This window comes from Arachis ipaensis, chromosome B2 (genome assembly GCF_059453495.1).
Source record: "Arachis ipaensis isolate K30076 ecotype BB chromosome B2, ASM5945349v1, whole genome shotgun sequence".
Lineage (NCBI taxonomy): Eukaryota > Viridiplantae > Streptophyta > Magnoliopsida > Fabales > Fabaceae > Arachis > Arachis ipaensis.
Window position 1 is genome coordinate 6,123,753 of NC_142437.1, and position 72,089 is coordinate 6,195,841.

General features: G+C 30.1%; 5 protein-coding genes across 6 annotated transcripts; 2 read left to right on the top strand and 3 right to left on the bottom strand.

Annotated features, from left to right (window-relative positions):
- The first annotated feature begins 864 nt into the window (after positions 1–864).
- Positions 865–4,478, top strand: LOC107624223 (3-ketoacyl-CoA synthase 1). Its single transcript, XM_016326707.3, has 3 exons — positions 865–1,676; positions 2,154–2,394; positions 3,577–4,478. Exons 1-3 carry the CDS (start codon positions 1,007–1,009, stop codon positions 4,289–4,291), a joined length of 1,626 nt encoding a protein of 541 aa, XP_016182193.1. The 5' UTR covers positions 865–1,006; the 3' UTR covers positions 4,292–4,478.
- Positions 4,479–6,322: 1,844 nt separating this feature from the next.
- On the bottom strand, positions 6,323–10,793 carry LOC107624231 (heterogeneous nuclear ribonucleoprotein Q). Of its 2 annotated transcripts, none has more exons than XM_016326716.3 (9): positions 10,607–10,793; positions 9,313–9,837; positions 9,074–9,190; positions 8,850–8,990; positions 8,587–8,763; positions 7,939–8,143; positions 7,669–7,847; positions 7,465–7,559; positions 6,323–6,862 (listed from the first exon to the last, which is right to left on the bottom strand). In XM_016326716.3, exons 2-9 carry the CDS (start codon positions 9,799–9,801, stop codon positions 6,721–6,723), a joined length of 1,545 nt encoding a protein of 514 aa, XP_016182202.1. In that variant the 5' UTR covers positions 9,802–9,837; positions 10,607–10,793; the 3' UTR covers positions 6,323–6,720. The 2 variants fall into 2 exon arrangements, with proteins under 2 accessions (XP_016182202.1, XP_016182208.1); XM_016326722.3 differs by having other exon boundaries at positions 10,380–10,768.
- A 1,299-nt stretch (positions 10,794–12,092) lies between these two features.
- Positions 12,093–18,785, bottom strand: LOC107624247 (putative L-gulonolactone oxidase 6). Its single transcript, XM_088504869.1, has 4 exons — positions 17,978–18,785; positions 14,571–14,826; positions 13,853–13,954; positions 12,093–13,246 (listed from the first exon to the last, which is right to left on the bottom strand). The coding sequence occupies exons 1-4, from the start codon at positions 18,671–18,673 to the stop codon at positions 12,531–12,533; spliced, it is 1,770 nt and encodes a 589-aa protein (XP_088360995.1). The 5' UTR covers positions 18,674–18,785; the 3' UTR covers positions 12,093–12,530.
- Positions 18,786–26,066: 7,281 nt separating this feature from the next.
- LOC107626689 (uncharacterized) lies at positions 26,067–27,581 on the top strand. The gene has a single exon (XM_016329588.3). It carries the CDS (start codon positions 26,067–26,069, stop codon positions 27,579–27,581), a length of 1,515 nt encoding a protein of 504 aa, XP_016185074.1.
- Positions 27,582–45,821: 18,240 nt separating this feature from the next.
- On the bottom strand, positions 45,822–48,522 carry IQD17 (IQ-domain 17). Its single transcript, XM_016326744.3, has 5 exons — positions 48,225–48,522; positions 47,733–48,131; positions 47,238–47,489; positions 46,867–47,004; positions 45,822–46,790 (listed from the first exon to the last, which is right to left on the bottom strand). Exons 1-5 carry the CDS (start codon positions 48,369–48,371, stop codon positions 45,975–45,977), a joined length of 1,752 nt encoding a protein of 583 aa, XP_016182230.1. The 5' UTR covers positions 48,372–48,522; the 3' UTR covers positions 45,822–45,974.
- Positions 48,523–72,089: the final 23,567 nt, after the last annotated feature.

Consider the following 72,089-nt stretch of genomic DNA (forward strand, 5'->3'; position numbering starts at 1 on the left):
TAATTTGATGGTGACTTATTTTTAAATTATGTGGAGTGTTTTTAAAAATATTATGTACACACAAAAAATTAACTATATATTGTATAATTTATTTTTAATATGTATTTTATATTTTAATATAAGAATATATAGAAAAATAATTTTTAGTTAGTCAATATTAGTTAATTTTAGTATTTAAATTTATTATTTAAAATTAAAAATTAAAAATTTATAGTTTAGAATTTAAAATTAAAAAAATAAAATAATTTTTAAAAAATTAATTAATATTAACTGAAAAAATTAGTTATTTAATATTAATTTTTTAACATTTATCTTATATATAAATAACTAATTTAATATAGCAAATTTTCTGAGTACATTTTATTTTCTTTTGCTGACTCTTGTTGTCTCCCAACAAGACCCATCGGTCAAATATAAAATATTGCATCTTACCGATAGCAAACAAAATCCAAAACCATATCAAGTTTCCTTAGCTTCTGGATCATTAGTTATGTATTTATATCATTTGAGTTTTTCACGTTTTGAATTATTATTTTAATTTGATTCCGTAAAGCTCTTTTTTTTTGCCTATTCCAAAAGTGGTTGAGCTATATATCCACCACTTGAACCTACTATCATACCCTCAAATTTAATTCATGAACAATAATAGCTTTCTTGCGGATAATAACCTAAACCCATGTGTTCTTGGAGCGTGTAGGCCAACCTTTGCTTCCATGCCATCAACTATAACAATAATAAATAATAATCATTATTATTATTATTTATTACTATTATTTCATAACAATAATAACTCCAATAATCATGTGCTTCAACTTCCTCCAAACTCCACCCTGCTTTATAAACCAACGCAAACCAACCTCTTTCACATTCTATACACACACATAGAGAAGTAGCAAATACACTTAGCAAAAATAGATAGAAAGAAAGGACACAATACATTAAAAAAAAAAAAGATTTATTTTCTTCACAAGGTTGAAAAAAACACAGAAGAAAAAAAGGAACAAAAATGAGACGCAATAGCATAGACATGGAAAAGGAAAGAATAACGGCCGAGATGGACTTCAAGAATTCGTCCTCGGCCGTCATCAAAATCCGGCGAAAGCTGCCGGATTTTCTCCAATCCGTGAAGCTCAAGTATGTCAAATTAGGGTTATTAGATTGTGGCTATTCGTTTAATATCACCACCATTCTCATCACTATCTTTGTCATGGTTCCACTCTTCATCTCATTCTCATCATCACCATTTCTTCAACTCAAGAATTTCAATTTGGACAAGCTCTTAGAACTTTGGTCAAACCTAATGGCTCAACCGCCGGTTTTGGCTTTGGATAAGCTTATTCAGCTTGTTGCGCCACCATTGTTTTTCTTCCTCCTTGCCCTCTACTTGGCCAAACGCTCCAAGCCGGTGTACCTCGTGGATTTCGCATGCTATAAGCCCGAGGAAGAGCGAAAGATATCCGTGGAGTCATTTCTTAACATGTCTGAAGAGAGCGGTGAATTTCAAGATGAGACTCTTCAATTTCAAAGAAGAATTTCATCACGTGCTGGTCTTGGAGACGAGACATATCTTCCTAGAGGAGTTATGTCTCGTCCACCGAGACTATGCATGGAAGAGGCACGTGCCGAAGCAGAAGCTGTGATGTTTGGTGCTTTAGATGCTCTATTTGCTAAAACAGGTATAAAAAATTTCAAATTATTTAATAAAAATATCAATTTGATCCTTTTTCTTGGTGATAGATGCATTTTTCTAACTAAGTTTTAATTAGTTGCTATATATTAATAGTTATCATTAGATTTTCTCATCTATTATATGTTTATGTTATGAAACTTTTCAGTTAATAGATAATTAAATACTCAAACATTTTTGCTGATTTAATAATGTCACATTGCATAAAAATTAAATTATTTAAATAATAATAATAATAATGTCTATGCATATTAAAGATAACAATATTTATACATAAATATTTAATTAAATATTATTATACTAACCACAAAAAGTAATTATTTTTCACATAAGTAAAAGCAATGTAAAATTTAGTATCAAAACTAAACTACAAAATAATGTGTGTTCTGTATAACATGAAATAACAATAATTGGTATGACTTTGTTATTAAAAAAATACCTAACTGATAACTACCTTGACATACAGGGGTTAATCCAAGAGATATAGATATTGTGGTTGTGAATTGTAGCTTGTTCAATCCTACTCCATCACTCTCAGCCATGATTGTCAACCACTACAAGCTCCGAACCAACGTGAAGACCTACAACCTTGGTGGCATGGGTTGCAGTGCTGGCCTCATTTCTATTGACATGGCCAAGGACCTTCTCAATGCTAACCCTAACTCTTATGCCATTGTTGTCAGCACCGAGAATATAACCCTCAATTGGTAATGTTTTATATTTATCATAGAAATTAGGTAGAATTTATTGTGTTGGTTAGATATTAGATAGTGGGTCGTAGTTTGGTTAATTTGTTGTTAGAAATTAGTTTTCTCTTAAAATTATTTATTCTAAAAATTTAAAATGATACAAAAATAAAAAATAATAATTATATCTTTAATATTTTTTATTAAATTTGCATAATATATATATATATATATATATATATATATATATATATATATATTATCTTTTATTCTATTAAAATCAACAATGCAAGAATCAAACTTTAAACTTTTTAGTTATAAAAATTTTAATACTATATCATAAAATTATTTATTCTAAAAATTTAATTGATAAAAAAAACACATATAAATGATTATATCTCTTTGTCGCTTGTTATGTTATTTAATTTTGTGAATTTAATTTTTCGTGCGTAAAATACTTTACATAATATAACATTACAACAAAAGTTATTTTTAGTGACAAATTTTAGTGACAATAATATAATAGTTACTATATGTCTTATTTAATTTTTGCAGTAATTATATATTTGCCGTTATTATAATATGTTATAATGGCAATTATATATTTTTTGTAGCCATTAAAAAGATCTTCATACTAAAATTTTTTTAACAACAAAATATAAGATAATTAACGTTGTAAATATATTAGCGGCTATTCTAATCGTTGCTAAAAATAAAATAAATGACAACCAAAAATAATTTTTTTTAGAAGCCTAATATATGTTGTCCCATTAATAAAATAGATAAATTTTGTCATTATCAGGATTAATAATATTCAAAATTGTTTCTAAAAATTCACGTCATGAGTCAATGTGATGCATGCTTTAAAGATTTAATGTCACATTTTAGTTTTAAAAAGATACAAATAAGAGCCAAGCTAATAATCTTTCTCTTAGTTTGATGTTGATTTGGGGCCATTAGTTATATGCTCATCGTCATTAAAAATAAAAAATAAAAACTCATCCGCAATCAACTCCATGCAAAGTTAATAATTGAGAGTTATTAGATAAAAATTTAGTCAAATTAATTAAATCATTTAACGATTGTCAGCTATCAACTTCACGTGAAATTAAGTGTACTTGAGCTTTTATCTTAAAAAAATCAAATCATTATTTACTTTAAAATTATCTCAATTTATTGACTAGGGCATTCTTTCTAAAATAGGTATTTTGGTAATGACCGTTCCATGCTTCTGTGCAATTGCATTTTCCGGATGGGTGGCGCCGCCGTCCTCTTGTCGAACAAGCCGTCGGATCGAAGTAGATCGAAGTACCAATTAGTCCACACAGTTAGAACACACAAGGGAGCCGATGACAAGAACTATAATTGTGTCTATCAAAAAGAAGATCAAAATGGAAAGGTCGGCGTCTGCCTGGCGAAGGAGCTCATGGCCGTCGCCGGCGATGCCCTAAAGACAAACATAACAACATTAGGGCCTATGGTGCTACCCTTCTCGGAACAATTCATGTTCTTAGTTTCATTGATTAGAAAGAAAATGGGGGCCAAGGTGAAACCCTACATACCTAATTTCAAGTATGCTTTTGAGCATTTTTGCATCCATGCAGGTGGTAGGGCTGTGCTTGATGAATTACAAAAGAATCTTAGTCTTGAAGAATGGCATATGGAACCTTCTAGAATGACACTTCATAGATTTGGAAACACATCAAGTAGTTCATTGTGGTATGAATTAGCTTATACTGAAGCCAAGGGAAGAGTTCAAAAAGGAGATAGGGTTTGGCAAATTGCATTTGGATCAGGTTTTAAATGCAATAGTGCTGTTTGGAAGGCCTTAAGAGTTATCAACCTTGAACAAGATTGGAGGGGAAACCCTTGGGATGATTCCATTGATAAGTACCCTGTTCAAGTTCCTAAAGCTTAATTAATATATATAGATTAATCTAAGTGTGAATAGTGTATTAATATTAATGTATACGTTTAAGTTTGGAAAAGTTGTTTGGATGTGTTCTCAATTAGAACAAATTAAAGAAGAAAGTTGTGCTATGTAAACACCATATTTTGTCAAAGATTAAGCAAATAATAAAAGTTTTGCATTTAAGTTATATTACATTATTAATATATAAATTTAATTTTGATACCCTATAGATGTAAAGTTGTTTTATAAGGACGTATATCCAATCTTGTAACGACATGGTAGATAAAATAAGAGCAACTTCAATGTTAGATTTTATTTCAATTTTATTGAGTCCTAGAAAATGTCAAATTAGCGCTTATTGAACCATATGACTTAAACAGTTATTTAAAATAAAATTTAAAATTTGTCACTCCAATGTTTGGTTTCAATTTAATTTGAATTTTATATTATTTTTAATTATTCTATGAAAATAAATTATACAGTTGACAAAATTTTATTGATTTTCTATTTAGATGTTACCGCCTCTCTAAAATAAGTATCATTTCATTTTATCTATTATTTCTGATGCAAATTTTAATTCTAAATTAATTTACTCCTTGTAAATATTAAAAATAATGTTCTAAAAATATTTCATTAGAATTGTTCCAAAAATGTGTTAAAAATACAATGAGATTAAATTTTCACAAATTTCTATATATGCATAATTATTAAACTCCTGAATCCAAACTCAAAAAGTTATTTTCATGAATTTGAAGGTTTTTCTAATTTTTGCCCATAATAAAAATTAGTGGCTAACTCCCAATATTTTTCATCTCGCTTCGCCACATGCTGTATAGTGTATACTATTTGGGATCAATGAGGATTTTTAATCTACAATTAAAAAAGATTGAAGATCAGATAAAAAATAATTAGAAAAGAGGTTTTTCAAACGATCCAAAGACCTAAAAGGCAAAAATCTTAAACATTTATAGAAGTTGACCATATTGGTACACAAGAATACAATTGAAATTAAAATATAGGATCAATATAATATATGGTGTGAGCATATATTGATCAACTAGGTAAGAAATTGAAGGCTTGGATATGTCATGGTGACTAGCAATCAGATAACAAATAAAATATCTATTTTTTAAGACAAAATTCATTTAATTTTTTATCCATTTAAAAAACCGAGACCTGTGTCAAATTGAACCTAAACCTACCTAGAAAATTGGATGTTAGTCACATTTAGTTTTTTTTTTTTTGTTCCGTTTGGAAAAATGATGTGAGACAAGGAAATTGGGTGTTAGGAAATTAGTTAAACCTGAAAGGAGTAAAACAAGGAAGACAAGTGGAAAAGAAATCTTATTAGTCATCTTTTGCAATTGCAACTTCAATATACAATGTTATATGTGCACCTTATATTGTGTATGATGAGTATAGACCGTTTTTTTTCAACATTAGATCGTAAAAAAATAACAAAAGTACCCATGAAAGGTTTTGAAATGAACAAAAAATTTATAAATATCAAAATACACCAAGAAATTATTTTCTATAAACCAAAATACCATATTTATAACAAAGGATTTGATATTTATGCCAATGAGTTATAGCTCAAATAGCATAGTCTCCCCATATTCAATTAAGAGGCTGGAGTGCGAGTCTCTTATCTTTAGTAAAAAAAGGATTTGATATTTATAAATGTCCGTTATATATCTTTGTCCATCAAAAACAATTTATGAATCAAATAAACTTTGATATTTACAAATCTTAATGTGTATTTTTATTCATTCTAAACTATTTCATGTGTACTTTTGTCTAATTACTATTTGATAATTGGTCACAACAATTATCCAATTAAGAGACTTGTTTGTTAGTCTAAGACATATATGCAAAGAAATATTGGATGATTATGCACCATAAAAAAAGAATTACTATTAGAAATTACAGTAAATAAATTTACTCCTATGTTTGAGAAAAGTTTAAGAACTATCTTTAAAAAAAGAAAAATAAAAAATACATACATGTTAGAGTTTGAGCTTTGAAGAGACAGAGGCCTAATAAACTCTAATAGCCTTAATTAATTAAAAGGGTCATGAAGTTTCTCAAAAGCAACAAATCCATGAAGTTTATCAAAAGTCAAAACTAAATCAACATTTTCTACTGCTGCCTATATAAGCAATACACAGTTAAAATCAAAAGCTAATACTCACCTAAGAATTAAGATCAATCAATAATAAACAGCAGAATCATAGTCCTAATGGTACAACTTTATCTTCAGTATTATATAGACTTTTTCTTTTCTTTTTTCCCCCCTCCACCCTACTAATGGAATATTTTATGCAGTGGGGGTTTTGGTTTCAAGGTATTTATAGCAAACAAGTTTACATGTTTCTTGCTCTACAAACCCCTCTCACCATAGCTAAGAAAATGGCCATATCACTTGTAACTGCAGCCTAGTACGGTTGATACCTCCGACCGCGTTTACCGCTGCCCTCATTGCCACTGCCTCCCCCTCTTCCTGCAGGACCCCCTGAACTGTTGCCCCTCCCAGGCCCGCGTGGACGAGGTGCTGGCATCTGTACACCAGGCTGTTGACTGCAAAGACCAATATGGAAGTTAATTCAGTGTATCATACTAAATAAAATGAAACTTGTTATAGACCTTTTTGAATAACACTCCATGACTTGTTTATTTAAACATTTTGGAAGTCAATAGTCATATTTTAAACTATCCCATTTGACCATATGGCTTATTACTACACAAAAAATCTATGTATAGTAGTGTTTTTAGAGAAGTTAAGATAAGGAGTAAATGTTCAAATTGATCCCGAAAATTTTATGCGAGTCAAATTAGTCCCTCAAATTTCTGTTGAATCAAATTGGTCTGTAACCCTTTTTCCGTCCTCGTGTAATTTGACCCAGGCAGAATTGAACTATTAAGTACCACATAGGATGCAACAAAATGATGTTGGGTTAGGGACTAACGTGATGCACATTAGATAATTTAGGGGGACCAATTTGACTCGTATGCAAAATTTAAGAGACTGATTTGAGCATTTACTCTTAAAAATAAGCATTTTCACAAGATTATTGAAAAATTAAAAAAATGAGAATTTTTGTTACTACATATCAGAATACAAGGACTTCAATAAGCTATTAATTCAAACATGCCTGAGTCCAAGAGTAGTAATAACTTACAAGACATAGCCGATTCTACCATCTGGCAATACCATCGGAACCATCTGCATTCCAGCCGGCATTGGACCCCTACCATATATCACTGGTTGCTGCGGCTGCTCATACGTAGATGATGATCCATAACATGAGATGCAACAACATGAGGACATACTGGAGATATAATAGATCAAGAAGCAAAAGAGTTGATTGTGGATCGGTAATTACCTGTTGAAAGCTAGGAGCAACACCATATCCAGCTCCTGCAGCACCTATTGCCGAGCCATACGGATTTCCAGCAAAGGCACCACCAAACCCAGGATGTGCAAGTCCAGGATTATAGCCGTAACCCATATCGGGTTTTTTCTCAGCTTGAGGTTTCGCAAGAACAACCTCAAGCAATTGGCCTGAAGTTCCAATTCATCACAAAGAGGTGTATGTTTTAACATATGAGTCAGACAGAAACCTAGTTTATAACTTTGAATCATAAAGAAGTACCATCAACTTCGTATTTCTCTGAGTCTTTTACGGCCTTTAATGCACTTGACCTCTCTGCATAATGGATGAAACCAAAATCACGCTTCCCTCCGGCTTTGCTAGGTGGCATGACCACTTTTGTTACTTCTCCATGACGAGAGAACAGTTCCTTAAGTTGTTCGGTAGTAGTATTCTCAGGTATGTTCTTCACATAAAGAGCTTTAACCTGAGAATTCCCAAAAAACAGTTTTCTAGGTGTAAATATGATTTTATTTTCCCGTCTACAGTTTTTTACATTTGTTTTGGTCCGTCTTCTCTTTATTAGATTTTTTGCTCCTACCACTTAGATCTAATAATAAGTGAAAAATAAAATTAAAAAAATATTTGTAAGGACCAAAAGTGAAATTGGCAATATTTTAAAAACTAAATTGTATATTCTAAAGTACTTATAAGGAACAAGGGCAAAAATGTGTCCATGTGTGTGTGTCTAATATTAAAAAATGTCCTATATTTATATTTTATAGGGACTAAAAACATATTTAAACCAACAAAACAAATATGTAAATTTATGGTTAGTTGATTAGTTCATTATTCATTATTATGGGTGACAGGATTCCCTTTTATATAAAACCACTTATATTACTGTTCAACCTTCATCAAGGAATTTACCTGGGAAGCAGCTGAATGATCAGTTGAATTCTTTGGATCTGCCCATGTGACAGTTGGGGTATTACCTTCCAGCTTAAAACCTGCAGTTGACATTTTCTGCCTTGAATAATCCGCGCATGCATTATTGTAATACGACACGAACGCAAACCCACGGTTCCTGCTAGGATTTTGAACGTCCTGCAATAAACACAACCGAATAGCACTAAAGGACTTGCAACATATGTAAGTATATATTATCAGCATAGATTAGTTGAAGACTGCACCTTAAAGAGCTCAATGACTTCAACTCCAGGACCAACACCCTCGACTACTCTCCTAAATTCCTCCTCAGTCCAAGTTTTCGGAACATTACCAATGAACAATCTTTGTTTTGTCTCAGATAGTGAACACCTCAAAGTTTTACCCTGTCACAGGAAAATCTCGACTTTGATTAAAAGATCAAAACTAATCACCATATAAGATCGATTGCAGAAAGCACCATGAATACCTTATATTTCTTATTGTGTATCTCTTCTATGGCATTTTGTGCAACCTCTTTTGTTTTGAAAGCCACAAAAGCATACCCCTTACCTTCTCCACTGTCCCTGTCTTTCATCAATCGCACCTGAAAAAGTAACAACAAAAATAAACTTCTAACTAGATATTTCAGCTTTTCTCTCTCACTTGCCAAAAAACTAGAGTCTTCCATAAGACCATAACAAAATGCATCACATAAGCAGTTCTGACCTCAAAAATTTCACCCAACGATTCGCACAATTCCCTCAAATCATCCTCGCAAACATCCCGAGGAAGTCCACCAATAAAAACTTCAGAACCATGAGGAGGCAGTGCAAGAAGTTCATCATGCTTCTGTTTCTCTTCTTCATCGATGAAAGGTGGTTTCAGCCCATCTCCTTCGGACCCAGTGGTAATGCCACTTCTATCCCCTTTGGCCATTTGGTCTTTCCCACCAGCCTCCTCCCCCGAGTCTTCATATTCCTGTTCTTCAGCATTTTCCTCACCTTGTCCATCCACTCCATCATCGTCGTCGTCGTCATCGTCGTCATCATTATCGTTCGCATTATCGTTGTTATTATTATCATCGCCATCCCCATCATCATCATCATCCTCATCATCGCCATCTGATTGTTCCTCGACATCATCGTCATCCATCTCTTCCATGTAATTCTCATCATCAAAGTCCACACGCTCATCGATTTCAGCACCTTCCGACATGATTGATTCAAATCCTTGTCACTAATACCTGAAGGTCTACACAATAATCACAAGAACTGAATGAACCTAGGTTGCCGCATGGTTAACTCACAGACACACAAGGCCAGCTGAAGCATTTACTGTTTTCACAAAAATGCTAAATGAATGAACCTAATTGCAACACAATTTCCTTTATTTACTGAAATAACTTCATAGGGTTTATAGTTAGATGCATACAAAATGTATATTACCATTAAAATGTTCAAGCTAAAACCACAAAATATATTGCTAATCTCAAGCTCAAAAGAGGGATGTCAGCTAATTTAATGAAACATTCTAACAAACACCTAAAATACATGAAAAAGGGAGTCTCGATCTGTGTTTCTTAATCAAATTCCACTGTTAAATTCTTGGATCCAAACATGAAAAATTCAAATTTCTAAATTTCAAAAGCTTCAAAATTCAAACACAAGCTAAATTGGAAAAAAAAAATCCTTTTTTGTAAAAATCTAAAAAGGGGCGAAAACATATATACTCAAAATTCAAAGAGGAATAAGCGAATAACAGATGGGTATAAAAAAGGGGGGAAGTAAACATACCAAAAAACAGAAAAGATTGATCCTTTAATGGTAAATTGGGGGTTTGAATTATGAGATATATGAGAATGGTGAGAAGAGAAGGGTATGTGAAGTGGGGCATTAATTTTTGAGAGCTCCACAACCCAGAACCCAGAAGAAGAACAAGATGAAGAAGAAGAAGAAGAAAAGGTGGCATATTTTATTGGAGAGAATATTACTAGAGAGAAAAAGGAAGTGACTTTGCATACCATGTATGTGATTTGTATGTGAGATTTTTGTGTGAAGAGGGAGAGAGGGAAGAGGGTTCTGTGTTTCTGTGTTGTAGTTGTTGATGCCCTTCAAGATAGAGAGAGTGTTGTCCGAGACAGAGAGAGAAAGAACACGATGGTGAGAGAAAGTGTGGTGTTTGCGTTTTTATGTGAAAGTGGTGCCTTCAATTTCGGGTTGGGTTTTGCGGCGTTTTTCAAACCTAATTCTCCTAACTAAGCCCATAGATTCTGCCTCAGCCTCAGCCCATAAGAATGTGTAGAGTTGATACTTTACTTTCTATGATGACCCAAAATAATGAAAAAGCCACAAAAAATTCTTATATTTGACCCAATTAGCATTTCGATATAAGAGTTATAGAGTCTGACCAAAAAACAAAGAACAAAAATTTATATAAAATAGTTTTGTAATAAACTAATTTGTAATTACTATTATATATTGAACTATGTATATACCAAAATCAGTCATCAGTATAAAATACATGTTAAAATATAAATATATATTAAAAATAAATTAAACTATATATATTTATACACAATTATATTAGTAGTTAATTTTGATGTACGAATAATATTTTTATTATATAAAATAGTTTTATTGATACAACTTACATGTCTCATGAACATTATTTTAGAGTTGTATATATAAGCCTACATATATATGATATTTCAATCGGCTCATTATATTATTCTACGACGAATTAAGATATGGCGTCAACCATACTAACATAGTATATTTTAGTGACAGTTTATATATATTTTTCTTTTTAATTTTTTTTTAAAATATTATGCAATCAATCATACACAATATTATTATTATTATTATTATTATTATTATTATTATTATTATTATTATTAATTTGACAATATTTAGTGAATACATATAAAATTTGCTTTAAATTATTTTAATTCATCTTTTTTATAGACATTGAGTTATTTGTTTACTACATACGATACTTTTTTCTTATTAAATATAAGTACCTTGTGAATTTTTTTATTTTATAGATTGTTAGTTTGATATTAGCATAATTAACAAAAAATATCTAAAGTTATTTTAAGACAAATATATTCATAAATAGCTTATTTTAGAAGTATATTTTAGACATAAATATAAAAAAAATAGAAATTTTCAATCTATCACACGGATATCTATACTAATTTAGTATTACAATATATTTTTTATAATGGTATGTGACGAATAAAATTCATTATTTTTTATTAATATTTAATTAATTTTAGACACCAAAGATTAGATTTTAAATCTTAAACTTTAAATTATAAATTTTAATAGTATAAAAATTAAATATTAACTAAAATATTAGCTAATATTAATAAAAAATATTGACTCGTAATATTTTTTCCAATCAAAGAGAGGGTGAATATATGGATATCATTAGATGTTCTAATGTTTAATATTGTTAGTGTTCATATCACCCTGGAAAGAAAAAAAAATAATATAAGTGAAATATTTCTATCGAATCCACCATTATATATACATAATTAAAATCATAGTTATTAATACATAATTTTCCACACATACATTTTCTAATTAGAAAACTCAAACATTTACATAAATGTAATACTTTCCTTTATTTATACATAATAATTCTACCTAGGTGAAGAAGAGAATCCACTATCCTCACTATATGCACAAACAATAATAGTCTTACATATACAAATGTCATCAACGAGTAATATTATTTTTCAACATAATGTTGTCAATTAAGCTTGATTAGCCTTAATTAATTGACAATATATGAGTTGATGAGTCATTAATTTTAGTATACTAACTTAATCTGTTTTTGTTACTATTAAATAATAATAAAACAGAATAATTTAGTATACTAAAATTAACAAATAAAATCTGTCGTTAATATTCATCTGTAATATGTAATTTTCTAGTCGTTCATGTTGATTTCAAGCGAGTGCAAACCCTAGCTTCCTTGTAAACTTTGCCTGGCCTACAAAAGTACCCTTTGCTTGGATTGCAATGGCTATCTTGTGAACAAATGCATAAACCTTCCAAAGCACAACCATCCTTCAATATTGTGACACTCCCTTTAATCCCAAGAACTTGATCACTCCACTCACTAGAGAATAGCCCTTGTGGATCATACCTCTCTTTTACTTTCAAGAATTTTTGGAAATTCTTGTACCTCTTAATCACCCCTTCAAATGCCAAGTTCCTATTCTTACCCCAATGTGGTAACCCTCCATATTTGAATATCCCAAGTTGTTCAATCTCTTCAAGAATGTCTTCATAGAGCCTAGGGGCAAAAGGGTCTTTGCTCCTATAATAAGTGATGTCAAAGTCAATAGCATCCTCTTGTTTTCCCAAATAGGCACTTGAAGCCGTGACATAACGCATAAGGATACCGTTGTAAATTTCCATGCCACATAAGCCCTTGGGTTCTAATTGAACTAACTTTTGAACATCTTCAATGAAATTCTTTGCTTGTGATAATCCAATGCTGAATGTGGTTTGGTGAAAAAACTCTCCTTTGATTCTTGAATCCCATGCACATGCTGTGATCTTTGCATCTTGAAGACTATCTAAGCATGTTCCAGATGCTTGAAGCCGGTTTTGAAATCCAATTACAGGGTATCCAGTAAAAATTATACCTAAAAATATACATATCCAAGTACAAAAAATATATAAATTATTTTCTTATAAATAAGGTTTAATTATTCTGTTGGTTCCTGTAGTTTCGTAAAATTTTCAATTAGGTCCCTATACTTTTTTTCCTTTTAATTGAGTTCTTGCACCAAATTTTTTTTTTAATTGGGTCCTTACATTTTTTTTCTTTTATTTAGGTCCTTATACTAATTCTTTTTTTTTTAGTTGGATCCCTATAAAATTAAGTCAATTACTATTAAGAGGGACTTAATTAAAAAAAATAGTGGAGGGACTCAATTAAAAAGGAAAAAAGTATAAGGACCTAATTCAAAATTTCATGTAACTATAGGGACCAATAGAATAATTAAACCTATAAATAAATAAAAGAACGCCTATATTGATTGTTAATAAAATATTAGTGTCGAAATAATGTCTATCATAAAAAATATATTTTGTAATGAAATTGAAAAAATCACGAATAAAATCTCGGAATCTAACTACTTTTATCAACCTCAAAAATGACTATGCTTTTTTTAATATAATAAACTATAAAAGAAAATAAGGAGAAATTAAAAAATATCACATATTTATTTTTATTTTGTTGAAATTACCATTGTTACTGAGTCCATAAGCAGCATTGAGTAGGGTACTAGTTGTTGTCTTTGCAAGCAAGCACTTTCCATTGGCATCACTAGTGGATTCTTGGATATCCTCTGTAGCATACAAAAAAATTTAGAAATATTTAAATAACTGTTTAAAATATTTATGTAAAGAAAAAGTATAGATAGACAATGAGAATACTAAACAATGTGAACAATGGATATGTCAGATATTCAATTCAATAGGTATGCAGATAATTATATTCATTATTTTTAATTGGATGGTTATTTCTTTTGATACGATTTACGCATGCACGGTTAATAATGACTGATGTTCAATTCACTATGTATGCAGAATATGATTATCTTAATGTTAAAGTTTAGGAAGTAATTTAGGTGCGAAGTGTTTTTTTTATTCTAAAGCCCATTGTTTATATTGTTTACAAAAGTCATTGTCTACTTAACAAAATCGTAATGTAAAAAATTAAAACGAATTTCGATTATAGATTTTTTATTTTACTTTTTTTTTGCCATTTACAAAAGCTCAAAAAATTTTATTTAGCGTAAATGAAAATGTTTGGTAACAAAAAAAATCAGTCAAAAATAGCTATAACTTACCTTATTTAGCATTCATTACTTGTTACGACAATTAATTAATGCTAAATAAGACAAATTTTCACTGTTTTTTTTTTTTTTCTACCTAATATTATCCTTTTAAAATTAAGCAAACCTGTGGTTCTAACGAGCGCGAGTTCGACGGAGGAAGTGGGGCGGAATGGGATGAAATCATAGAGGCCGTTGCCGGAGGTGGCGAGAGGGACACGATCATCGACACGATACACAACCTTATGCTGACTTGGGTACCAAATCATGTCTGCGAATTCATGTTCATGTCCAAAAGTTCCTACTTTCTCTCCCAAATCCGAATCATCTTTTGTCAAATACGTTATTGATCTCTTAAACATTGGTTCTAACTGTAGAGTAATCTGCAAAAAAAAAAAAAAAATGTAATAATAATCATAATCATATAAGCCTAAAGCTTCTTACATGATACATTCAAAAAAAAAATTACATACATAATATAATATAATGTTCACGATTGACGAGTCTTATATTATTAATTAAATAACTAAGAAAGAGTGATTTACAAATTAAAGGATTATTGATAGTGATACATTTAACCATTTCCAACTTTTTCCTCCTTGATCAAGTCTTAATTGATAAATGTACGTCCTTGTAGTCAATTTACTCATCAATAATAAAGTATGTTTTTTATGAACTTTTTAAACTTGCTGCTAATTATAAAAAACAAAACAAAAAACCACTAATATTTTTTTAAATTGATTTTTAGGCTGGACCGATGGGTTCGGTTTGATTCTATCAACCATGAAAAAATCTAAATGATGAAGAGAGGTCTTAATTATTTCAATAAAAAAATTAAAACTGATCTAACTTAGCTTGCATTAAAAAAAAAAAAAATTCATTAATTAAGGTCCAATCTATGACATCGTGTGTGAATGGAAATCCCTTATCAAAGAGGCCAATAAGAACGTTTAATTCCTTTGCTGCTAATCTATACTTTTCTTTCTCTTTATTTCAATTATTTTCCTTACCACTTTTGTAGGTTCTTTTTTGTCAGTTAACATATTATATCATATACCTATAAATTTCCAAATATAGTAGCACTCCTCCATATGAATGAAGAAATTTAATAGTGTTGAAAACATATATATGTTTAATTATTAATAATAAGCACAATGCATCACATCAAACAAAAAATAAGGTCACTATCAATAATGAAGAGACATTAATTTTGATGTATAAATAGAAATATCATGTTCAAAATCACCTAAGTGGTCAATGCTTCTTTATTCATCAAAAGAAAGCTATGAGAGCTTGAGGAGGAGTCCTAGGTCTAAATTTATGGTAATGTATTATATTTATTGGGGCAATTTAATTAATTAATTATAATCTACTTATTAGGTTGTATAATAAGAACAATCATCATATGCTAATTATTATTATATTAAGCATTTTTTTTAGGATTTTCTTTTTGGGTTTTAGCATATTCATTTTTAAGTGGATAGATCAATTATATTGCTTGCTTATTTTCAGTTTAATATCAATAAAAAAATAGTGGTCACTATTTTTAATATTTGTTATTTTAGGTTGTCAAACAAATGTATTATTTGATATGACATTTTAGAAATATGTAAATAATAAATTAAAAATGGAGACTTTTTTTCCATCCATCTAACAATAATACAGTATCATGATTTGACCTCTCATTTCTCACGTGTGAGATCCAAAATCTCCTACCTATAAATTTTTTAAATTAATTTTAAAAGTGTTATGACGAGCGAGAGGAGCGAGTCAAATTTAATAAATTTTTTTGTTATATTCTTTATACATATTTTTTAACCATTAAAATATAATCATGATTAAACAAATTTTACGTATTATATAATTGATAATATTTTTAATATTTTAATTTAATAAATTATAGTAATATCTAAAAAAAAGTTCAATAGATATGTTAGAACCTATTGAAATGTTAATAAAATATATATTTAACTATTTTATTAATTCTTATAATTTTATTAAATTTTTAATTAGGTCTTACAATTTAAAAGTTTATTATTTTTAGATCTTTATACTAAATAAAAAATTATAATTAAATTCTTAATTACTAGTTGTCATTTCTCAAAAATAATGCAATAATATAAAAATATTTACTTTTAAAATATTTCACAATTTATTCTGTATCAAATATAAAAATAAATATTCTAAAAAATTTATTTTTTAATAAAAAATTTAATAAAATTATAAATAACTCTAAAATAATTAACCATAAGATATAACATTAATTCAAAAGAATTGGGAATTATGGGCATGTCCTCATCAAACTCATGCCAAGATTTGAATTTAAATTTGAACAAAAGAAAAAACCTATAAACAAAAGTGAAGTACTATTGATCTAGCTAGCTAATTGTTTTGTATTTATAATGTGATCATGTAGACATGTACTATTGCATTCTTATTGTTTGTTACCTTTTGGTTATATTCTCGGAATTCGGTGATAGATGACAAGAGGACAAAGAGCGTTATGGGGTGGCCAATAATTTTAAATATGTTTCAAAATTTTATTGTTTTCTACCTAATATAATGGAATAATTGTAATTATATATATATAATAATTAAATGGTGATTGAAGAATATTTTAATTATTAGGAGCATATGTTGTTCACAACCTTGGCAAAATAGATGTTCAATTTATTTGTTTATTCATTCATTTATTTGGTGTTGATATATAATACTCCTCATTGGTCCATTTCAATGATGTTTCATCATTAACAAAAGGAAAATAATGTTCTGAGCATATCTTTTCATGCATTAAAATAGAACAAGTTTTATTGTGGGAAATGTGTGCAAAACAAGAAGTTATAATTCAACCTTGTCTATGAATTATTCTACAACCTTTTTGAAGCATGCTCAAACATATGAGAAAAAGTTGGTTGGAGTAAAAGTTTGAATCTACCATATTCATGCTTTAAACTAACTACACTTTAACAAGCTAAGATTATATATTGAGGATTTAAGGATACTTTTGGAGAGTCTTTGAGTATTAAAATATAGGATATTTTTGCATTCAACAATATTATTTAAAAAATGAAACAGATAAAATGTTTTTATTTTGAGATAAATTATTATCCCCAGCTTATTATCTAAGAAAACTTAAATAGTTTAATTTTATCTTTTAGTTAATTTGAATAAATAAGTAAATATCTTTATATTTTTTGTTCATTTAAAATGTGAAGACACTGAAAGACAAATTTTTTTATATTTTTTGTTTTTTATGATATCTCTCGATCCGGTAAGTGAATAACCAATCTGTTACGGATCAGAGCTCAATTTAAGGGTTTGAATGAATTGTTGCATGCATAAAATTGGATTCGAACTTCAAATACTTATTTAGGCGAACTAGTGAACTAACGACTAAATAAATTTTTTCTATATTTATTGGTTTAATGTCTCTATATTTTATTTATTTTCTCACAATATTAAAAAAAAACAACACATAGGTAATAATAATAATAATAATAATAATAAAAGATCAAAGTATGTAAATGATGATACCTGTGAAATAACACCAAGAACTCCAAGGGAAACTTTTGCAGCATTGAGATCTTCATTTTGTTGATCAAGGCTAAGAACCCTAGCAAAACCATCTTGAGAAGAAGAAGGAACAACAATCCTAAGCTCCAAAACATAATCATGAACTGAACTTCCTTTCCCAAACAATGTGCTTCCATGAGCACCTGTTCCAATGAGTCCACCAATACTCAAACCCCACCAATATGGTGTATATGGCAAAACCAATCCAAATTTAGAAGCTTCATTGATTAATTGCTTCAATGTCACACCACTTTCCACTGTTATAGTCCTTGCATTCACATCAACCTTCAAAATCTTGTTTAGGTACTTTGTGCTTATTAAAATCCCATTTTGCCCCTCAGGGCATACCAACTTTGGTATGCTGTGTGAGAATCTTGTTGCTACTTTCATTTTGGTTTTGTTCTTCGTCAACTCTGCTATTGTTGACACGAGCTCTTGCTCTGTTGCTGCATACACAACGCGAGATGCTTTGCACTCGGATCTGTCTGGGAAGATCCCATAAGAGTTTGTGATGGTGCATGTTGTGTTGTTTGGTGAAGAACATTTGATTGGATCCTCAGGAGGAGTAGAAGAAACCAAAGAGACTAAGAGAAATAACAATAGTACAACTATTATTGTTGATCTTGGGAATAACATGAATGATGTAATTTGAGACATGGTTGAATAATGTTTCTAAACTTAGAAAAATGTTTGTGTTCTATAAATATATGATGTATGTGTCTTGCTTATTAAGGATGAGTGTAGGACAAGGAAACTATATAGGACATACCTTTAATTCATCATTTCTTGGTATAAACTCAAGGTCAAGGTTAAATATATAGTAATGCATTTAGTGTGGTATGTTAAAAATAATTTCTTTGATCCATGAGCTATTTATATATTTTATATATTAAATACTTATTAATTTTTTATCAACCATATTAAAAATATAATTATTTATATATTTTTTATTTAATTTAAATTTTTGAAAGAAGTTATTTTATAATATATAGTATCATCATTTTTATGATAAAAATCTTGTTATTCACGAAAAAAAGGAAAAAAAATCAATATAAGACAAATTCAAAAGATATTCATACGTAAAGAAATATATTAGAAATATAATTATTCACGTGTCTCTTTATATTATTAGCTTAAATTTTTGAAATAAGTATTTTATAACAAACTAAATTAGTTAAAAACACTTCTTAAGAATATTAAATTTTTATATATTTAATATATTAAAAATGTATTAAAAACATAAAAATTAAAATTTTCTGTTTTTTTTTAATAACTGCTCTTAATTAAAATACTTGTTAATCTCATTAGCTGACCTAGCTTTTTTCCAAAAATCAAGTAATGGTGCTAATTACAGTCTGTGTATCTGCTACACGTGATAAGTGGGTAGGATTATTATTTTAACTTGAAAAAAAAGTATAGTTTATTTGTCATCAACTGATTATTATTCATTATTAGTTTTTTTTTTTCTGGTCACAGGGGTTAGTAGTCATGGAGCTAGAAATACACCTGTCCTAAATTTGAATCACAAATAAATAAATGGAGGGGTTACAAAAAAATAATAATCAAGTGCTGTTGTACCTTCAATATTGCTCTTGCAGCCTTTGAAACGAAGGGTTGACAAATAAATAATATATAATATATGCTTCTTAGAAGTGATATAATATTTTTTTTTTACGGTATCTTCTAATTCGACAGATTAAGAATTAATTCGTCGCAGATCTGAGCTTCATTTAAGAGTCTGCTGCTGGTCAATGGTTGCTGCATGCATAAGGCGAAATTCGAACCCCCGATACTTACTTAAGCGGACGAGTGAACTGACCACTCGACCAACCCAAATTAGTTAGAAGTGATATAATATTGTTCTATAGTCCACCAACTCAATTGTTGAAGACAACACATATAAGAACACACAAGCCTGCCACATATCTATATAAATATACGAATGCCTTTAATTGTTTACTGTTAGTGGAGGCCTGGTGATGATGTTTTTAAATCCACTAACAGTTTCAATTTTTTTTTTAATGGTAAACCGACCTTCTTTAAAAAAATTTTAATATTAGTATACATGGTATTTTTATTTTTTCAATTTTTATTTTATTTATAAATGGATATAGTAGAGTAACAATTTTTCTTAAAATGCAAGTCATATATGATGATGATATTTAGTTCAATATTATTTTTTTTATAAAATTTGAACGATGGATAATCTTATTCTATGTTATGTGGTGTATAATCTAACCATATCTCATATATCAGTGTGATTTAATTTATTTATTATTTTATAAGTCAATAATTCAGAAATTAAAAGAAATATATATATCATATTTAGAAACCAAATGTCTAAAGTTGTGTTTGAGTCACTGTTTTTTTCTAACATCTCCTCAAGTCTTATTTGAATTGTTCTTCTTTAATTTTCTTTTCTTTTATTTTTGTGGATAGTGGGGTCAGATTCATGTAATTCTTCTCTTCATGATTATTATTCTGAATTTTTCCGTACAAGCTAAGCTGGAATAATTTGGAGTATTCACAATTAAATTAATTAACTGGTAATATAAGCTGCAATAGGTATAGAGGCAATATCATATGCATTAAACAGGTAATCAAGGTATATATATATATATAGCTAGCTTCATGTAGAGTTGTATGTTAGCGAATATTTAAAAAAATAAAAGAGAAACTCTATATGGTCATCACTTTTTTATAATTTTGGTCATTATTAGTCATTATAAATATTAAATTATATTAATTTATGTATATAAATTCTAATAAATATAAGTGCAAATTATATATTTTTTGTGTATAAATTTTTATAAATATGAGTATAAATTATTATTGTCAAATACTGACTTAAAATTATATATGTATGCAAACTCTACAAAATATGAATACAAATTGTAGTGATTCATGTGTATAAATTTTTGTAAATATAATTGTAAATTATATATTTTTTGTGTATAGATATTTATAAATATGAGTACAAATTATTACTGACCAAATGATAATAAAAAATAATAAATTTTGATGATTTTTTAATATTTTTTAAAATAAATAAAAAAACTAAAATAGTGTTATAGTATTTTATTTTGGCATATTATCATTATTATTGGCTTGACCTAGAGAAATATAATAAAGAAGTAGATTCTCTTTGGTGTTGGTTTGAGAAACTGAAAAAAGCAAAATGCAGGGTCAAAATTAAAAAGCAGAGGAGAAAGCATGACATGAATAAATGATGAAGAATGGGAAGCCATAATACAATAAGACAAACTCACAAGACATTCCTCATATAGGAGGATTCAAAGCAGTGATGATACACATAATAAAAAAATGTGTGTATATATATACTAATTAATAGGTAACAAAAAATGTATATAATATTATTAGATAGTAGTTTATATTATCATTATGTCTCTATGATTTCGTGTTATGATTTTTAAGGTTATATTTATTTGCTATTTTAAGTATATAAGAATACTTTTGAATCTGATAACATTTTTTTTTTCTTTTAAGTATATAAGAATACTTTTGAATCTGATAACATTTTTTTTTCTTTTTCAAAGATTATTATTTGGCCCTAATATCAAAATTTCAGAATAGTATTTATTTTTATTTTTTTTGAATAATGGTTCATTTTATTTAATAGAAGCCAACTATTAGATTATTGTATTTAAATTGTTTATTATAAAACATTAAAAAATCCAAGAGAAATAATTTTGAAGAACATTAGTTAATTTACTTCCGTTTGAACGAATAAATAGATGAAAAAAATCTAAAATAGCTCATGATAATTACCTCAAAAGAAAATGAGATTTTTGACAAAAAAAATCTAAAAAAAAAAATAAAAGACTGAATTGAGTATTTTTTTTGGAGATCTTATTATTTTTTTGAAGTAATTATCAGGATTCAGATAAAATATTCACTCATAATAGATAGAGTTGGGTGTCGTAAGGTAAGTAGTTATTATTAAGGACCATCATTATTCATGGACTCTTCCATTTAATTCATCAGATTTCTTATAAGTAAGTACTAGTTTAATTTTCTTACCCTAGCATAATTTGTGGGTGAATGTCCAATCGAGATAATAACTTAAAAGTATGATCTATATTTTTGATATTGATGAAAACGAAAACTACTACCTTAAAAATATATTTTCTTGCTGAGGAAGTAATTGAGAGTTGGTTTATTTTTTGTACCAAAACAAATCCCCTCTCCCAACAAAAAAATAGGACAACAATGCATTTAGTAAAATATTATGTACCATAAGGTTGTGAAGTGAAAAAAGAAGACAGGGAAGTGATTAATTAACACAATTATTTAAACTTCAAGTAATGTAATTAAGGCTACACATATTTTATTCTTTCAATTTACATTATTTATATATTTATATATTAGATAGGAGTAAATATTAAAAAAGAAATTAATACTATATAGATATTATAAATGGAATAAATATTTTTAAAATTTTAAAAATTATTATGAACGCAAGAAACATATTCATCAGATATCTTATCATTTGGGATATTGACATATTGTGTACAAATAATTTAAGATACACTTATAAAAGAAAAAAGAAAAGAAAAATGAGTAACTCAAAAGTTAAAATGGATAATATGAGATAATTAAATTTTTTTAGCTAATTTTAGTTTTTTAAATTATTTATTTATCTTAAATTCTAGATCCTATAAACTCTTAACTTTGTACTCTAAATTATAAATTCTTAATACTAAAATAGACTAATTTAACTAAACATTAATTTTTTATACTTTCTCTATGTGTAATTAAATTTCGTGCATAGGCAATCTTACCTTCTAAAGATAACAAAATGAATTAAAGGAAGATAAGAAAAGTGATATGAAGTATAATAAATAGAAAAGAAATTTAAAATAAGTGCTACATTTGTGTGACTAAGATGTCTCTTTTATTGATGTTCCATCTCATTAAAAAAAAAAAAAAACTATAATTTTATTTTTTAATTTTATATTTTTATATTGTAACACTTCGAATTTTTTAAAAATTTTTAAATAATTAGTTATTTATGAACTAATATATTATATTGAGATGTAATTTTTAAGAAAATTATTTTTAATAAAAATAATTAAATTGAATTTTATAACTATTGAAGTTTAATTTAATTATTACTTATTCTATTAAATTTAAATTATTTATCAAAAAAATAATTTAATAAAATAAAAATTAAATTGATTTATTATTATTATTATTATTATTTATTTTATTAAATTTAAATTATTTATTAAAAAAATAATTTAATAAAATAAAAATTAAATTGATTTTTATTGTTATAATAATAATAATAATAATAATTATTATTATTATTATTATTATTATTATTATTATTGGTTCCATTCCATAAACCAAAATTACTAAGGGGAACAAAGTAAAAAAAAAAAAAAGGGGATTGAAAATTGAAAACGTGTAATGCATAGCTGCCTTTATATATATATGACCAAAAAGAATTAGAAACATGGCTTATGCATGCATATATATGTATATGAATGTGACACATAATCCACCCTTTTAATTAATCATCATCATACACGCATGGCTTTCATTCTTTGAAGAAAAAAGAAAGCAAAGTGCCGAGAAAGAGAAAGAGAACCGTGACCTCCTCAATGAACTTCTAATTTCGATTTCTTGTGAACTGTAATTTTAATAAAAAATTTAATTTGGTAAAGTGTTTGCATTTTCTTTTTTTATATGTTGGTATTATTTTTATTTGGTAAAAGTTGACAGTGATGTAATTTCTCTTTTTTTTGAGTTCAGCTATTAGAGTTTTAGGAGGCACAGACGATTTCTGACGTTTTCTTCTTCAGCAGTTCGGTCAAAAAGTTTCTTCAAAATTTTCGTTGATCCTGATTTCGTACGAAGGTAGAAAATTTCATGTTAAAATTAACTGTTTTAATTTATGAATGCTATGAAAGTTTAGTAGATATTTGCAAATAATTTATGATTATTTGAAATGATTGAATGTTAATTTTGAATTACATTTGTGACTGAATGTGATGAATATGTATTTGATTTCTTGATTATTTAGGAATGCTAAGAATTCTAATTGTTGAGTTGAAAAGTCGGTTTGATTTGTTGGTATTGAACTGAGATTTGAAAATGATTTCTGATTTTGGAAATATTTGAAAAGAGGTTAAGAATGGTTTGATTGGGACCCGAAAGGGGTGGCAAAGTCTGAGTTTAAGGGGAGATGCTGTCAAAATTTTATTATAAAACTTAATATTTTGTTTGAAATATTTAGAAAAAGGTTGGACTTGAGAAATAGTATTATTTGACTTTTGATTTATTAAGAAAAGATTTATGTTTGGGTTTGATTTATTAAGAAAGACTTTATGTTTTGAGTTTGATTGTCGTCCTCCCTAAAGTCTCGAGACCCTACCGTGATATTTATTTAATAAATGATTCTTTTAAAGAGGTTTAAATTTGAAATGGTTTTGAAGTTGGGTTGGAAAATCATGGTTAAGAAAGAACTGATTTTTGTATGAAAGAACTTGTTGTAAGTAAAGTGGTTTCGGAGGTTTGAAAATGTTATAAAGAGAGGTGTTGGTTTTAAATAAAAATGACTTGAATCCGGTTTATTAAGTAAAAGGACCTCTGCCATAGAAGAGCAGAGAGTAGTGACTGAAAAGATATATATTGAGTGTTGTTGGGTCTTAGTGTCAAGTGTCTAGTGAGGACGGTGATACGTAATGCCCACTTGACACAATAGAGACGGCTCAGTGAGGACGGCGATACGTAAACTGGAGGTCGTGGGCTTTGTGTGTGAATGATTGTGCGGGGATGTCCGTGTGTATGGAATGACTTCCAGGAGAAAGTGGCACATGCTTCAGTTGGAGAATCAGCACCTGCAAGTACTTGCAGAGGTCATGTTCGGCATACTTCAGTTGGAGAATCAGCGTCTGCAAGAAGTAGAAACTTGCAGAGGTTATGCCGCTTGAATGCCTTATCTGACTTGCGAGTCGGATTGCGTCGGGTGCGGGTCGAAACCGACAAATGAGCTCATTACCTGCGATAGGACTAGACATGCATCATTATTGTTTGCACATTTGCATTTGATTGTGTTTGCTTATCCTGTCTCTCTGTGATTGTACTGTTTGTCTTATTGCTATTTGTTTGTGTATTGAGGTGACTGAGAACTGAGGTTGTGATTGAGATTTATCTTAAGTTCGAAAATTTAAAGAAGGTAATTAATTATATAAAGTAATAGTAAAAAGTATTTTCAAAAGGTTTGATAAAAATATAATTTTATTGAGTAAAGTTAATTATTTGCATTTTATTTCATTACTCTTACGGCATTCCCATTTTCTACTGAGAACGCGTGATTTGTTCTCACCCCAAAATTTTTCACCCTTTCAGTGACACAGGTTCGAAGACTCAATTTGAAGCTGCGGGGAATTATTAGTCTTATTTGAGTTAAGTTTATGTGTTGAACCGTATTTCTAGAAATCCCTCGCCAGTTAAGATTTTATTATAGGTTTAATTACTCTATTGGTCCCTATAGTTTCGCGAAATTTTCAATTAGGTCCCTACACTTTTTTTCCTTTCAATTGGGTCCCTGCCCCCAATTTTTTTTTCAATTAGGTCCCTACCGTGACCAAACAGTTAGATTTAACGGAATATTCCATTCCTAAGTTAAAGATTCTGTAACTTTATGTGAAATCTCTAATTATCTTTCACTCATATTTTTCTGAAATACCATTTTACCCTCCCAGACTTAGAAACTGTTCGGTCTCTTCTCCAAAACTTAGAGAAGAAAGTCGTTCACATTCGTTGCTTCCCAACTCCCTCATCTGCAGAGATCAACTCCACTGGAATATTGCTGGAGGGTTTGGCGTCTCCGGTATCATTGCCGTCGTCGTAGACGTTGCTTCTACCTCTAGGTAAGACAACGCTCAACGTTTCACTCGTTGAAGGGTTTTTGTTCTTTTCTCCTGGGAAAGTTTGTCATTCTGTTTATTAGAGCTTCCTTTTGTTTCTGAAACTGTTTGAAGAGGAATTTATGGCATTATTTTTTTTTTGGTATGCAGTTATGGGTGATTTGGATTTCAGTATCGAAATCCATCATGGTGGCAAATTTGTTGACAGTGGACAACGATTAGAGTATTTAGGAGGAATGGTTGTGGAGGATTTACATTTTGAGGTTGATGAATGGTCATTGCAAGAGATTGTCAATCAGCTAAAGCAACTAGGGTATAAGGGTTTCGCTAGGATTTGGTACAAGGAACCCGGGATGGATTTGAAGTCAGGTCTTAGAGAGTTGAAGTCCGATGGGGATGCGATGAGAATGGCTAGGTCACTGGTGTCAAATTCCTGCAAACATTGCGAGGTATATGTTGTCGATGGAGCCAGAGAAAGTAAAGGGATTGAGATCACTTCAACTGATGCTGATTATGTGCCAGAGGAAGGTGAAGACAGTGCTGATGATGATAGGTTGCTAGAGGTTGAAATGGATGCTGAGTCAGAGCCTTCTACTGAAGAAGAGGTATTTGATGATAGTGCTGATGATGGTGACCATGATGATCAGTTTGGGTTTGAGGTGGAGGATAATGATCCACCATCAAATGCATTTAGGGGATTTACTGGCCCACTAAATGATGAGAGAACTGCAGCAGCTGGAACAGCTGAAGGTGATGAAGGTTTAAAGGAGGGTGATGAGCAAGTTGGGGGCTTATCTGATGGATATCAAACTGATGACATAGATAGTTATGAGGGGGACTCTGATGATATGATAAAAAAGAGGAGGTTCCCTAAGTACAATGAGGCAGAGATGAATAGAGAGTATGAATTTCAGGTGGGGCTGGAATTTAAATCACTTAGTCAATTCAAAGAGGCTGTTAAGGAGCATGCCCTATTGAATGGTAGGGACATTAGGTTTCGAAAAAATTATAAGGTGAGGTGTAGAGTTGTTTGCAAAGGAAGAAAGGAAAAGTGCAAGTGGGTTTGTTTTGCGAGTAAGGTCGGGGGTTCTGACTGTTTCCGGATCAAGACTTTGAATGGAAAGCATACATGTGGAAGAAACTATAGCGGAAGACTTACATCAAGTAGTTGGATCTCAAAGAAGATTGCCAACAACATTAGTAGAGGGGAGGAGATGAAGCTTGCGACAGTTATTCAGACTATACAAGACAAATACATGGCCAATATCAGTGTTGATAAGGCTTACTGGGCAAGGAGGAAGGCAAGAGAAGAGGTACATGGGCGGGCAATCCAACAGTATGCTAAACTAAGGGATTACTGTACAGAGATACTTAGGGTAAATCCAGGATCTAGTCTGAGCATATTGGTTGATAGGCCTTCTCTTGCGCACCAGCCCCGATTTATGAGAATGTACATGTGCCTTGATGCAGTCAAGAAAGGCTTCTTGGCGGGTTGTAGACCTATTATTGGCATGGATGGATGTCACTTGAAGGGCGACCATGGACAGCAGCTGCTAGTTGCTGTTGGCAGAGATCCAAATGACAATTACTTTTCGATAGCCATAGCTGCAGTAGAGGCAGAGACTAAGGACAGTTGGGGGGTGGTTCTTGGAGATGCTATTAAATGACATTGGAGAATCAAAAAAGTGAATTTTTATGAGTGACCAACAAAGGTATCACTTTAATTTTTTGCAACTAATTTGATTTGAATATAAATCTGCTATGTATATGATGACATATGCAACTGATATGAGTTTGTGAATATAAGTCTCCTATGTTTATGATGATATATGCAACTGGAGGCTTGTGAATATTAATCTGATATGTATATGATCATATATGCAATGTCTAAGCTTGTGAACATAAATTTGCTATGTTAGTGATGCTATGTTTAGATGTAATGGCTAAGCTTTTGAACATTAATTTTCAAAATTTGATATGTTAGTGAACATTTACCTGACTATGTTTAGATGCTATATTGATCTGTTACATGGGTATATTGTGTTCTGGACTGAATCAATAAAATAGGGGCTGATGCAAATCTTTCAAGAGGCATTGCCAACAATGGAGCATAGGCTTTGTTTGAGGCATTTATATGCCAACTGTAAAAAAGCATATGAGGGTGGTACTGTATTAAGAGACCTAATTCTGTCTATTGCCAAAGCTACCTATGTGGAAGAATGGGAAAGAAGGATGAATCAACTAAAGGAGGTCAACAGAGACTGTTATGACAAGTTGTTTGCTTTGGATCCAAAATTGTGGACAAAGAGTCACTTTATATTTCTGGCCAAGAGTGACATGCTGATGAACAACATCTCGGAGGCATTCAATGGAAGAATCCTAGAGGCAAGAGACAAGCCAATTCTGACTATGTTTGAATGGATTAGGTGCTATTTGATGACAAGGTGCTATTCTGACTACACACCCCTGCACCCACATCCCAGCCACCACACACCCCTGCACCCCCATCCCAGCCACCACACACCCCTGTCCCACCCTGACAGCCTACAAACACCCATGCACCACCATCACAGCCTGCACCACCATCACTGCCTACCACCTTACCCACACCAGCATCACTACCCACCACTTTGCCTACACCTGCATCACTGCCCACTGCACCAGCATCTCAACCTTTGCCTAAGACCAAAATCTTTGGTGTGAGAAGAAGTGGAAGACTCAAGATTGGAGTTAGGAAGGCAACAAATCATCCGTCTGAACATGTTGACCTTACACTTGATTGAGGCTGAAGAGAGTTTAGGGTTTCTTTTTTATATCTGTTGTGTTATGTAGGATTTGTGTTCACCTGTGACTCTGGTTTCTTTATGGTTTGGACCACTGTTATTATGTGTTGTGGACCACTTTTGTTATGTGGGTAGAAAACTGTTATGAGTGGGTGTCACATTTATTTTGTGGCTATCTAGGTGTCCTACATTATATAATGTAAAAAACAATGGTATCTATTATAATTCAATGAATCTTTTGTTTTACCTACTTTTTTCTCAGTATCATACTTGTATGCATATTAAATAGCAAAGGAACAACTTTCATTTACAAAAATTAAACATTTCATATAACTTCATTGCACCCAACATAAACAGTACACTATTGTCTTATATAGACTATTACATTATCATAACATCCATGCTTTCTACATCTTTACATATAACACTGCAACAATCAAAATACCTAATATCAAGCCCAGCATAATTAGCATCTTGTATTGCTTTTTCATACTATCTTCCATCTTAGCAAATTGCTCCTCCACTGAATTCAGCTTAGCACATGACCTTCTTACCCAGGCATCTACTTCTCCAACCTCTGCAATTAATCTCTCTAGATCCACACTTAATCTGTCTATCTTCCTTTCTTGTGCCTCCAATTCTCTAACCCTTTCAAGTACTTGCTGTGAACTGTTCACTCCATCTTCTCCAGATATCTTTTTTCTTTCCCATCAACCCACTCAAAAAAACTTGCATCTCCTATTAGGGCAAGAAATGAATCTTCTGTTTGAATTTTTTGATGTACTTGAACTACGAAGAAGCAGAGTGTCTCCACAAAAGCACCGAACCCTCCTTTCCTTTTGCTTCAACCATTCGCTCTTCTCATCTTCTTCATCATCAATCCACTCGAAGAACTTGCATTTTGGCATTCTCCCACAATCAACATACCTTCTTCCATGGCTTGCTACTGCCGAAGAAGACATCACAGCAACTGCCTCACCACAAAAATAAAGATGTCTCTTCTTGACGAGGGTTCTGGAACTACAGACTCCTGAAGATAACTGACTCTGATTTGAGTATTGACATAGTAAGGGTAAGGGTTGTAAACAGAGGAGCAGAAGTTTGAGGAAGAGGCGAAAAGAAGAGACTTAGAACTCATAACCCTAGTGAGTCTCCTTCATTTGTAAGGGATAAGTGAGGGTTATAATGGTCAAATCACTCATTCTTAACGTTTTTTGTAACGTTTACCGTCACTAGGGACCTAATTGAAAAAAAAAATTGGGGACAGGGACCCAATTGAAAGGAAAAAAACTGTAGGGACCTAATTGAAAATTTCACAAAACTATAGAGACCAACAGAGTAATTAAACCTTTATTTTATACAGAGGAATAGGAGTTGTATTTGAATTTCATTTGAATTCTTTTGTATGATATTTATTATTCATACTAACTATGTGACTAGTATTGCTTGGAGATCTTTGATATATGATTTTAATTAATAAAAACAAACTTTTCGTCTTTTTCTTAAAAATTGAAACGTGAAATCGAACTAAAGACTCAATATTAGATAGTAAATACGGAAAACAGATTAGTAATGCCTCATTTTTAGTACGATCATGACGTGCTGAAAATTAGAGTGTTACACATATAATCTTTTATCTAAATATATTAATTTTAAAAAATAAAAAATTAAAAGAAATAATTAATTTAGAAAGGAGATGATATCAAGTGAGTAAAATTTTTCTCAACAATACAATAATTTAAAATAATAAATATAAAAGTAAGTATCTTGATTTTTTCACGGTATTCCAAAAATTAATTATTATAGATCTGAATTTTATTTAAAAATTTATTAATAACTATTAAATTATTATATACATATATATATATATAAGGCAGAATTGATTAGTGCCACGAGTTTCTATACTAAGAAATAGGCCGTGGAGCCACATTTTAGGTTGGTCCATTTACCATTTCCCCTATACTTGGGGCTATCATAATATGCATTCAAAGTTCATACTATTGGGACATACTTGGGCACTTGGCCCACACTTGGCCCATATATTTGTCAAAATATTATTATATGGACAAACTATATAATATCAAAATGTTATCTAATTAAAATATTATAAAAAAATAAAAAAATTAGAGATTAAATTTTATTTCTAATTTTTAATGCATCTTCTAAATATTAATTGAAATATTACCACAAAATTCAGATAAATAAATAAACTATTTGTATATTATGATAAAATTTACATGTACCCATAGTAAAATTAATCAAAATTTTATTATATGGACCAATGATATACATTCAAAATTTGATCTTTATATTTTTTATAATATTTTAATTAAATAAATTATAATGATATTTTTATATTTTATTAATATTAACATATAAATTAATTTTTAACTTTTATTTTTAATTTTTTAATCATATATAATATTTAAAATATTTTTTATTTTGATAAATAATAATATATACTATTTCTAAATCATCTCAAGAATACATGTTAAGAATAAGTTTAGACACATTGATACATGATGGTATTTAGATATATCTAAATGTGTTTGCAAAAAATTTTTTATGTTTTACTAAAATACGATTGAACAAAAAAGATACGTGCCGGACGAATATAAAAAAATGTCATATTTAAAATATATTTGATATATAGACACAATAATCAACAAGATATTCGTACTTCATAATTGATATAACATGAAAAAAATATGTATTAAAATATTGAATCATTTGTTATATTGATACATTGTGTAACAAATGCAAATAATGTAACATAAGTATTAAAGATATAAAAGATAATACACAATAAAATGAGTGAATATTTTCTTGGTCATAAGATGTTTTCACGTTGGTTATGTGAGAAGATTTTAGTTAGCGGTTCCACTGAGTAGACAACAAAAAATTTAAATAATATGAATAATAAATTATTTTTTAGTCCATCAAAAATAAAAAAAATTCACTCAAATTAAATAAAAAAAAACTTTTTATTTTATTTTTTTAAATTTTAACCATCTGCTGCTGTTGTTACTAATTTCTAAATTTTAAATATTAAATTATTGATTTTAAATTTTAAAATCTATTAATAATTATTTATTAGTTAGAAATTTGAATTTTAATTGCGCTGTGGATCTCTCCCTCAATGTCGTCGAGCTTTTTCTCCATCAAATCATCGGTTTATAATGAAAATAACCATCCACATATTTAGGGTGTGTTTTGATTCACGTTGGAGAATAGAAAAGTCCGTTTGAACGTCTTGAACGTCCCATTGTCATGTTTGGCAACCTTTTGGAACCCCTAACCCAGAAGTGCTTTTACCTCTGAACGTATGTTCACGTGAAGCTAAAAATTCAAGCTTCTGCATTCATGTTGGGAAAGTTAATTATTGTTGGAGGAAATAGATAAGAAATTTATTCCATATCTACCAATTGTACCATTCATTTCTTCTATAAAAAGGATGTACATAACCACATAATTTCACACTTTCTGTATGTTCTTCTCTTTATGTTCTTGGTTACAAATTTTTTTTCCAAATTTTTTTTAGATTTATTTTCATCACTGCCAAGGTAAAGATTTTAATTTTTTTTTTATTTTTAGTTCTTTCTTTCATATTTTGATTTTTATGTTTTTAATTGTATTTTTTATTTATATAATAAATATTTTTCATATTATTTTTCTGATGTTATTTTTTTAATTTTTTATTGTTATATTTTTATTGTATTTTTTTTATTTATATGACAACTATTGTTGATATAAATTTTTATTTTTATTAATTTTTATGATATTTTTATTATTTTTTGTTTATATAAATTATTTTTTTATCTTTTATTGTACTATATTTATGTTGTGTATAAAATTTTTTATTTTTTTATTTAATTTTTTATATGAATTTTATTTACTTTTTATTATAATTTTTTTGTTCATATAATATATGTCGTTGGTTGTGATTATTATATACTATGTTTGTATGATTTTTTTTTGTTTTTGTTTTTTATTTTTATTGTACTTCTTACTGTACTTTATTTTTGTTTTTATTATATACTAATTATAAGTAACAAAAGAGTTATAAATAATAAAAATTTATAATCCAAAATGACACTAGATTAAAAAGTACTAACGACACTAAAATAAATTATAAAATATTTTTTTATTTAATATTATAAAATGTATAGTACTCCCTTTTATATTTTTATTTCTTATTGTTTTTTAGTTCATATGAATTTTTTTTATTATTTACTGTTCTTTATGTTTAATATGTAAAGTGTCTTTTTTATTTTTTATTCGACGATGTAAAATTTATAATTATAATTCTCATATATTATATTTTATTGTAACTTTTTTATAATATAGATTAATTGATCCCATTAAAAAAGACAAATTAAATAAAAAATTATTCATAAGTATTAATAAAATTATGAATGTTAGATGTCAAAAAAGTCCTATATTGTCAATTTTTATATGTTACTTTAATTTAGTAAGTAAATATTAACATTATTATAAAATAAATTAAAAAGATTTATTCAAATATCTAAAGTAAAATAATAGAATAATATTTAAAATTATTTTAATTGATGTCTCTTTTAGTAATTTTTCATCTAAAAGTGATTTTGAATAGTATAATCCAAACAACATTTATTTTACTATAATCCATTTTGACATAAAGATTGCCAAACATAAATCACGTTAACACAAACTTACTTTTCATCAAAATCAAGTTTGCAAAATCAATTCTATGCAAACTCCCGTTTGCAAACCGTAATCCAAACACACACTTAGTAAAATGAACATCTAGCAAATTTCATTGTATCTACATAAATTCAATCCAAATTAAATGAACATCTACTTTAGAATGAAAATAATCATCCATATACCTAATAAAATGAACATCCACATCCGAAAAAAGAGAAAGAAGAAGAGGAGGAGGAGAATCACAGCGGCAGTGGGAGAATGACAACGAGACAGCAACAGCGCCGCCCAAATATCACGAAGCAGTAGTAGCGACACCATGTATACAATCCCAAACACATTAATGAGGGTGTTTGGTGAAGCAACGACGATGATGAGTGAGGCTGGTGGTCCAAGGAGCGACGACAACAAGAGTTCGGAGGCGACGATAGTGTTTGGGGAGGGAGAGGTCGACGCCGATGAAGAGGACTGGTGGGATGAACAACGGCGGCGCTGAAAGGGGTTTGGAGAGAAGCTAGTGTGGCGGGGAGAAAAAACAGCAATGTTCTTCTACGTCTCACCAACTGTTTCCGGCGACGACATTGAATAATAGTCGTAGATGTGAGAGAAACGGGCACGGTCATCGAAAAGTGGTTAATTATAGTAGAATTAAAAGTAATCACATATGTATAAATAAATGTGTTTATGTGCTAATCCTAATTTTTTTTAATTTTAAAATCTGTTAATAATTATTTAATTAATTAAATATCTGAATTTAATTTTAATTTTATTTTTTTAAACCGTTATTCATATTGTTCACTATATATTGTTTATCTATATTTTCTCTTTAGTTAAAAGAATTGGTAAAATATCTATTATACCCTTAGTAAATAACTAGTTATATACCAAGTTTCTTATTAACTTCTTTATTTTTTCACTGGCCAGCCGCCACAAACAAAAGTTTGGTTGTATACTTTTCAAAGAAAACAAAAACAAATGAACAAAAAACAAGAAAAAATAGATGAAAAAAAATAGAAAAAAAATATAAAATACAAAAGTGAAAGTAGTCCCTATATATGTGTAGATATTTATATACGTTTTACATAAATTTTTTAAACAAATTATTGGCCATATTTTAATTAAAAAATTTGATATAATAGAATAATTATTTAAAAAATATGTTTTATATATTTTTTAAAAAGAGTGATTATTTATTCTAATAAGCATATATAAGAGAATAATAAATTTGTCATAATAAAATAATTAATTTTTTCATAACAATTTTTTTTTATGAATACTAAATACTTATTTTTATACGATGATTAATTTTTTGTGTTGACGTAGTATAATTGTATAAAATAAGTTTTGTTTTTATGTGGATGAACTTTTGAGGTATATTTCGCTTTAGAGAAAATTGAACTTGTCTTTTCATCTCCAAAGAATGTTATACTTCGGCAAGAAGAATACGAAGGGTGAGTATCTGCAAAAGGCATTCTGACGTCAGGTCAGTAAGTATTTAAGAGGTATATAATAATTCTATGAATATAGAATCTTAGACATAAAATAGAACTTATCATGTGGTCTCCTTTTGAGATAAATTGGTGTCTTTATAGGCATAGGATTGATGAATAGAGCTGATGTTATGACCGTTGATCATTAAGCCAGAATAATAATTATTAAGATTGTCCGTTACAAACTTAGAACGAAGGCAAATAAAGTTGAGTTATGACTCATAATGCACAATAAAGACCAAGTTATAAGGTGACGGATCAAGTTTTATACATGTATTATTAAATTTTTTTTTAACTTTTTGAATTTATTGAAAAATTTATATATTTAGGTGTATTTTTTTAAAGACACTAATTTTAATAAATTGAATAAGAATTAATTTAAAAACAAAAGAATATCAAGGTTCATTTTTTCCTATAAAAAAATTAGATATTTTTGTTGAAAATGAATTTTTTTAGTGTAATTGCAGGTAGGTAAACGTTGTAAGTAGAACAGGTCCAACATATAACGTGAGTCAACACACAAAATACATGTTAGATATACGTTTAGATTACAACTAACACACAAAATACGTGTTGAACACGACATGTGAGTCATGTTTCGACGAATCTCTGACAACGCTGCAGTAATACCCCTGCGTCCCCAATTGTCAAAATATTAGACAAAAACACCACTCTTATTTCCATATTAAATGTTGTGATAAGGGATGAGTTGGATGCCCATTAATGCATGGGCGGCTCAGTTTCTCAATGACAAAAGGCTTTAATGAAGTTTGAAAAATCAAAACCTAATATGTGTATAAATAGGAGGTTAAGTCTCCGTTAATAACACATAGCAATAAATATTCTCCTTTTCTTTATACACTGTTAATCTCTCTCTCTTTCTATTTACATTACTTCATATAAATATATGAATCATTCTTATTGAGTTAATTATATTAATATTAGAGTCTTCTATTTACACATCTTTATTTTATATTTTGTACATCTTCCTTATTTATTTTACAACACGTTATCAGCACGAGACTCTGATCAAATTTTAGGAAGACTCAGGTAACAAATTTTCATTATGTTAAAACTATCTCATCTTGAATTTAATGCTCTTGATATATCTGGAAATAATTATTTATCATAGATACTAAATGTTGAAATCCATCTTGATTCAATGGATCTTGGAGATACCATTAAGGCTGAAGATAATGCATCTCAGAAGGATAAATCCAAGGCCATGATATTTCTTCGTCGTCATCTTGACGAAGGATTGAAAAATGAATATCTCACATTAAAAGATCTTGTAGATCTGTGGAAAGACCTTGAAGAAAGGTACAATCATCAAAAGATGGTGATACTTCCTCAAGCCTGATATGAATGGACACACTTACGTCTACGGGATTTTAAATCTATAAATGAATATAATTCAACAATGTTTCGAATCACCTCACGAATGAAATTATGTGGGGAAAAGATAACTGATAATGATATATTAGAGAAAACTTTCTCGACCTTCCATGCCTCGAATGTGCTCCTGCAACAGTAGTATCGAGAAAAAGGATTTAAAAAATATTCTGAGTTAATTTCTTGCCTTCTTGTTACTGAACACAACAATGAATTGCTTTTAAAAATTCATGAAGCGCGCCTAGCTGGCACCGCCCTATTTCCTGAAGTAAATGCGATAAATCATTACTCCAGAAGAGGTAAATGGCAAGGTTTTAGTAACAAGAAAAATTATGGAAGAAAAAAGAATTATGTTCACAAGAAAGGATCTCACCAGAAGTGGGATAAAGAAAGAAATAATGGGCAAAATAAATCAGCAGAGGATAAATATTTTCGTTGTTGTAAAAAGGGCATTGGTCACGTACCTGTCGTACCCCAATGTACCTAGTCGATCTTTATCAAATATCTTTGAAAAAAGACGACAAAGAAAAGAAAACAAATTTTGTTTCAAATGATGCTGAAAAGTACACCACTTATTATGATGTATCTGATTTCTTTGAGGATCCTGAAGAAAATATTGGTCATTTAATCAATGATGGAATAGTTTAATATGTGCATTTGTTAAATATTCATGTGAATAAATAATATAAGAAACTTCTTGTTAAGTTTTATGCATTTGAATTTTAAGTGTGATATATATGAATAATGTTTGATAAAATATTTATGTTTATGAATTTCAAAATTTTTGAATATGCTAAGATAATAATAATAAAATTTTTAGTATATACTATACTTCTTAGAAAAATATTTTTAATCAAGGAAATGATTTTACTGTGTAAATATTTCTACTCATTTTATTATTTGTCTTTGAAGAGAATGACATGGATATATAGTGAAGATGTTTGCCTTGCGAATAGTGCAAGTTTGCATACCATTCTCAAAAGTAATGTGTATTTTACCCATCTTGTGCCAAAAGAAGAATATGTTAATACTATTATTGGCTCGGGCAATGTGATAGAAGGCTCCGGAAGAGCTATAATTTTATTTTCTGGAGGAACAAGATTCATAATAAATAATACACTATTGTCTACTAAGTCTCTAAAAAACTTATTGGTTTCAAATATATTCGCCGAAATAGATATCATATTGAAACAATGAATGAGAAAAATCATGAGTATTTATGTATCACAACTCATGATTCAAATAAAAGGAGAAAAGGACAAATAGGTCCCTGACCTTTTGTCCTGTGGACATTTTCGTCCCTAACCATTGAAAAATACTTTTAAGTCCCTGACCTTCACAAAACTTGAACGGATCAGTCCCTGACGGAAATATTTGGACGGATCAGTCCCTGACGGAGGCATTTGGACAGAGGGACTGATCCGTCCAAGTTTTGTGAAGGTCAGGGACTTAAAAGTATTTTCCAATGGTCAGGGATGAAAATGTCTACGGGACAAAAGGTCAGGGACCTATTTATCCTTTTCTCAGTTACCTCACTTTCATCTAGGTTATATTATACCAAGATTAGTGCAATTGAATCACATGCCATTGTAAATCAGAAGTTTACTAGCCCAAATGAATTCATAACTTAGCATGATCGATTGGGTCATCCAGGAACAACCATGATGCAGAAAATTATTAAAAATTCCAATGTACATTCACTAAAGAACCAGCAGATTCTTAAATCTAGTGAATTTTGTTGTGCTGCATGTTCTTAAGGAAAGTTAATTTTAAGGCCATCACCAGTAAAGATTGGATTTGAGTCCTCCTGAATTCCTAGAAAGGATTTAAGGCAATATATGTGGATCTATACATCCACCATGTGGATCTTTTAGATATTTTATGGTCCTAATAGACACATTTTCGAGATGGTCACATGTGTGCTTATTGTCTTCTCGCAACCTGGCGTTTGCGAGATTACTTGCTCAAATTATTCGATTAAAAGCACAATTTCTAGAAAATCCAATCAAAACAATTCGCCTTGATAATGCTGGTGAATTTACTTCCCAAGCTTTTGATACTTATTGTATGGCTAATGGAATAAGTGTTGAACATCCAATAGCTCATGTTCACACACAAAATGGGTTAGCAACATTGCTTATTAAACGCCTCCAATTAATTGCTTGACTCTTACTTATGAGAACAAATCTCCCAACCTCGGTTTGTGGGCATGCTATTTTACATGCCGCAGCACTTATTCGATTGAGGCCAACAAGTTATCATCAATTCTCTCCTCTGCAATTAGCTTTTGCCCAACAGTCAAATGTTTCCCATTTAAGAATATTTGGGCGTGCGATATATTTTTCCGTTGCACCACCTTCTCGTACCAAAATGGGACCCAAAAAAAAAATTGGGGATATATGTTGGATATGATTCTTCCTCTATAGTAAGGTATCTTGAGATTCAAACTGGGGATGTATTTAAAGCCCAATTTACATATTGCCATTTTGATGAATCAAAATTTCCAACATTAGGGGGAGAGAATAAGCTTCCTAAAAAGGAACTTAATTGGAATGCATCATCCTTGATGCATTTAGATCCTCGATCAGGGTAATGTGAACTAGAAGTTCAAAAGATTATACATTTGCAAAGAATAGCAAATGAATTGTCTGATGCATCTTCCGATACAAAGAGGATAACCAAATCTTATATACTAGCAGAAAATGCCCAAATTCGAATTGATGTCCTAGTTGGACAAATAGCCACTGAAACGAATTCACGCCAGAAGCGTGGCAGGCTTGTCGGTTCCAAAGACAAAAATTCTCGAAAAAGAAAAGAGGTAAATACTATTCCTGTTGAAAAAGACATAGTAAAGACACCTGCAGTTGTCCAAAATTCTAATATAGTTTTAACGCCAAAAAACGTTTAGGTACCTGAATATTGTGAAAATAACGAGATCTCGATAAATTATGTCTTTACAGGAGAGAAATGAGACCGAAATAAGACAGTTGTTAATGAAATATTTGCATATAATATGGCATTAAATATCATGCATGAAAGTAAGGATCTTGAGCCAAGATCAGTTGAAGAATGTCGACAAAGAAATGATTGGCCAAAATGGGAAGAAGCCATGAAGGCTGAGTTAGACTCACTTGCAAAACGTGAAGTCTTTGGACCTGTAGTCCGTACACCGAAAGATGTAAAACCTGTTGGATACCGATGGATATTTGTACGAAAACGAAATGAGAAAAATAAAGTTGTACACTACAAAGCTCGACTTGTAGCACAAGGTTGTTCACAAAGGCCCGGTATAAATTATGAAGAAACAGATTCCCTTGTAGTAGATGCAATAACATTGCATTATTTGGTCAGTTTATCCGCATATCATAAACTACATATGCATTTAATGGATGTGGTAACAGCCGACTTATACGGCTTATTAGATCGTGATATTTATATGAAAGTCACTGAAAGACTAAAGATATCTAAACCATCCAATGAATATTCACAGGGATTATACTCAGTTAAATTGCAAAGATCTTTATATGGTGTGAAACAATCTGGACGAATGTGGTATAATCGTCTTACTGAGTATCTGGCCAAAAAATGGATTCAAGAATGTTGATATCTGCCCATGTGTTTTCATAAAGAAATATGCATCTGGGTTCATTATAATTATTGTGTACGTTGATGATTTAAATATCATTGGAACTCCTGAAAAGATTCCAACAATTATAGAACTCTAAAAGAAGAGTTTAAGATGAAAGATCTTGGAAAGACAAAATGTTTTCTCGACCTGCAGATCGAGCATACAAAAAATGGGATCTTTATTTATTAAACAACATACACAGAAAATATCTTAAAGAGATTTTATATGGATAAGTCACATCCATTAAGTACCCCAATGATCGTAAGGTCTTTGAATGTGGAAAATGATTAATTCTATCCTAAAGAAGAAAATGAAGTAATCCTTGGCCCTGAAGTACCATATCTTAGTGCCATTGGAACGCTAATGTATCTTGCTAATAACACACGACCTGACATATCATTTGTGGTGAATTTACTAGCAAGGTATAGTTCCTTTCCAACCAGAAGACATTAGAATGGAATTAAACAAAATTTTCGATATCTTCATGTAATGATTGATATGGGATTGTTTTATCCATATGGATCTAAGTCACAATTAGTTGGCTATGCTGATGCTGGATACTTGTCTGATCCACACAAAGGGAGATCTTAATTAGGATACCTGTTCACATATGGTGGTACAACTATATCATAGAAGTCCATGAAACATACGATAGCAGCAACCTCCTATAATCATGTTGAAATACTAGCGATTCATGAAGCAAGTCGCGAGTGTTTTTAGCTCAGGAGTTTGATCCAATATATTCTTTCATCATGTGGACTGATTGATCATAAGATAGCTCCAACTGTCCTGTTTGAAAATAATACAACATGCATTGGTCAACTTAAAGGTGGATACATTAAGGGTGATAGAACAAAGCATATTTCTCCAAAATTCTTCTTCACTCATGATCTTCAAAATCAAGGGACAATTGATGTCCAACAAATTGACAATCTGGTAGATTTATTCACAAAGTCACTCCCAAAATCCTCTTTTGAAAGATTGGTACATGAGATTGGGATGCGCCAATTTCGAGACATTAAATGATGTCAGTAAGAGGGGGAGACTGTACTCTTTTTTCCTTGATCAGGTTTTTTTTCCATTGGGTTTTTCTTGACAAGGTTTTTAATGAGATAGTCTTCATCACAAAGGATTTTGTACTCTTTTTCCTTCTCTAAAATTTTTTTCTCATTGAATTTTTTTTAGTAAAGTTTTAACGAGACATAATTCTAAATGGTCATTCAAGGGGAGTGTTGTGATAAGGGATGAGTTGGATGCCCATTAATGCATGGACGACTCAGTTTCTCAATGACAAAAGGCTTTAATGAAGTTTGAAAAATCAAAGCCTAATATGTATATAAATAGGAGGTTAAGCATCCGTTAATAACACACAGCAATAAACATTCTTTTTTTTATACGCTGTTAATCTCTCTCTTTTTAGATTATTTCATATAAATATATGAATCATTCTTATTGAATTAATTATATTAATATTAGAGTCTTTTATTTACTCATTTTTATTTTATATTTTAAACATCTTTCTTATTTATTTTACAATACTAAAAATAATTTTTGGAATATCAACTGAGTAAAATTACTTCTTTTTATTTTCTGGGTCAACCTAAGTAAAACTTTTTTGTGTACGACTAGTAAGCACAATAAATGTAAAATAAGTGCTACAAGTTCCTATATACGACGCTAACCCAAAAAAAAAAGTTCCTACGTACGAAAAAGAAAATGTTAGGCCCTTCACGCTATATTTTAGCTTGGCCCATTTATAATTTTCCCCATACCCTATCACAGTGTTCTACTGTTCTCTGCCCAAAACAAAATAAGGGCTATCATAGCATTCAAAGCTCATATTATTCCATGTCTTCAAAAAAAAAAAAAAAAGATCACACGATTCGAACACATTTGATACTTATTCATATTCCGACGGACTAACCATTAATTTGTGACAAATCTAAATTTTAATTAAAAATTTATTGTTAGTCAATAAACAATAAATTATTATATATATATAAGATAAAATTTGATTATTTAAAAAGTTATTAAATTGGATATGAAGGAGGAATAATTTATATTTAGAGGAGAAAAAAAAAAGAAAGAAAGACCAAACTTTACTTATATTAAATTAGGTTTATAATGTAATTAATTGACTTGATTCAACTAGCAGATGATTATAAATTATTTTTTAAACACTAAGTCTCACTTACTATTAAGATCAATTTAGTTTGAAATTTGTTAGAAAGTCTAAATGTTATACCAAATTTAATGTTTACAACAATATCTAAAATTTTAAATTATTTAAAATATGCAAACTTATGTATAACAAAGCATAATAAATTAAAAATATTTAAACTCTATGACGAAATTTAATTATGACAAATGACTAGCCTAAGCCTCAATTTAGAAGTTAGAACGTAACAATATATACATATATATATATATATATATATATATATATATATATATAGCATCTAACTAAATATTTGAAAGATCTAGTTAAATGTAAATTTTGTATTTTTGTTGCACCTCGTGATTTAATTTATTGGATTTAGCTAACAGATATTCTAGAGCATGTGATAAAATTTTTGTTAGTAAAATTTTTTTATTAAAAATATAAAAATTTTAAATTTTTAATCCATTTATTTTGTTTTCATTAAATAAAAATATTTAAATTTTTTTATTAATAATAAATTAAGCACAGGTTAACTAAATCCTAATTTATTTTATAACACTGTGCTGACAATTCAATTCATTACAAAGCATTAAATTTATGGTCAGTGATGACGTTGCAACCTACTAATAATAATACTACACAATCGGGCAACAGATACTTGAAACTTAACTTGAAAAATGATTATGAGTTTGATTCTAATTAGTTTCGTCACTCTTAATCATCCCACACTTAATTCCCTTCATCAATCCCCAATTATTATGCAAAGCACGTTTTCAACTTGTATTAATAAACACAGATCGATAATATTATAATAATGTCGTGTCAACTCTAGCATTCTTTGACAATTATATAAGATAACTACACCAAAAATAAGATATTAAAAAATTATTTTATTTGCAGTATAAATATAAAAAATCATATATATTTTGAAAAGTATTATATATATATATATATATATATATATATATATATATATATATATATATATAGTAAAAATAAAAACTTATCTTTTCTACCATAAAAAAGTATACACATAATGAATGATATACCAAAAAGTAATGCTTTCTTTTTTTTATTGTTATCTTATATAATTTATGTTCTACTTATTTATAGATTTGATTTGATCAAATTTTTTTTTCATAAATAGTTTATTCAGGTTGTATTTATAGGCTTTTAAAAACTAATTTATGTTCTACTAATTTTAGTCCAATTCAAAGATCACTCAAATTTAGCCCCAAAACATAGGTCAAATTTAAAAACGCAAAATTTGATTAAAAAAAATTTGGGTAGAATCACATTTTTGGGTCGGACCAAGTCATCAAACAGACAGATCATCATATTATTATATGTTACCAAAAATTAGGATCATATTTTATTATAAATTTATAATGTTTTTTTTTTTGTCATACAACATTCACACTCAACACACATTTTTTTTGGGTAATTCAACACACAGACTTTTTTTTTTTATTTTTCACGGCTTTTCTCAACGTAAGGACTAATCTGTCGTGATACTGAAATTTATTTAAGATTTTGCTGTTAGTCAATACATTATTGTATATACAATATGAGATTCAAATTTCTCGATATTTGTTTAAACAAACTAGTGAATTAATTATTAGACCAACCCAACTTGATTCAACACACAAACTTTATTAATGGTTTATTCACGGTCTCTAATGAGACTTAGAACCAAGATAAAGTATTTTAAGAGGCATGATGATGGACCACTAAGATAAAGCCTCAACTGTAAATTTATATAATGTTAAATATCATTGTGATCCAAACTTGGGCCCATTATGAAGTTTCCCATGTGCATTTCAGTCTTTGTCCATGCGTACTATTTTGTAATTACCATATCATAACTCATAAGTATTCCCAACCCAAAATTTATTTATTTATTATTATAGTCATCATGGACTTTAGGCTATAAATTCCCTGTGGCACCTAACAACTGTTACTCACTAGGATATGGGACCCAAGACAGCTCACAGTTCCAAGATACCCTCTGATTATTATAACTTTCAGTGAAGCAAAAAAGCTGTTCAAGTTTGAATCCTATCTTGTGTAATAATGATTCAGAAAACATAGCACAATGCAAAAATGGTTCATGACCTTATATTATGCTAGAGTGAGTGAGATGAAGCACCTTCATAAAATCACAACTAAGAGTTCTTAGAGAAACAAAAGATTCTAATTCTATCCATGGTTTTTAGAAGGTTAAGAATGTATAGAGTTTAACAGAGTTGTTGATATCTTCTCATTAAATGCACTTATTCATTTTTTCACCCTTTTTTGCTTCAAGCCAAGTGATTGCATGAAAAAGCACCATGCCCAGAGAGCTAATAATAGTTGGAAATACCTAATCAAATCTCTTTTCTCTTTCATTTATTTGATTTTATTATTATTATTATTTCATCAATTTATTTAGACATTTGTTTAAATTGATTTAAAGATTGGAATGATATCGTTTAGTGTAAATTCTTTTCAATTTTACAACTAGTAAACTACTAATTTACACATAAAAAATTATATAAATATTGATAATTTACTCCAAAAACAATAAATACATCATTCACTCCTAAAAAAATATTTGATAAAATATTTTAAAATCTAAATAACAAAAAGAGGTATTCTAAGACACATTTGTCAAATAATATTTATATTTAATAAACTGTGTACTTATTTTATTTTATCTAAGAACTAAATTATCAATATTAAATTGGCGATTTATTGATTCTAATATAAAATAAATTAAAGTTAAAATTCAAAGAGTAATAAAGATAAGAATTTGCAAAAAGTCCCATTGAAATTTAGGCATATTGCTAATTATCATAGGACAATAATTAATTGAAAAATTTTTAAATATATCGGTACACCGATACATTGATATTTTAATAATTTTTAATCGTTAATTTTAATTATATATATTATATATATTTTTTATTAAGATCAACAGTTAATACAACAGTGTTTACCTTACCCATATGAATGATGAAATACCAGATATTGGGTTAGCCATAAATTTAAAATATTGATAATTTTGTGGTAGTACTGACATATATCAGGTACCATGTGAGATTGTAGATAGTAAAAAGTACACTAGATAATAATAGAGAACACAAGAACTCAATTATTATTCATGTATAGTACATAAATGTCGAAGAGCATGACATGACCAAAGACTCTAAGAAAAAAGAAAATTAAGTGATTGCTAATATCAATTATTATATTATTTTTCTCGTGCAAATATTACTATGTACTTATTAATTAATTATAAGTTAGAACAAAAGAATAAAGGAATTAGAAGGTAGTGCACATCCAATCACTACACTACAAAAAAAAAAATGAGTACATGTTATTGTAACATGAATGTCATTAAAGAGCATTCAAATGGTTTGTAACTAGTTTTTTCAACATCAATACAACATCCCAAGTGAGGTAGACCACCACATATTTCATAAAATTTTTAAAATATCTTTTTCTTTTTAATACTGTGGCACCCTAAACACAACTATTAAAATTTGAATGATACAAGAACATTTAATATCAATTTTTTTTTATTTTTCTATCAAGAAAATAATACATTATAATTTTTTTTAAGTGGCAGGTGAGTTGAGGTGGAAGGGTTAACTCAAATTCCTCTTAACGTCACAAAATTATAAAGATAACGAATAAATAACAATACTATGTCATTTATACTCATTTTTTTTTATAGTCGAAGCGAAAATATATCTCTGCCTATTGAATATTATGTGAGCATCCAAGAATAGAGAAATATATGTCGATTTTGTGCACAAGACAAAATGAATACACAAAACATTTTCCTTTCTCACACAAAACATTTCTCTAGACACAATAAAATTGGATAGAAGAATTGAATCCCAAACCATTTGGTCATATTCTAAGACTTTGTAACAAATTTACCTCAACCACCTTCTAAGATCACTAGTTGATGAAGGAGAAACTTCACCACCAAGACTCTCAGTGCAGCAAGAAGAGTAATTGGATTGTTGCTCTAACCCAAAATGTGAAGCACTCACACTCTTAAAACTTGGACTCCTTAAACTATGGCCATAATTTCCATATCCTATTCCTACATTATATGGATCAGGCGGAACAGGAAAAGAGAGCCTTTTCTTTGCACTACCAACTCTATCCCTCTCTGGTGTGGACGGCCTCTGTCTTGGTGCACTCTGTGACCGAATCCTAGCCTTCGCAGATTCGGTTGCTGCCATGTAATTAGGCAATGTACCGCTGCCACCACTACTTGTTCCTACTCGTCCGCCATTTTGACACAAGCTACCGGTGTAATGATAATTAGACCTCAAGCTTGGTGTCTGAGAAGTGTGGTAGCTTCTATCATCTCTAACACACCGAGGGCTCGCAGACCGGACTTGTATCGACCTAGATTTTGCCGGGGATGGTGTTGCAGTGGAGGGGTGAAGGGATCCATTTTGGTGTGTTCTATGGAGCGGTGAAGCGATGGAATGCCTTTGAGGTTGATGGTGGTGAGGGTTATATTGATAGTTTGGATGTGATCTCCTGTAATTGGTTCCAAGGTACGAGTAAGGCTGCGAGGTGTCTATTTCTACTGTCTTAATTGGATCTCTTTGGTCAGTTGAAGCTCTTCCCCTTGTCTCCCAAGGCTTCGTGGCCATCCATCGGTCAAGCCATTTAGGCCTCTCTTCAAGCTCATCTTCGTTTCCAATTGACGATTTCCTTCCATTCCTCCATATCTATCAAGAATGCACAAGTTAGGGAGAAGCAGAGAAAACAAAGTAAAACAGAGAGAAAACAGAGTAAAAACAAAACCTGCTGGGAAAAAGCTTGAGTTAAGGACTTGTCCCTTTTTATGGCAGCTTCCTTTCTCTGTTGCAACATTGCCTTCACTTCTTCAACTGTGTGAGGACGTTCATCCCAATCATCTGCAATGCTGCTTCCTTCTCTTGACTACCAAAAATCAAACCACACATAAAAAAAAAGTTTCAAAAACAAAACCAAAACAGAGAAGTTCTCAAGTATTTCCTTGCAATTATAACCTAAAAGTACTTTTTATTTTGTTTAAACTAAACTAACATATAAGATTTAATGAATAATATGAAATCATGAAAAGATATCACCACAAAGTTTTGATTAAACTAATTACAAAGAAAAAAATTGAGAGTTTCGTTAAAGGAACTTACTAGTGATTTTCTATCAGAAATATCCTGAAGGTACCGGGAATGATCCCAAACACTAGCAGTGTCACTGAATGTGGATTTTCTGCTTCCATCATGTGATGAAGACCTTATTCTCTGATCAAGAACCCTTGCTTGCACCCTAACAAGTGCCTGCATGCACCTTAGTGTCATCTTTGCTTGTTTTCTTACATTGTGTCCTCTTACCAATGCTTGCAATTTCACCAACCCTTTCAATGCTCTTAGTGCTCTTCTTGCCTTGAAAAAAAACATATATTTATATTAGCTTCATTTTGCAATACTATGGCTCTAGGAAGAATTCGAATCCTACCCAAATTCTACTGGATCAAGCGCTTATCATCCGGCAAAAAATTATAAAACAACCCCGAGTACAAGTTCTAAACAAAGAATATAATGTATGCAGCCAAAAATTATAGAGCAATACATAATACGTATTCTTCAACATAGATCTAACTTCAAAATGTGCAATTCTTGACTTACCAAGTATCCTCTAAAAGCTGTTTGAATCACTATAGCAGAATAATGCACCCTAGCATGATGATGGTGGTGATTAGCAGCACCATTATTATTACTGTTAGTAGTATTATTACTGGGGTTATTCAACCTTGCAGCTTCAACTGCAGCTTGAGCAGTTGCCATGGCAGCTTCAGCTGTTGCCACAGCAACTGCAAGAGCATGCTTTTGATCTTGTTCACTTCTTGATCCTCCACTTGTTGTTGCTGTAGAACAATTATTAGTAGTAGCTGTTGTTGCTGCTGTAGCCACATCATGATTATGATTATGCTTCAACTTTGTTGTGTTTTGTTGATTAGTGTTGTTATTGTTGTTGCTTTCATGATTCACAGCTTTTCTAAAAATCCATCTTTTCTTTTCTCTCTTCTACAAAAAAAAATGTTCATACTTTCACAATTTCATTAGCTAAAGAAAATTAACAAAGAAAGAGTGCTTTCTTTTTTTTCTTTTATTAATTACCTTCTCTTCTTCTTCTTCTTGATCAAAGCTTTCTTCACTTCTTCTCCTATTGCTTCTTTTGTTTTCAGTGTCCTTTGTTGGAGATCTGAATGCTCTTTTGACTGCAGTCAACCATGAACTACTACTACTACTTCCTTTCTTCCCCATCACCAAGAGAAGTTCACGGTAAAACTCAACAACAATTCTTGCATTTACAGCACAGCACAAAGAAAGAAAAGGAAAAAAAAGTGTTTCCTATTGTTCAAAGAGAGAGAAGTCTAAATCCAACTCTACACAAGTCCTTAACTTTAAGGCTGGTGGTGGAAACTGAAAAGTAATAACAAAAGGACTCCAAGACAAAAAATAAAAAAAATAAAAAATAAAAAATAAATATAAATAATAAAAATATAAATTTATGATTTAATTTTATAGTATTATTTTTTTTATAAAAGAAATTTAATTATTATATATAGTTTAATTTTAATATACTAATCATATAAAATTTTGTATAAAATTATCTAATCACATTTATTTTTTTATATAATTATTTATGTTGTTAATATAAAAAATAATTATTTTTATTAGTATAATATTATATAATTAAATATTAATATAAAATTGTCTTATATTAAGAGTACATCAGAATTAAATTATTGGTATACATAGTACAAATTCAGCAATAAAATGCTACGATAAAGTTGTCTTTGTTTATTTTCATGGCTATGGTGTGAGTTCCTTTTCTTAACAGTGCAAAATAAAATAAATGAATCTTCCTTTATTTGCAGTGTAAAATTTATCTGAGTCACCCTCGTTTAAAATCTTTATGAAAATATTAAATGTTGGAAGTACTCTTTAATTAACTCACTGCTGGTTCAATTTTGATATTTAAGCTGGAAGATATAAAAGGTATAGTAATGCGTGAAATTATGATGTTGACCAACGTACCATAAATATATATTTAAATAAATTTACTAAGTTCTTACAGGGTGGCCTAATTTTTAATTGGATCTTTGTAATTTAAAAACTTTTAATCAAATATCTATATTTTAACAAAGGGAAGTCAATAATGTTTCTAGAATAATTTATTAATTATTATAATTTTTTGTGTTGAGATGAATAATGCATTTAGGCTTGAACATATAATATTAAATAATAATCTATCTATTAAATTATATAAAAATTCATAATATTAAAGTATTCTAAGGACTTAATTATAATAATCTATTGAAAATTAAATTATATTATAATTTTTGTATTACAATTAAATATTACAAAATAATATTTTCAATTATTATAATTAAATAATATGTCACAAGATCATCTTGTTGAGTTGTACAACAAGATTTTTATACTTTTTAGATTATGTAACACAAATTGAATTATTTTAAATAGCAGTCAGAGACAGCCTGTGTGTGTGAGGGGGCAGCTACGTTAGAATATCAATTTCTATGGAAATTATTTAATCTATGTCTACAAAGTTTATGGATTTTAGTGGCATGGGTGGACAGTGTCAGAAACTAATTTTAACTCAAGCTTTAATATTGATGAATGGTAGTAATGAACAATAAATTAATTATAATAATTGAAAGCATAAAGGGAAGGTTGTGTGTGTTTGTGTGCATGCATGTGCATGTTTATGTGTGTTAGTGATATTGGAAGTTGAATCCATTAAGGGAGCCAAACATTAATCATGTTTAATTCTAGTTATTGAATATTGAGTGTCAAAGGTAATATATTAGTGCTATTTTAACCATTAATTCTCATATAAATTAGATAATTAAAACTTAATATTCATATTTTAATACTAAAAAAGGATTGAATAATTATTATTTGTCATGATTTTTTATTTTTTTAAATTTCAAATTAATAAAAAATACATGAATAATTATATTTTAAACATAACTTCTCATAAAAAAATATTTTTAAAAAATATAATTTTATAATATAATATTATAATTTTTATAACCTAAAAAAATTTAGAATTAGATTTTTATTAGTCTAAAAAAAGTAAAAAAATTAATATAAGTAAATAAGAAAAACTTATATTATAAATTTAAAAATAAAATTTTTATTAAAAAATATATTAAAAATATAATTATTTATATATTTTTTATGGGCTTAAGGTTTTGAAAGCAAAATCTCGTATAATATTTTTCAGATGGAGAAAAATTATAAAAAGCAAGTTGGCGAGCTTGAGGAAAAGGTGGTGGATAAGAGAGAGGCTAAAAGTGGCTTTTTCTATAATGGAATGAGAAAAAAGAAAGTGTTTCTTTTGGGGGATATAATAGGGCTTTTGAGTAAGAGATGCATCCTCCTTTATCCTTTTCCCTTTCTTTGTTAAACAACAAACAAGTTGAAGTCACTAAGCTTATGAAATGAAACTCTTTAACCAACTTGGGTTGGACGAGTGGTCAGCTCACTCGTCCGCTTAAACAAGTGTCAGGAGTTTGAATTTCGCCTTGTGTATGCAGTAATTCATTGGCCAACAACAAACCCTTAAATGGAACTCCAATCCATGACAGATTAGTCCTTGACCTATCGGGTTGGGGATACCGTGGGTAAAAAAAAAAAATGAAATGAAACTCTTTCTCTCATGGTGTCACGTGCTGTGTGAGCAAGCCGAGACACAAATCACGTGATGGGGTTATGGACCACCTTCAACATCTTTTATATAGAAACAACCAATAACCATGTGGTTTTGCTCAGTAAAAACTTGAGGAAAGCAGAAGGGGATAAATATGACCATTTATTTATTTACATAGTTTATTGGTATAATATTATATTCAATTTTTTGAATTACTATTATATCTTATTTGGTTTATTCATGTCATTATTGATACTCTCAATTTTTAAGCTACATTATTCTTATGAGAAATGTTTACTTAAATTACTGTCAATCGTCTATAGCGTATAGGCCTTTTTTTTATTAAATAAAATAAATTTGTATTTACTAATTTAAATCGAGATACAAAAGTATATCATTTTAAATATTTAGTTGTACTTTGTTAGTAAAAAAAAAACACAATGCAACTAAATGTATTAATAATGTAATTGTTGTTTTTGCTATTTTTGTCAGCAAAAACATAACTAAATGCACAAATTAATAAATTTTTGTATTCTGATTTAAATGGATAAATAAAAAATTTATTTTATTTAAATGAAAAAACCATCATCTATATGGTAATCTTATACATAGTAATTATTATTATTATTATTATTATCAATAATACAAGAGAGTAATATTTTTCCATATAGTAACATGATCTATTAGTAATTTTATTAGATAACGTGTTCAAATGTCCTCTTACTTGTATAAATTTTGGACCCAATAAATAATTATGTTCACATTATTAATACATACAAATTAGATTAGTTTAGTTAGTTATAGTCTAATATACTCTAATTTTTCAATTAAGTTCACACATTGGTTTTTTTTCTAATTATTTTTGGATTTTTTTCTATCATTAAAGTTATTTCAATTAAAAAGCTTTAGCGTTTTGTCTTCAATAAAAATTTTAAAGTTTTCTAACATATTAAATGTACTAAAAATGTTAAACATTTTTCTAACCAGTATTCTTAACAAAATCCTTTTTTTTAGCACTATATCTCTTTCAATGTCCTAAAATTAAATGTGAATCTAAATACCTTATAATGAGTTTATTATTAATGAAAAGTTTTAAATTTTTTAATTTAATAGATATAAAACAAGAATATAATTTTGATACATTAACAGTATAAAACGTTTTATATAATCGTGTAATTGCATCCGTTCTTTTGAATGACCGTTCACGAGGTCAATGCAAAAAGTAATTACCTTTATTGATATGATGTTATATAATTGAATGTATGTGTAAAATTATTTTATATTGACAATACATCAAAATTAAATTTATAAAATAAATACATTAAAAATTTAAATTTTTTATATTTTCAATAAAATATTTTTTAATTTATAATCTTAACATATATATTTAAGACACAAAATAAATAAATCTATGATAAAACTATAAAAATGACCTGCATATTTTTGCTGAACAATCAGAAAAAGGCACATGAATCAATGTGGCTATTGTCTTAATGCTTACAACTAAACAATAATGGTGACCACTTCTCTACTTCAAGACTCAGCTGCTAAAAGTACTCTCAAGACCCCTAGACTGGTCAAACTATTCTAGATTCTCTTGGAACTCACTTAATGACTTTGTTTTTTATTTGAAATTAATTAAATTAAATTTATTTTCTAGGACTAATCTCTGAGCATGGCAAAAAACTCCAAAAATATTTTTTTATATATAAGCTGCAAATTGCTTGTCCTTTTACCAAATTTTGATTAGGAGGGAACAAGGAACATAACTCCATTTTTCTTTGGTGTGTGTAGGGTTTGGTCACTTGTCAAGCATTTAAATCTGGACAAAGAAGTTTCCTATCTACAAAGCAAAATGTTTCCATCACACAAGAAATACAACAAAAAATATCCCCATATTTATGGCATGTTTTTATATCTTCTTCAACCTCCAATATTTCATGAAAATTTTCTTGAACTACTACATACATAGTCTCAGAGCAATATTGTCCTTTATACTCATAATTAAGAACCATAAAAAAATTAATTAACCATCAACATTATCAACTGTTAAATACATGTTTTGTTTTTTTAAGTTTACAGAGTTAGCAAAATTATGTTTCAAAGAGATTTAATTAACATATGAAATTGATTTTCAAGAAATATAGAAAATTAATACATATAGTATTTTTAAACCACTTTTGCTCTCCTTAAAGGGAATATTATTTTTTAGGGTAATTTTTTATTATTTTGTTAGTTACTATAGTTTCCAAATTTACAATTTCTTATATTTTTTCTCTTTCAATTGAGTTCTTATACTATTTTTAATTGTATAATTAGGTTCTTGCCGATGTAAAATATGTTAGAATTAAGTAATTAACAGAATAATTTTTCGTAAATTAAAAATACTTACAGTTAAGAACTTAATTAATATTTGACGATATGCTTGTTGGGAGGAATATTATGTTAATGTTTTTGACATTAAAAAAAATAATTATAAAATTAAAAGTAGTGCAAAGATCAAAGTAAAAAAAAATTAATTATAAATTTAGTAAAATTGTAGAGACTAATAGTATAATTAAATTTGTTTTTCTGGCTATGCTATATTGATGAAAGATAAATGAAAAAAAAAAAAGGAAAGGGAGTCAATTTTCTTTCAGCAATGGAAATGCATTTGGAAGTTAGAACTAAGAAACTAAAAATGGACTATTACAAAAAAATCCAAATGGGCTTTATTGACATTGAAGCCCAAATAAAAGTTTAATATGTTAATAGGTTTAACTCACATTGCTCCCAGCTTGGTTGAAAATTGGGCCTTCAAGACACCTTCATTGAGATTTTAGGTTTACGTCCAAAAGAAAAATTTTGGCAAAAATGTTGATGCCTTCATTTCAGTGTTTCATACTTCTGCTAATACTATTCTAACAAATCTCTCACCAGGCCTTTCAAAACACAAAAACCTCTCACTTGGGCTTGATAGATTACTATGGGATGAAAGTTTTTACAATTCTAAACCCAAAAATTTAAAAAGAAAACTTTTACAATTTTGTTTCCACCCACAAGAATATTGACACTTTATTTGAGAGTAATAAGTAATGTAAAACGTATACCAAAAAAAAAAAAAAAAATGTAAAACGGTCACATCTAAAATGTTCCACTAAAAAAATGAAACATTAGTGTTCCAATAAACATAAACTATTAAGATTATTGAAATCTATACTAAAAGTGGCATTTTAATGTAAACTTACAAATAGAAACATGAAGTGCAAGTTACAAGTTAAGAAAAAGAATTAAAAAAAACAAGAATATAGCAAATGACAAAATTAGATACCTATATATTGTGAAAAGAATTATATAATTGGATGATGGATAAAAATAATTTTGTGTGTGTATATCTATTACAATTGATTTATATTAATATTTTATTTAATAATATTATATATATTGTATTATATCAGAGTGCATAGGAGCAAATACCTGTGGGTATGGGTTATATAGTCATCCTTACTAACTAGGTAGTAGGGGTGCACATGGGCCGGGTAAAGCCGGGTTTGATGTGACTCAGACCCGATCCAAAATATACACTGGGTCTATTTATTAGACCCGAACCCGGCCTAGACCCGATGAAACCAATACACTTTCGGGCCACCATTATACCGGGTGAAAACTGGGTGAAAACCGAGCCGTTAACATTAAATTACGTTGATACCTTCTTGTAAGCTAGCATGTAAAAATATCCAAATTTTCAAGACTCCAACCATTATTTAACATGGTAAAATTCACTTAGAAAAATATAACAAGAACCAACCCTTCTTCAAAATTAAAACATAACCACAATCAATACTAAAGTATAACCACAATCAATACTAATATTGTCTAATAATACCAAATATTTAAATCAATACAAATAACATAATATTATACATTAGTCTAAAATCTTATGCATTCTAAACATAAAACATTAACTTATAGTCTTATAATGACTAATAACACAAAATATTAAGATTTACAATACTTAAATTCCACATAAGAATAGTCATGATCCATCACTAATAACACAAAATATTAATTGTGTATGATGACCGGGTCACTGGGCCGACTTCGAGTGACCCGAGCTATGGCCCGGACCCGACCCGAAATAATGACCGGGTCTATTTTTGAGACCCTTACCCGGCCCTAAACCCGATGAAATCACACCAAATTAGCCCCAAAAGTGTTCAGGACCGGGTCGGACCTTCGGGCCGGGCCGGGTCTGTGCACCCCTACTAGGTAGGACTAATTTTTAGGTTTAGAGATAAGGATTATGTTTTTAAGGAAAATCCAGTGCCAAACTCCCTTACAATATTAATATGGCCAAGGCCTAGTGACCCTTCAAGTTGGCCATCAGATTATCAAGAATCTTTGGAGAGTTTATATTAATTAAAACTGTAAATCAAATATAGTTATAGCTCTAACTTGGCTTTTATCTGTTTCGAGACCTAAATTTCTATTATGTCCTTCCTACCAATTTTGTTTATTTATTTAACATATCTAGCAACTAGTACAATATAATGTGAACATAAGTTGAGTCAACCTTCTAGGCCCAAAAAACAGCTTTAGTATGGTGGCTAGAAACAGGTAATAAATAAGAAAAAAAAAATAGTTAGGAGATAATAAAAAATTAGTTTAAAATAGTCTAAAATTACTTTATTTTACATTCTTAAGTAAAGAGATGGCAAATAGACCTGATATGTTCATTACAATATGACCGAGCTATAATACGGTCATATTTCTGTTAATTTGGTTATACAATTTGTTACAATAGAAAATCATCCAAGCGTATGAACTACTTTTAATTCTCATTATTAGTATAATCGTAATTGATGAACTGTAACATTAAATACCTCCCCTTATGAAAGTTTCATACATTGATTTGAGCGTCGGAGTGTCTTGTATAGGTATCCACTCTCATTATTTCACGGTAATCGAAGTATAACTCTTTTCAACTGAAGTCTTCCGAGAGGATCATCACGAGGACAAGCTATACCAAAATAGTTTGAAGATTATTCACTCTAGAATAAGAGCGAAATTCGCACAGGCCGAACTGTTTAATTCGTCTAAAAAGACGGGTCGAGATTCAAATTTTAGACTGCAAATAAAAATAGCCTAAACTTGTATTGCCTAGCCCGCGAGCATTGGCAGTGCAGACTAGCGAGCGTCCACTGTACCATTTTTTTTTTCTTTTTTTTTTGATATTTTTCGTTTTTTTTAAATTGCTAATATTATGAACCTAATGATACATACCAGTATCATAGGAAGAGTAAAATCCAACTTAACCCAAAATCTAATATAATCCTAACCGACTCCGCAGTCACCCTCCTGTCTTCTCTTTACAACTGCCACACACAATTACAATCACTCTTTTTTTCTATGAACTCTCCACTCTCACCTCACTCAATCACTTCTTGATCTACCTTTTTCATTCTCTCTTTGCGTTGCGTTGTGTTGCTATCTCTACTATGTTGTTGTCTTTCCATTGTTGTTACCATGCTGCTTGTGCCTGCCTATACCTATTCTCTGTGCTTGCACGTGTGCCTCGCACTTCTACCACTACAACAAAAATTACTTTTAGTGGCATTAGTAGCAATAGCATAATAATTATTACATGTCTTGTTTAATTTATGTTTTTTGTACAATTATATATATATATATATATATATGCCGTTATTACTATATGTTATAATGATAATTATATACCTTTTGCGACTATTAAAAAAATATTTATCGGCAATTGTATAATTGCTGTCAAAATTTTTTAGTGACGTTTTTTATTACCGTTAAAAATAATTTTTTTAGTAATATATATATATATATGGATATTTTTGTAGTATTTTATAATATATTAAGACATGTATAGCTAACAAAATGACGGTTATTTTTGTCGACATTTTCAAAATTCTAAGGGGGTTTTAGCCGTTTCCTCCTTTCTAAAAAAATTTCAAGACCTGGCATATATAAGCCAGATTCCATGCTCGCACATCTGATTTTTCCATCCTTTATTTGTATGATACAACTAAGCATGGTTAATGATTATAGATGTGTATTATCATGTATTTTTTATTCAAAAATACTATTTGTATACTAAAATTAACCACTAAAATCAACTATCAATATAATATTTATATATAAATATATGTATAGTTTAATTTATTTTTAATGTGTATTTATATTCTAGTATGTATTTTATACTGGTGGCTAATTATGATGGCTGATTTTAGTGTACACGTAACGTAATTCTTTTTTATTTAATAAGAACAATGCTACATGACTAAAAAATATTATTATTTTTTATTTGCATTTGATTTTAAATTATTTTTATTTATATTTACAGAAATTTTATATATAAAAAAATATATAATTTATACTTATATTTATCAGAATTTTATACATATAAATTAATATGAATTAATTATATTTATATGTTTTTAATTTATACACATAAATTAATAAAATTTATTTATTAAAAATAATTTAATATTCATACTAATTAAATAATAATTAAAAATACTAAAAATTGCTAATCCAAAAAAGTTTTCTCATTTAATAAGTTATTGAAGAAGAAAATGGGATATGGATAAATCGACTACACTATACAATTTTGTTCTTCGACAAGTTATTGAAGAAATCAACTACATTACTCAATTTCTGCTCACAACACATGTATCTTAAACACCATTATTTTCATTTTTCAAGAGTAGTCATGGTCATAACACATGTATCTAAAACACCATTTTCAGGAGTAGTCATGGTCATCATCATAACTTTTTTGGAACTTTATTTATAACGTGGGATTGTGTCAAGAAGAATAGCAGAATCTAGCTAGGACTTTATCAGCACAGGTGGCCCAAAATTTTGATTGTATTTGTATAGCTCATGAAGGCACGCAATTGCTGTTTAAAAAAACTAGTGAATCAATTATTTTTATGGATAAATGTTTAGAATATTGATAAATTTATTTATAAATAAATAAAATAGATTTATATTTATAAAAATGAGTAAATTATTATTTTTATTCATTACCGTTTTAAAATGTTGGCAAATTTATATATAAATAAAATTAGGTGAACTCTACCATACCTTCTCTAAAATAAAGGGTAAATTACCTTTTGTGACATATACAGTAATTATTGATAAATTATCCTTTCATCAGAACTCTAAAATTCACGTTATCTTCTCTTTTTTTAATGTTTTTCTTGAAATTTAATAACAGTATCATTTTAATCATCTTCACCAAATACACCTCTTCTCTAATTTAAAAAAAAAACTAATGCATTAGTGGGAGCATATTAAACTATTATATTGTCACAACAAATATTAAATTATTATTCAGATAATAATAATATAAAATAAAATAAGTATTTTAATATTCACATTCGCCTCAAATATTAATTAATTATTTTATTATTCATGTCATTAATTACTTACAAGAATTTTATTTATGGTGCAAATTTATATCTGTCATACAAACACTACAGGAAACACGGAGGATAGCGGCCAGAAATTACTTGCGGTTTTTCTATTTGCTGCAATTTGCCAAGATAATTGTGATTGGCGTCCGATCTCTTCAATGTGACGCATAATCAATTTGGATAGCGTCGATTCGATGAAGCCCCGCAGCTAACCCTAACCCAATTTCACCCAAAATCAGTTCAAAACTTCAAATTACCCAAAATATATAGTGGAGAACCCGTGAAAGGAGAGTGGAACCCTGTTCTCTGCTCCACCGTGCGCCGCTGTCTCACCGTGGAGTCGCGTGGCTGCTGACTCAACCTTCTCTCACCGCCGCTCCTCTCACTATGATGCCGGCGCTAAAGCGCAACCTGAAGGTGAACAAGCTCGTGCTATGCAAGAATCTGAAGCACTCCGTGTTGTACTGGAACAATAAGGATCAGATCCAGGCATTTAACCCCGTTTGACGTGGTTTTGGCAATAGACGTGGTTTACATGAGGAGTGCAGCACTTGATTTCTGCCATGGAAGCCTTGGTGTACGAAGACGGCGTCGTGTTGCTCGGGTACCAAGTGAGGTCTTCGGAGGCGCACAAGAAGTTCTGGGAGATGTGCTTAAGGGCGTCAAGATTATAATAGCCTTGATTTGTATATATCTTCTTGGTTCAAATTATGCTTTCAGGTTATTTTGATTTAGATTTTTTTCTCTATATATTTGATTAATTCAGTTTAATAGTGGCTGTTTAGAGTTAAGGATTTTGATTCAAATTTTGTCTTCAGTTTAAACCTATACCCTCTTGCTTTTCTCCAAACGTAATATCTTCTAATATGAAAAATATCTTAGAAAGAAGAGAGCTGAAAAATTGATAGTTGTGCTAGTTAAAATTGGAGATTAAAAACATAAGAACAAGTTCAAAATCCTAACTTAATTGATTGAAAATGGTGATTCGATTTGAAAGGAATTAAAATTTTAAAATTGGAGAAGAAGAAGCGTATTTGGTGGAGATGATGAAAATGACATTGTTATCAAGTATCAAGAGAAACATAACGTTAATTGAAAAGAAAAGAGAAGATAACGTAAATCTTGAAACTTTGGTAGAAAGATAATTATCAATAATCACTAGATATATCACAAGGGGTAATTTACCCTTTATTTTAGAGAGGGTATGATAGAATTCACCATAAATTAATGTTTGAGTTCTTTTGTCACACAAAAATTATTTTTCATATGTATAAAATTAGTTTTATTCATTTTATCGATAGATTTATCAGCATTTTAATTTTTAGAATAAAATAATACTTTACTTTTACTAAATGTATAATAAATTTGAGATAGTCAATATTTTAAGCATTTTATTATTTTAGGATTGCTACACATTCAAGTATTTTTTTATCCAAATTTATTTAAGTAGGTCCAACACCAACAAAAACCACTCTCATTAAAAGAATGTCATTACACGCGTTTCTTCTTCTTCTTCTTTCAAATACACGCATACGTCTTCTTCTTCTTTCAAATTCACGCATTCCTCCTCCTCCTCCTCCTTTTTCGTGCACGAAGATTTTTCTTCTGATTCTCCTCCTTCTCCTCTTCTTCTTCTTCTTCTCCTCTTTTGTTATGGTCATCACTAACAATACTAACATTTTGCTAATGGATTATTTTTTCAATATAATTGAATGGAATGCAATTGCTGAATTGAATTGAATGGACGCAGGTGTTCTGAATTGAATTGAATTGATAATCTCTAAATTGTAGACACAGGTATTTTGAATTTAATTTTATATAATGGATAATATTCCGTTTATTTAGTACTATACAATTGTTTCACTTTAATAACGTGTTTGGTTCATTATGCAGAAACCTGTTTTGAATTTAATTTTATATAATGGATAATCTTTCGTTCATTTAATACTATACAATTGTTTCACCTTAATAACGTGTTCAGTTCATTATATAGAAAGCTGTTTTGAATTTGATTTTATATCATGGATAATGTTCCGTTCATTTAGTATTATACAATTATTTCACCTTAACAACATGTTCGGTTCATTATGAATTGAATTGAATTGTTTTGAATTGAATGGACGCAGGTGTACGTTCTAAATTGAATTGATAATCTTTAAGAGGAGGAGAAGAAAGAGGAGGAGAAGAAGAAGGAAAGAAAAACCTGCGTGTGCAAATTTAGAAGAAGAAGAAGAAGAAGAAGAAGAAGAAGAAGAAAAAGAAGAACCTGCACGAATTTGAAAGAAGAAGAAATACAAAGAGGAAGAGAATGAGAAGGAGAAGGAGAAAAAAATGGAAAAGGAGAAAGAACGCGTGATTTGAAGCTTGAACGTAGAGCTTTATTCTTATTATTTTATATTAGCAAATTTTGAGTTTGAATCTTGTTAGAAATGGCAAAAGGTATTTTCTTTCTAGAATATATGAAAAAGATATTTTAGGAAGTAAAATTTTTACCAAATTCTTCTTGATCTTCATTTTATATATATATATATATATATATATATATATATATATATATATATATATATATAAAATAATGATATTTCGAATCTAAGAAGTTTTAAGGAATTCATAAAAAAAAAAAATCTTGTTTCATGTTTGATAAATAAAATATAACTATGTAACTTTAAGATAATTACTGGAAAGTGTTAGGGATAAATAGCAATTGAGCCAGTAAGCTGTGCTGAGCTGGCAGAGTTAGTTAGCTAGTATTGAGAATAGTTAGTGGCTGTTAGTAGTTACTATAAGAACTACTATATAAAACTAAGAGTCAATGTAACAATTAGCTAATGAAATCATTTTCTCTGATTCACACACCATGAAAAAAGTTTTCTAGATCTCTCTCTCTCTCTCTCTCTCTCTCTCTCTCTCTCTCTCTGTTGGTGTTTCTCATTCTCTTCCCTGAAGAGTTTTGATACCTCACATGGTATCAGAGCTTTCAGGTTCTGATCCATGGCTACTCCGAGCGAGCCTCAAGCTTCCGCAACCTCAAGTGCGCGAGCAATAAACACAGTTTCATTCAAGCTAGATGAAGATAATTTCATACCTTGGAGACGGCAAGCGCTGACGTTCATCAAATCCAACAGACTCAAGGAACACCTCAATCCGATGAAGATACCGAAGCAATTCAGGACCGACGGAGATTGCCAAGCAGAGATCGAGACTCAGGAGTTCCTCGATTGGGAGCAGGACGATCAATTCTTGGTGTCGTGGCTGTTTGCTTCAATAGATCCGAGCTTCACAAGTTAGGTAGCGAACTGTGAATTTGCGTGTGAGATTTGGTACAAATTGGAGAAATATTTTGCAAAACGGCTAAAATCAAAGGTGAAGCAACTTAAAACACAGATTAAAGGCATCAAGCTACAAGGTTCTGTAATGGAGTACATGTCTAAGCTCAAGAAGGTAACAAATGCTCTCTCTGCCCTAGGTGCACCTCTTTCAAGTGAGAAATTTGTAGAAGCTGTGACTCAAGGTTTGAATGAGGATTATAGTGCTTTTATAACCATGATTAATGCTAGAGCTGATGAAATAACTGAGAGTGAAGTAGAATCGCTACTAGTGGGTCAGGAAGAACTAGTAGAGCATTTTAAAAGGACTGTTTTAGGCACAATGCAGGTGAATTTAGCACAAAATGTAGTTTTAAGGTCAAAAAGTCAGCAACCTAGCTATCAATTGTATCAACCTAATTTTCAACAGCAGCAACAACAATTTCAAGGTAGAGGTCAGAATTTTAGAGGAAGATTCCGGGGAAGAGGTGGTTTTAGAGGTGACAGATCAGGTTTCTATGGTAACTCCAGGCCACAGTGTCAACTCTGCAATCGATTTAGGCACACTGTGTAGGAATGCTTCCACCGCTTCAATCACAATTTCCAGAATCCACATCAGACTACTAGTAGTGCACCAGCACCACCTCCCTTTTCCTTCCACCAGCCACAACAAGACCAGCAAGCTCAAGCTCTCTTAACCACTACACCTACAGCAACACCTCTTACTGACAAAGCCTGGTACCTGGACACCGGAACTTCACATCATTTGACCTTTGATGCAAACAACTTGATTGCAGGCTCAGAGTATGCAGGAACAGATCAAGTGCTAACAGGTAATGGCCAAGGTATGAGTATAAATAGTATTGGTAAAACTATACTGTTCAATGAGACCAACCCTCACTACTTTAAACTATTAAATCTGCTTCATGTACCTTCTATCACCAAAAATCTAATAAGTGTCGCCAAGTTTGCTCTTGACAATCATGTGTTTTTTGAATTCCATCCTGTTGATTGTTTTGTAAAATTTCAGGAGACCAAGGAAATTCTATTAAAGGGGTCTCTTAGAGGAGGGTTATACCATTTTGAGCATGTTGGAGTGCTTGTACGAGCAGCATCGTCAAGCAATAAATCAGGCAATTCGGGGTCTAAGAACCCTCATCTGTCATCCACTCATAGAGTCTGTAACCTCAGTTCTTTTACATCTAGTTCTACAGTAGCAAGTAACACTAATAATGTAGGCACTGTCTGTAATGCTAAGTCAGTGTATGAGTTTGATATGTGGCACAAGAGGTTAGGGCATCCAAGTGCACGAATTGTTGAAAAAGTATTACAAAGTTGTAATGTTGGCTATATGAATAAAAGCAAATCTTTATCTAAAGACTACTTATGTAATGTGTGTTGCCAAGGCAAGCTCCATAATCTTCCTTTTTCTGATTCTCAAACAGTCTATAGCCACCCTCTAGAGTTAATTTTTTCAGATATATGGGGTCCTTCTCCTATTACTAGTGTTTCAGGATTTCGATACTATATTATTTTTATTAATGCCAAAACCAGATATACCTGTTTGTATCTTCTCCAAAACAAGAGCCAAGCCCTGCAAGCATTTGTCCAATACAAGTTGTTGATTGAAAATAAATATGGACATAAGATTAAAATACTTCAAACTGACAATGGAAAAGAATATACCTCACAAGCTTTTACCAAATTTCTGATTGAGAATGGGATTGCACATAGACTTAGCTGCCCTACACCCATGAACAGAATGGGAAAGCCGAGAGGAAGCATCGGCATGTCATTGAAACTGCTCTAACCCTTTTCTCTCAAGCATCCATGCCTCTAAAATTCTGGGATGAAGCCTGCCTCACTGCAACTCACCTCATTAACTTGCTTCCCTCTGTCACCACACAATACATATCACCCTATGAACTTTTGAACAATAGAGCTCCAGACTATAAGTTCCTTAAAATCTTTAGATGCTCATGCTTTCCTCAGCTCCGCCCTTACCAACCACACAAATTTGACGTTAAGACTCACAAGTGTCTGTTTTTGGGTTACTCACCATACCACAAAGGATACAAGTGCCTTTGTCCATCTGGAAAACTCTATGTTGCAAGGCATGTAGTCTTTGACGAATCTGAATTTTCTTATCAGTTGCTATTTTTTAATAAGGACTCAAATCTAAAGGCGTCAGTTCCTCAAACAACCAAACTTATCACTATTCTTATTCATGTGTGTCATCCACCAATACCTCTCGAAATTCCTCATGAGTCACCCCCTAGTACACCAGCACCCACAACACTAATACCCTGAATAGATTCCCCAGCCACAGCAGTACCCTCATCAAGTTCCCGTGAGTCCTCACCTCTTCAATCTAATTTGTCCACTCATCAAAGGAGAGTTCCAGAGTCAGCCACTGTTATATCTCCTCTTCCAATTCCAGTTCCATCCGATCCAACCTCAACCTCTCCACCAACCATAATTGAGTCTTTTGTCAGTCCTATTTGTACTGATTCTTGCCCATTCACTGCTGACACTTGTATCTCTAACTCTATTTTTGAGTTTCCCTTAAGTAATGCAGGGTTAACTGAACAATCAACATGTGCTGTTCCTGCGCCTAAAGCAAAGGTTGGGCGCACTCATCCTATGATAACCAAAAGTCAGGCAAGTATTTTCAAGCCCAAGACATACTTTTCCCAGCTTTGCTCCTCCTCACTTGATCTCACACAAGTGGAGCCCTCTTCAGTTGCTCAGGCTCTTACCTCACCACAGTGGAAGGCAGCTATGGACGAAGAGTATACTGCCCTAATGAAGTGCAAAACTTAGAAGCTTGTAGACCCCTCAACAGCAGAAGACCCAATTGGATGTCGATGGATATTCCGCATTAAAAAGCAGCCAGATGGAAGTATCCAGAAGTACAAAGCGCGGCTGGTGGCGAAAAGCTTTCATCAAAGGAAAGGCTTTGATTATGGGGAAGTATTCAGTCCGGTGGCTAAACCTGCAACAGTCCGTGCTGTCTTGGCAGTTGCTTTGTCGAGACAGTGACGAATTCGTCAGTTTGACTTTAACAATGCCTTTCTCAACGGTGATTTGTTTGAAAATGTCTATATGGTGCAACCTGACGGCTACAATTTTGGCACTAATTTAGTGTGTAAGCTAGATAAAGCGTTATACGGCCTCAAGCAGGCTCCACGTGCATGGTTCCTCAAGCTAAAGAGTACCCTCGAGAGTTTTGGGTTTACAGTAGTACCTCTAACCCCTGCTTGTTTGTCAAGCACAGTTCCCTCTCCACTATCTATCTTTTGGCGTATGTCGATGATATTCTAGTGACCGGCACTGCTGCAAGTGAGGTAAACAAGCTTATTACTGATTTGAATGAGGTCTTTACGCTCAAGGACTTGGGAGAAATGAGCTTCTTTATGGGTATTGAGGCTGAAAGAACAGTTGCTGGTTCCTTAGTGCTGAAACAAACGAAGTATGTGAAGGACTTGCTCAAGAAGGCTGATATGGCTGATGCTCGTACTATGCCTACCCCTATAATGAGCGGTCTTCGGCTTGATGCTTCAGGAGCAGTGTTTGATAGGCCAACTCTGTATCGATCGGTGGTTGGTGGCTTGTAATACGCCACCATAACAAGGCCAGACATTGCATACGCTGTGAACAAAGTCTCACAGTTTCTGCATTCTCCCTTAGAACAACATTGGAAAGCGGTGAAGTGCAACTTGCGCTATCTGGCAGGCACGACAGACATGGGGCTTGAGTTCCATAAGAGTGAGGACTTCAGGATTTTAGCGTTTTGTGACTCGGATTGGGCCGCTGATCCCGTTGATCGCAAATCAACTACGGGTTACTGTGTGTTCCTAGGATCGAACATCATCACTTGGTCTAGCCAAAAACAAGTCTCAGTGTCCAGGTCCAGCACTGAAGCGGAGTTCAGGGCGCTAGCTGATGCTATGACGGATACTATGTGGTTGCAGACATTTCTCTCTGAAATGCACCTTCCTCAAGGCCCAGCACCTACACTGTACTGTGACAATCAGAGTACCGTAATAATGAGTAGAAATCCAATACTTCACAGCAGGTCAAAGCACTTTGAAATTGACCTGCATTTTGTTCGGGATAGGGTTGTTCAACAACAGGCATATGTTGTGCATATTCCCTCCTTTGATCAAGTTGCCGATATCCTTACAAAACCTCTATCTCATGATGCATTTATACGTCTCAGGTTCAAACTGAGATTGGTTTCACAACCTTCCTCAGTTTGAGGGGGGATGTTAGGGATAAATAGCAATTGAGCCAATAAGCTGCGCTGAGCTGGCAGAGTTAGTTAGCTAGTATTGAGAATAGTTAGTGGTTGTTAGTAGTTACTATAAGAGCTACTATATAAGACTAAGAGTTAATGTAACAATTAGTCAATGGAATCATTTTCTCTAATTCACACATTATAAAAAGAGTTTTCTAGATCTTTTTCTCTTTTTCTCTCTCTGCTGGTGTTTCTCATTCTCTTCTCTAAAAATTTTTGATACCTCATAGAAAGAAAATGATAAATTTTTGTAAATTTGCTTCCATGGTTTTACTTTTCATATATCATTAATATTTAATTTGTTCTATTTTAATGTGAAGAATAAAGGGGCCTTTCCTTTGGGGTTGGAGGGACAAATGAAAGCGTTCCATAAAGTTCCTTGGTGTGAGAAACCTGTGTAACTTAATATGGTGATATTATGAGAGTAATAATGGATATCCATAAAATTTCTCGTTTTCATGTTTTGAAAATATTGAACAATTTATTATATATATATTAGTTTATTCTTTTTGGGGAAGGGAATTTCAGCTTTTGTTAGGGGAGTTATATTGTAGTTTATTACGCAGTTTTCTTTTTAGTGTTAAATCAAACTTAATATGATAATTATATAATGGATAAAATATATTCTTATTTTTTAAATTTGTCAAAAATTTTAAAAATATTTTTAAATTTTATGTTGTTTTAATTTTATTTCTGAAATCCTCAATTTGCATCAAATATATTTTTAATAGCTAAATTTTCATGCCAATTCAGTAATAATATATGACAACTATATTTAGTTTATTTGTGTTGAAGGTTGTTCTTACAAAATTATTGTTGAATTGATTCCAAATTTTTTAAAAAATTAACCGTCAGAAGTATATTTGATGTAATTTGAAATTTTAGAATAAAATTAAAACAAAATAAAATTTAAGAATATTTTAAAAATTTTTAACAAATTTTAAAGATGAAAAATATATTTTATCTTTATATAATATATGTAGTTAAGTTTAATAAAATATTTTTTTACATGAAATTAATAAAATAATTTAAATTTTAGTATTGGAACATATATAATACTACAATAGAGGCAACTATATCTACAAAAATATTTTGGAATACCGGCTATTTTGTGACTGATCGAATTTTTTTTATGACAAAAAACCGTGGTTCCTAAATCGGTCTGACACAAAGCCGCACCATTTGTTCGTTAAATGAGAATTAGCGATTGATTTAACCACTAAGACGAAAAGTTAGATTTTGAGAATTTTTGGAAACCAAATTTTTAGTTGTTAAATTGATGGCTAATTTTATTCCTGACTATGGATTTAGCATCTAACATAAAAATATTGGTTGAAAATTTATTAATTTTTAAATTGTTCACTAAGAAGTTGATTCTTAAATTGATAGTTAATGGTTAAATTAACAATCAATTAAGTGACTAAAAAACAAAATATTATGAGGCAGTAGTTTATCACTAAACCGATCACTATCGCTATTTTAATTAATAGTAACTCATTTAGCGACTAACATAAAATTAGGTTAAAAAATTATAGGCCACTAAATCAATAGTTAAGGAATAGGCTTGTAATCTCTCGCTAATAATAAAATTAGTGACAGATTTAATGATCAACAAAGAATTAAATTGAAAAAATGTTAGTACTAAATCAGTTATATATCAATAAGTTAGTGTTAAGAATCAATTTATTCTTTATTTTTTTCAGGAAAGTTAAAGCTTTTTCTTTTGAAAATATTAAGAATCAATTTATCCTTTAATTTATTTAAGAAGTAATTTGTCTAATAATTTAAAAAATTGTAATTAATTAGTAAAATTTTTTATTATACACTAGTTTGTCCAATGTAAAAATGTTTAGAAATAAACTTAGAGTATCTCTAAATAAATTTTTAAAAGAAAAATCACAAATAACAAAATAAAATACACTTGATTATTATTTAGCAATTGACTTTATGATAGAATAGACTATTGCAATTTAGCAACTCATTATTATTGGTGATTGATTTAGCGACAATTCTTGTAGTCCTTGCTTAAAAATTACTCGCTATGGATTAGCAACCAAGATTTTTAACAACTAATTAAATGGACTGATATTCTGATAATTTTTTGGAGTATTTGCATATTCTATATAAGTTTTTTAAGTTTTTAATTAGTTTTCTATTCTAAATTGTTGTTGGTGTATATCCTCCCTTAGACATCAATAATATCCAAACTCCTAACAATACATTAGCTTTAGAAGGTTAACATTTTGTTAGAATATAATTAGGATCAATTAGCATTATTTAGCATATCTGAATATTTATTATAGGATATTACGTTTTTATTATTTCGATTCTCATAGCACCTATAAATATCCTTCTATGTTGTATTATTATAGACAACTTAAATACCCTCAATAATGCACAAATCCTTTCTCTAGTTTAGTCTCTTGTTTCTAACATGGTATCAGAACCATGGTATCCTCCTTAAAGAGGATATGTTATTTTCCTTGCGGTGAAATCACGTAGTTTTTGCATTTTTTTCTCTATGTCATTCTTCTTTCCTTTTTGTCACTCCTTTGATGCTTTTTCACCTCACTAACTAGCCTATTTTTTCTGTATTGTGTTTTTTTCGAGTCGTATGATCAAACACCATTGTCATCCGCTGTTTACCTATTCTCATGAAGAAATCATATAGTTTTCGCTCTCTTTTGACAGTTCCGTTTGCGTTCTCTCGTGGTAGTTCCATCTACGCTCTCTCGTGGCAGTTTTGTTTGTGTTCTCTCGTGGCAGTTCCGTCTGCGTTTTCTTGTGGCAGTTCCGTCTAAGTTTCGTCTATGTTTTCTTGTGGCAGTTCCATCTGCGTTTCTTTCTGGCAGTTCCATCTGCGTTTCTTTCTAGCAGTTCCGTCTGCACTTCCTTCAGATAGCGGCAGTTCCGTCTGCAGTTCCTTCAGACAAGCGGCAGTTCCGTCTGCGCTTCCTTCAGACTAGCGGCAGTTCCGTCTGCGCTTCCTTCCGGCAGTTCCGTCTACACCCGTTTTATTAGTTTATGCAGTTTTTTTCTCTTTATTTCGTTGTTTTAAATAAGTTTCAAACTCAAGTTGTCACTTGAGTTTTAGGGGGATGTTAGAATATAATTAGGATCAATTAGGATCAATTAGCATTATTTAGCATATCTGAATATTTATTATAGGATATTACGTCTTTATTATTTCGATTCTCTTAGCACCTATAAATATCCTTCTATATTGTATTATTATAGACAACTTGAATACTCTCAATAATACACAAATTCTTTCTCCAGTTTAGTCTCTTGTTTCTAACATGTTAGAATATAATAAATATTCAGATATGCTAAATAATGCTAATTGATCCTAATTATATTCTAACAATGTTAGAAACAAGAGACTAAATTGGAGAAAGGAGTTGTGTATTATTGAGTGTATTCAAGTTGTCTGTAATAACACAATATAGATGGATATTTATAGGTGCTAACAGAATCAAAATAATAAAGACGTAATATCTTATAATAAATATTCAGATATGCTAAATAATGCTAATTGATTCTAATTATATTCTAACATCCCCCCTCAAACACAAGTGACAACTTGAGCTTGAAAGTTATTTAAAACAACGAAATAAAGAGAAAAAAACTGCATAAACTGATAAAACGGGTGCAGACGGAAATGCCGGAAGGAAGCGCAAATGGAACTGCCGCTTGTGTGAAGGAAGCGCAGACGGAACTGCTAAAAGGATACGCAGATGGAACTGCCACAAGGAAACACAGACGAAACGCAGACGAAACTACCACGAGAAAACGCAGACGGAACTGCCACGAGAGAACACAGACGAAATTGCCACGAGAGAACGCAGATGGAACTGCCATGAGAGAATGCGGACGGAACTGCCGAAAGAGAGCGAAAACTATATGATTTCTTCATGAGAATAGGTAAACAGCGGATGACAATGGTGTTTGATCATACGACTCGAAAAAAACACAAGACAGAAAAAAATAGGCTAGTTGGTGAGGTGAAAAAGTATCAAAGGAGTGACAAAAGGGAAAGAAGAATGGCATAGAGAAAAAAAATGCAAAAACTACGGTGATTTTACCGCAAGGAAAACAACCTATCCTCTTCAAGAAGGATACCATGACTCTGATACCATGTTAGAAACAAGAGACTAAACTGGAGAAATGATTTGTGTATTATTGGGAGTATTCAAGTTGTCTGTAATAATACAATATAGAAGGATATTTATAAGTGCTAAGAGAATCGAAATAATAAAGACATAATATTCTATAATAAATATTCAGATATGCTAAATAATGCCAATTGATCTTAATTGATCCTAATTATATTCTAACAATAACTATTTGACTGCTGACTTTTAGTATTTAGTATTTACTTTAATCCAGCCTATAAATAATCTAAGTCGACAATCAAAATTCTACTACATTGTCATTGTTAGAATTCATGAAAATAAACTTTGATATTTAGATACCTTATTGAGAATGTACAATAAAGACTACTTATTTATAAGTTAATTAAGGATACAATTCAATAATAATAAAATTTAATTTAATATCAAATTAAATAAAAATAAATCAATACAAGATATACTTAGATATTATATTAATATACAACATTCTAAATATATTCTAATTTTTTTTTTAAACTCAAGTTACAACTTAAATTTACAACTTATTAAAAAACGACAGAATAAAAATTCAGAAAATTAGGATGTTCATAAAACTGCAAAAACTAGAGTACTGATAAAACTTTAGAGAGTAAACAAAACTCGAGATATAGACAAAACTGAAAATGTGGTGAAATTAGTCCTATTGATGACAAATCAAGTGTTGAAAAAGTGACAAACTTAATGATAAAACAAATAATAGGGCATTAACGTATTGCCATGCCAGATGACGAATATATAAGATGGTGTGGTGGTGGCAATGTTACCACAAGGTAACATAGATCAAATTTGAACAATAGCTAGTACGGGTTAAATCATCGATTTTGGAACAAAATTTCTCTCAACAAAGAGTGTGAGGCAACAAAGAAGATAGAAAATTTAAGGAAGGTACTATGCCTTTGATTTATATCAGAAATCATAATGATTCTGAATAGAAAAGTTTCGGAGTCAACAATTTTTTAAAATGTTGGCTAGCATTTAACCATCAAAAGAAAATTGAATGATTCTAGATTATTAGATTTAATTTCACACTATTAAAAACATTATTAATGACCAATTAATGATTACAAAACACAAAAATTGCTGTACCTAACATTCCTCATTCTGAATGCACTTGATAGTTAGATGTTGTTGTCACTTGTGAGAGTGTACAATAACTAATAAGTAATGCCTATTTATATAGGCCAATGATTATAATCAAATCATAATGACAAAATTAATATAAAATATACTTAAATATTATATATCAACAATGTTATAGGTTCAGTAAATATTATTATTTTAGATTAATATTTGATGAACAATAATTTATATCTAAATTTATAAAGTTTTACACACATAAATCAACATAATTTATATTTATATTTATTAAAATTTATACATATAAATTAATATAATTTATTTATTTTTATACTAATTAAATATTAGTCAAAATTAATAAAAAATATCAATTCTTAATTTTTTTATGATATTAATGTATAATATTCTAAATATATTCTAGCAGTTATAGAGTCGCTAATTCTAAAAGCTTCAACTCAAAGATAAGATCACATTATATAAATGATGTGCATCGTCTCTCTCACACACACAACTATTAATTAAACTAAAAGTGGCCACTATAGTATTTAAGAGGCCGTTATGATAACAAACATATATAAAAGGAAACATATCATTGTACCCGAATCCACTTCTAATTTGAGAGTAGATACAAAAGAAATTAAGGACCCACAAATTCAAAGAATACACCAACTCTCTTGAAATTGAAGGGAAACGACAAACATATACTTCATTAAATTTGAAGAATTCTATTGTTGATCATTTCACAAATGCATGGCTACGACCCTTCACCAGTTCCTAGTTATGTTAATATCAAACCATTTTTTATGTATATTTTATCTGTTTTGTTCTTTTTGTCTTTTTGTTCCTTGGTTATGTACGTACAAATTGTTCTTATCGACACTCATATCGTTTTCAGTGACCACAGTATTAAACTAGTCTTTCACTCTAACTTATGACAATAATAAAAATGTTTCATGACTCATAAATTCACTCTAACAAAATACATAAATTCACTTATAATTTTAGTTTTTATTATTTTATC

Coding starts and splice junctions, on each gene's coding strand:
- LOC107624223 (XM_016326707.3), top strand. CDS start 1,007: ATGAGACGCAATAGCATAGACATGGAAAAGGAAAGAATAACGGCCGAG. Junction 1,677..2,153: donor TGCTCTATTTGCTAAAACAG/GTATAAAAAATT, acceptor CTTGACATACAG/GGGTTAATCCAAGAGATATA. Junction 2,395..3,576: donor GAGAATATAACCCTCAATTG/GTAATGTTTTAT, acceptor TTTCTAAAATAG/GTATTTTGGTAATGACCGTT.
- IQD17 (XM_016326744.3), bottom strand. CDS start 48,371: ATGGGGAAGAAAGGAAGTAGTAGTAGTAGTTCATGGTTGACTGCAGTC. Junction 47,490..47,732: donor CAGCTTTTAGAGGATACTTG/GTAAGTCAAGAA, acceptor TTTTTTTTCAAG/GCAAGAAGAGCACTAAGAGC. Junction 47,005..47,237: donor TTTCTGATAGAAAATCACTA/GTAAGTTCCTTT, acceptor GATTTTTGGTAG/TCAAGAGAAGGAAGCAGCAT.
- LOC107626689 (XM_016329588.3), top strand. CDS start 26,067: ATGGGTGATTTGGATTTCAGTATCGAAATCCATCATGGTGGCAAATTT.
- LOC107624247 (XM_088504869.1), bottom strand. CDS start 18,673: ATGTCTCAAATTACATCATTCATGTTATTCCCAAGATCAACAATAATA. Junction 14,827..17,977: donor TTCTTGGTGTTATTTCACAG/GTATCATCATTT, acceptor TTTTTTTTGCAG/ATTACTCTACAGTTAGAACC. Junction 13,955..14,570: donor CGCGCTCGTTAGAACCACAG/GTTTGCTTAATT, acceptor TGTATGCTACAG/AGGATATCCAAGAATCCACT.
- LOC107624231 (XM_016326716.3), bottom strand. CDS start 9,801: ATGTCGGAAGGTGCTGAAATCGATGAGCGTGTGGACTTTGATGATGAG. Junction 8,991..9,073: donor TACACAATAAGAAATATAAG/GTATTCATGGTG, acceptor TTCCTGTGACAG/GGTAAAACTTTGAGGTGTTC. Junction 8,144..8,586: donor ATCATTCAGCTGCTTCCCAG/GTAAATTCCTTG, acceptor GGGAATTCTCAG/GTTAAAGCTCTTTATGTGAA.